A 72,089-nucleotide genomic window follows, 5' to 3' on the forward strand; every position below is an offset into this window, starting at 1 on the left:
GTTCATCCAACCACAGTCCAGCAACATCCATTTTCAAGGCAGGAGAGCCCCTCTTCCTGGTCTGCTGAGCCTGCATCCCAGCAAGCTCTGTAGTGCTTGCATCACCAGACTGTGGGGAAGCCATCAGAACATCTCCAGGGTGGCAGCCATTGGCCATGATCTTAAAGGGGGTGTGCCGAGCACAATCATGCCTTTTCAGTATGGTCTGCCCACCCTTTGCAGGGGAAAGGCATTTAAATCCCTCTAAATGCCATGTCATGCAAGCCCTTCTTCCGCTAGCGATTGCACCGCCACCCTTAAAATAAAACTGTCCCAAAATAAAACTGTCTTGTACAAACACAATTTCTTGTGGGGGGCACTATTTTTCTGTTGCTGGAAATTGGGCCTCCCCTCTCCCCTGATTCCCTGCAGCAGCAGATATGCATACAGTCAACAAAGGTTCGAACCCAGGAAATTTGAATGAGAGTAAAGTTCTGTCCCAATGGACAGCATCAGAATCTCCTTGGGGTGTGTAGAAGGCTTCCCTGGAGAGGAGGGGCCAGAGTGTGGTTTGGTCTCCCCGCTCTGCCAGGGTGAGGTATTGCAAGAGCATCCTTGGTCAGAGTGGGCCAGATACCAGATTCTTTTGCCCTCCCTCATATACATATCCCCTACTAGGAAGTCATCATGTTCCCTTCCCTTTCTTAACAGGCAACAAAAGCAAAAAAGAAAAAAGATGGACATGTTCAAATGGGCAGATGGGCTAGCAGAGGGCATGCTTTGACTGCTTCTTCACAGCAGTTGCCAAGACAGGGAGAGCTGTTGCCAGGGTACCCATCCCCCAGCTTGCTTTTATAGAGCAACCTGGCTGGGCGGCACCCACTGTCTGGCCCACATGCGTGTCTCCATAGTCTGACAATCTCATGCAAGAGTGGTCCGTGGGAAAAGAGATGTCATTGCAACTTATTAGTGATTCAGCCGAACACCCCCCAGACGGTTCTTCCCATGAGTTGTGAAGGGGTATACTCATGGCCTTACACTCTCAGGAGTGAGCGGTCCTCTCAGGATCAGCATCCATCATCATCACAAAGGAACCACTCTCTTTACTGGAGGCAATGCTGGTCCTGCTGACTGGCCCTTCTTATGTGTAAGCCTAGGGGCTGCACACGTTCCCCCAAGGGGAAAGGGCTAGCTCCCTTCTTCCCTAACATCATTGGGCCAAAACATAGAGCAGAGTCATTCAAAAATTCCTGGTTGTGGCTTCCCTTTAAATCCAGCCCCTGGTATCACTCTGGGATGTTGCCATCCCAGTGCTCTAATGAGATTGTCCTGTTTATGTTGCCACCTCGAGGGCATGTGCTTGTGAGCATATATCTTTATTGCTTCATTTTTGAAGAGCAAAGCACATAGTGCCCATCTTGCCACCCCGTCCCCTTTCTCTCCTGATTGCCAGGAGGGAGGAACAAGGGACAGAGTAGGAAGATGGCATGCCCCTGTGTGACTTTGCCATTTGATAGCTGACAAGGTAGTGTCCCTGTTGCCAGGCAACTGCTTTGTTGAATCAGAGACAGGGGGGTCAGGCCAAGTGCTCGAAGAAGTGGCCAGCGAGAAGCGATGAAGGCATGGAGCAGGTGCATTCCCAGGCAGATCTGTGCCACCGTCTCTATGATTATGGTTCCAGAAACTGCATGAAACCTCCGTTACGGTGGGCTACACCAGGCTAAGGGGAGGGCTACAATAGCAGGCTAGCTGCTTGTAAGCCACCGGGCTTGCCTGCAAGCCCAATGGTTTACATGATCGGAAAAGTCGGGCTAAGCTCTCCTAGCCCAATTTTTTCTGATCGTGAGAAAAGCCTCAGGCTCTTCTCATGATCTGTGAGAAGAGCCATGAGGGGGTTAGCGGGGAGAGCGAGCTTAGCCCGCTCTCCCCGCACATGAGCAGGGCAGCAGCCCTGGGTGGCCGGATTGGCCGCCCACACAACTGCTGGCTCCATGATGGAGCTGGCGGGGCCTGGCGGGATTGGGGGCAGCATGGCCCCCGGAAGCTTCAGCATGCCCTGAGCAAGTGCAAAGGGCATGCTGGGGAGACAGCAACACACAAGTAAAATAAACCAGGTTTAAGGGCAGGGGTACTTTAGTGGGTTACCCGTTGAAGAACCACCAGGCTCGCAGCCGATCCCAGTGGTTCACACCATGGGAGAAAATCGGGCTAGCCTCCCCATCGTGTGAATAGTCTCAGAATGTGGCTGTTTGTGTATGAGTTTGTGTTTTTCACAACTGGCTAGCCCCAATCATATGGTCAATATAGCTTTCATAGATTTCTATTTCTATTTTTTATTTTTGGCCTTTGTAAAGGAAAGGCTTGCAAACATGCAACAGAACATACAAAAACGAGACCATGAGTAGTGTATTGGGACCTGCTAGGTGCATTGTAGGATATCTGGCAGCCTGGCTTCCTCCCCGCCCCAATCACCAATCACATTGCCACCATGCCACTCATTTGGGAGCATGGACAGTGGAGTCCTGTTCAGGCCCTGATCACCTGGGAGAAGGCAGGTAGGCTCCTGCCCTCCTCCCACACTGACCTCTGTGTGTTCGTGAGAATGACCTTATTGTTTAGTAAAGGGGCAAATTCATGCTCGCGACCACAAGACCAGTTCTCCTCCCCATATTATCTATTTTGCTAATTTTGAGTCGAAATAAAACTATCCCTAGCTTCTGGAGTTTAACGGTGTTCCATTTCTTCAGTATGTATCCTGGGTTGAATTTTCAGTCAGTAATAGTAAGAATTCACCGTATGTAGCAGTTTCTGCCCAGGATTTGGGATGAGATGTGCAGAGATACTGCTGTCTGCTGCATGCTGACATACTCGCAACGAAGCCCTAATCTGCAGTTTGCTGAACAGCCTCCTGCAGCCTCCAATTACTAGTTCAGATATTTGAAATTGGATCAGGGATGGCTTTTCTGACCAGAGGAGAGGACAATTATTTATTATTATCATTATTTGACGTAGTCAGCCACAGAGTAGTCAGCTGTTTATATAAAAATTAGTCTACCATACTTGGTTTAATTATAGCTTGTGCTCAGAAAGGGGATACTGATCCACAAAATTATACTTCTGTGCTTAATTTAACTAGGTATGTGAAATGAATTGCTTTGGTGCACATACAAGGGCAGCATGAGATTCCCTTAAGAGGAGGCGGGCAGGTCCTGCCTGCCTGTCCTCCAAGCCCCCGCCAGCCCACCGCGGTGCTATTGTTACGGACAGACTTCTGTGCAAGCGGCAGTTTGTGCCGCTTGTTCCTCTAAAATGCTGCAGCGCGGCGATGGGATGCATCCTTGGCATCCCTCGTGCGGCATTGGCATGTAAATAGCATCAGCACATACATCAACGCCATTTGTGGGGCCAGCATCCTGTGGCCCTGCAAATGGCTTCAATGCATGCGCTGATGCCATTTACGTGCTGATGCTGCATGAGGGATGCCAAGGACACATCCCATCGCCATAGCGCGGCATTTTAGAAGAGCACGCAGCACAAGCTACTGCTTGCACGGAAGTCTGTCCGTAAGAATAGTGGCCCGGTGGACCGGTGGGGGCTTGGAGGATGGGCAGGTAGGACCTGCCTACCTCCTCTTAGGGAACCCGGTGCCCCGTGCCAAAATGTTTTGGTGCCCCATGCCGAAATGTTTTGGTGCCAGGGAGCTGAAGCATTTAGGTGCCTCTCCAAAGAGGCACCGGAACGCATCTGACACACCCCTAAAGTTTACTACAACAAATGTGCAAGATATCCATTCACTCAGATTTTTAAACCTTCCTTTTTTCTTCAAGAATCAAGGTAGCTTACAAGAAATAAATGTAGAGGATGTAAAAGCAGATCCCACTGAGAGATGCATCTGGTGGGGTCCTTCTGCTCTTTTGTACACTCCTGAACCTAGAAATTTGGGACATTTGGGACAAGACAGACTATCCTGTGGTTTATTTTCTTTTCCCCCCCATTTAAGCCAAATGTAGTAAAAATTAGGGTTGTGCAGTCATATTGGTCCAACAGGCATGTCAGACACGGCTGATATGCCCTCTGTTGAACATTATTGGAATATGTTTATATACAACAGCAGGGAGCCTGACAGTCAGAACCTCCAACTGAAGTCCGCACATTCATGTCTGAGCTCCACTGGAGTTCTGACATGCCTGTCAGACTCAGATTAAATGGCCAGCATGCTGTCTCTTACCTGTGCAACCTGAGAGTCACACAGCCCTCAGGAACATATTTTTAGGTCCGATAGATGGCTTCTGGGGGAAGAAGAGATCACTGAATTTCACACACACACACGTCTGGAAAGTGCCATCTGAAAATAGATCTTTGAGGGTCATGCAGCCCCCAGGAACATATTTCCAGGTGCCACAGAGAGCTTCCAGGAGAAGGGAAGGTCACTGAATTTCATACACACACACACATGTGCAGCATTAGTCTGTACCTCTATAGAAGCATTGCTGGTGCATCCTGTTTTACAGATGCTTCATTAGTCAGGATGTCAGCAGCTGAGGGCAGACATGGAATCATAGAGTTATGAGTCAGAACCAGAACAGTCCCAACAGAAGTGTATCCAGCCTCTGCTTGAAGTCCTCCAGTAAGGGAAAGCCCACCCTTTCCCCAGGTAATTGGCTCAGTTTTCATACTGCTCTTGCCACTGAGAATCTACCCTCCTGTCACTTAAGCCCATTAGATTGAGTCCTCCTGCAAGAACAGCAGAAAACAAGTCTTCATCCTCTTGTATGTGACAGCTCTGCAGGTAATTAAATTGTGCAATCATGCCTCCCGTTTCATTCATTACTCTTCTCCAAACTAACATACTTATTTCCTGCAGCCTTTCCTCATATGGCTTGCTTTCCAGACCCCCTACTACTACAACTACAACAAATGTATACTTCTTCAAATATTTATATACTGCTTTTCAACAAAGGTTTCCTATGCAGTTGACATAGAGAAATAATACATAAATCAAAATGCATCCCTCATCATCTTTGTTGCCCTCCTCTGAATCCACTCCAACTTGTCTACAGTACATCTTTCTTAAATGCAGTGCCCAGAACTGGACACAGTATCCCAGATGAGGTGTGAAGCACTATTGCTTCTCATTCTTTGGAAACTGGTTCTATTAGAGCAGCCTAAATTTGCATTATCTTTTTTTTTAATTATTGCATTATCTGCACCGCGCTGCTGACTCATGTTCAGCATGTGACTGACTGCAGTCCAAGATCATTATCACATGTGCTACTTACTACCAAGCCAGATATCCATCATTTTATAGCTATGCATTTATTTATCTTTTTCCTTAGTGCAGAACTTTGCATTTTTATCTGTTGAATTACATTTTGTTAGTTTCAACCGCCCTTTTTATGCATGCTACCAACATCATTTTGATGAATTCCTGTCTCCTGCAGCTTATCCCTCCCAGTTTCCTGTCATCCGCAAATTTGATGAAGATTGCCTCCATCCCTTCATCGAAGTCATTTGATAGCAATTCGGTGCAGTACCAGGGCCCAGGCAGATCCTGGTAGTACCCCACCCGAAACATCCCTCCATTTTAATAAGGAGCAATTGACTATTATTTTAATAAGGATTCTCTTTGAATTCTCTGTATTTATAAGAAGCCCTTTAATGAGGAGCCACCATTTTAATAAGGAGCATCTTTAAATATGATTTTCTAACCAGCTGTGAATGCAGTTGACAGTATTATCATCTAGTTTAGTGATCTTCACTATTTTTGCAGCAGGGGACTCAGCTGCCGAGAAGGCTCATTTCATGTAGTGTTGAGGAAGGGTGTAGCAGCGCTGGCCTCAGTGGTGGGAAGGAGAGAGAGACAGCATGTTAGGGGCAAGAGGAGGAGAGAAACAAGAGAGAGCAAGTGCTGTGGCTACAGCACCACTGGCAGAAAGATGGGGAAAGCATGTGGGGCAGGAGGAAGGGGAAACAAGAGAGAGAGAGAATGTACATTAGTGCAGTGGCCATGGCAATAGCAGTGGTATGAGAGAGAGAGAGAAAGCATGTGTGGGGCAGGAGGAGGAGGAGGAGGAGAGAGAGAGATTGTGTGTGTGATGGCTGAAGGGACTAGAGGTGGCAGGGGAGGGGAAAGGTAAGCCAGGGGTGCCACTGGGGTCTGTGTAGGTTGCCAGTGGCACGTGGGCAGTGCAATGAACAGTGATCTAGTCTGCATTTGACCAATTTGTTAAGCAGAACGTTATAAGGAACTTTGTTAAATGTTTTGCTGAAATCAAGATAAATTATGTCCATAGCATTCCCACAATCAACTAAGCTATTAATCAGAATTTTCAAAAAAATGAGATAACTTTATTCTGGGAGGAGTAATTTAGGGATGTGCGTGAATCAAATTTTCAGATTCAATTCAAACTTGAATTAAAATTGGCCAATTTGATTAGAATCTGAACTGACCCATTTTGGCACATTTTTTTTTTTTTTTTACTAATTAGGGCAACTGAATGGTTTTTAAAGGCTGCTAAAATGTCCTTTAACTGCTGTTGAATCAATTCAAATTGATTCAAATTCGAATCTGGCCAATATGATTTGGATTCAAATTGAATTACCCCTTTCAGGGGTGATTCAATTCAAATCTGAATAATTCAAAATGGCCAGATTCAGTTCAAATAGATTCAAATTCAAATTGATTCACACACCCCTAATTACTGACAAATCCATATGTCTTCTACAAATCACTACATTGTTACCAAGATGCTTACAGATTGACTACTACATAATCTCTTCCTGGTATCAAAGTTAGCTTGTCCAGTCATGTAGAGGATTCCTAGATCCTCTGTTTCCCCTGCTTTTAAGACAGGGACAACATTGGCCCATCTCCAGTTTTGTGGTGTGTTCCCCATTCTCTAGAATTTCATAAAGATGAGAGACATAGATTCTTAGAGTATGTCAACAAGTTATTTTAGTGTACCCTAGGATGCAATTTATCTGATCCTGAAAACCTGAATTTATTTAATACATGTTTCCTGATCAACTCCTTATCAATCTTAAACAGCAATTCCTGCAAAATAAGAATTGCGAGGTTCTACCTCCTCTTTGTCATCTGTTAATATTTCACCACTCTTACTGAGCAGCAGGAGAAATTTCTCCTTTCTCTTCTTCGTACTTGGAAGATACCATAAAAAGCCCTTTTCGTTGTTCTTAGCACCTCTCACCAGTCTCGGCTTAAACTTCCCTGACCCTGGCTGACATCCAAATGAAGCACTTGTGCAGTGAGCAAAGTTGTGCTATTGCAAAGAGATTGCAACATTGTGCTAAAAACCCAGGGATTTCCATAACAGTGCAATCATGCAATTGTGCTGTTGCCCAAAAGTTCTATTCAAAACAAATGGGAAATTGGACACTGTTGTGCAAGCCCAAGCATGCTTGCAGTATTACATCACTAGTCTGGAATGCAAGCTCCTGACTCAGCTCAAGTAGCTAGCACAACAGCATTGTGCTAGTGTGACGCCCTTCCACAAGTACTTCACTAGTGAGGAGGTCAGCTTCTGCCCATACCCCTGAAAGTCTGGGCTACCCGTCTATGTTCATCCTTTTTCTATTCTTCCATTTCTTATATGTTTTGTTTTTTCCCCTTTTTGGGTCATCATGTTTACCTTTTGAGCAGCCATATTGGTCTACTATTTTTCTTTCTCATCAGAATTGTGTGTATCTGCACGTTTGGCTTAGGAACTCTTACCCACCTTGGGATCCTTTCCCTGTTAGTTTATCTAACCACAGTGCCTCTTTTTGCTTACTAAAATCATCCACCCCCATTGAAATTCAAGGTATATGTTTGACAACATTCACCTTTAGCATTCCATAATACCCAGAACAACACCATTATAATGTTCCCATTACTTAATTGAGCAACTCTTTCCTATAGGTTAGGACCAAATCAAAGATAGCCAGTCACCTCATTCCTTTTTTAGCCTATTTGCCTTAAGGAAAATAAGCGTATGAGATCACCCAGCTTTCTGTATGTGGGGGGTGTGTCCCTATCAACTTTGCAATGCCTGGAATGATTTGAACCAAATTTGGTAAAGCTGCAGGGACACATAGGAACACCTCAATGGCATAGTTTGTTATATTATCCACTCCAATTCAAAATGGTGGATGCATGAATATTTATTTATTTATGTATTATATTAGGGATGTGCACAAATTGATTTGTTTCCATTTTTACCCAAATTGAATCAACCCCAATTTGTTTTAGTTCTGAATCTGCCCCCTCCTCATCCCAGACTCTATTTGTACCTGAATTTTCTGAATCTGAATCCAAACTGATTTGGGGCAAAAAAAAAGGGGGGTCCTGGGGCCAAAAGAGTGGGGTGGGTGGTAGTTTCCAGTGGGTGGAAGCTACCACCCAGTTTTCAAAGGAATTGGGCAAAGGGGTGATTTTGAAATGGTTTTTGAATTTTATGCATCTTTAAGCTTTTCTCCATAGGGAATAATGGGGATTTCAGCAGCCTTAGGTATAACTCCTTGGGGGTGGGGGGCACCAGCATGGCCCAGAGTGGGTTGTGGTGGGTAGTAGTGCCCAATGGGTGCAAGAAAGCTACCACCCAGATTTCAAAGAAATTGGGGAAAAGGGTGATTTTTAAAGAATTTTTGAAGTTGGCATGTTTGTCATTGAATCCACTCTCATTTCTCACCAGAGAATCTAATCTCAGAAGAACATCTCAGAAATAACAAAACCCAGTGCCCCTGGGCTTTTCGTTTTGCAGGTGGTTGGCACCCTAAGTGCACTACACCACACCCTTCTTTGGGCCACCCTGGTACCCCCCCAAGTGGAGTTATGGGGCTGTTGAAACCCCCATTATTCCCATGGGAAAAAGTTTAAACATGCACAAAATTCAGAGATTCTTTAAAAATAATCCCTTTCACCAATCTCTTTGAAATCTGCGTGCTAGCAGGCACCCATTAGGGCACTACCACCTGACCCACTCTTCTGCCCCGAAACCCCTTTTATGTTCCGAATGTGCCCCAAAGACATGCCAACTTCAAAAATTCTTTTAAAATCACCACTTTGCCCAATTCCTTTGAAATCTGGGTGGTAGCTTCCTTGCACCCATTAGGCACTATCACCCACCGCAATCTGCTTTGAGCCACCCTAGTGCACACACCCCCGGGGACTTATAACTAAGGCTGCTGAAATCCCCATTATTCCCTATGGAGAAAAGTTTAAAGATGAACCAACTTCAAAAATTCGTTAAAAATCGCACCTTTGACCAATTTATTTGAAATCTGGGTGGTAGCTTCCACTGATTGGGCACTACCACCCAACCCACTTTGGCCACAAAATTTAGGTCTGAATCTCCAAATTTTTGAGGTCTGAATCTTGGTTGATTTGTTTTGTACGTGAATCTGGGCAATTGAGGACAGGGGTGATTTGTTTTGGCTACAAATCACCCGAATCAGCCAGATTCGGGTAAAAATCATTTTGTACCTGAATTGTTTCACACATCCTTGATTTATATACCAATGCATAGTTTTTAATTAATAGTTAAAATCAAAACTATATAAATTAAACAATTAAAATTATTTAAACATTAAAAACACGAACATTAAAATCATTTAAAACCAGCATTAAAAATGTAAACCATTTGAGGCACAAGTGTGCTAACTTGTGGACCACCTAACCAATTTGGACCAAATTTGGTACAGCTGTAGGGACACATACGGACACCTCAAAGGTGTAGTTTGTGATGACGTCATCCACCCCGATTCAAGATGGTGGATGTGTGCATGTTTGAGGTGGAAGTAGGCTAGTGTTTGAACATGGTAATGACCAATTAAGTGATAATTAATTATAGTGAAAGGAAAGTAGGCTGATTAGTTCTTACTAAAACTTCTTGTCTACATTCGGAACTAGGAAGTTATTAGCAAGGCAGGTCATAAAATTTGGAGGAGATTTGATGATTAGAGTTTGCCTCCCAGTAGATATCTGGGTTGTGGCGGTCCCCCATTAGTTTGCTTCTTTGAAGCATCTCTAATTTACTTTAGGAAAATATCATCCACATCCTCTCCTTGGTATGGCTGTCTCTAGCAGTTTCCAACAACAATGTTTTTGTTTGTTTGTTTCAGCATTTATTTTTATCCAAATGCACTCCACTGGGCTATCATGTTAACTCTCTTGGATTTCTGTGCAGGTGTACACATTTTTGACATATAATACTACTCCCCCTCCATTTTTGTTACATCTATTCTTTTAGAAAATGTTAGATCCTTTACATTCTAATTCGGGAAGTCATACCATCTCTTCTCACGTATGCCTCCCAAGCTGCATTTACCCTCCTGTACTAGGAGTTCAAACAGATCTTATTTATTTCCCATACTCTTCTTCTTCTACTACTGCTGCTGCTGCTGCTGCTGCTGCTACTACTACTACTACTACGCATATTTATATACCACTTTTCAACCAGTTTTCAAAGTGGTGTACACAGAAAAACAAATATAAATAAAATAGTTTCATATCCCTAAAGGGTTCACAAACTTAAAAATAAAAACATAAGGTAGACACCAGCAACAGCCACTATTATGTTCCAGAGTTTCTGCAGCTATGTTATTGTGGGTTTATTAGGCAATCTCACAACTTCCCTTGCAGCACCCAATTCCCCAGCTTTTGTAATTACCTTTGCACACTTGTCTTCATCTCCCACAGGATTTAGTTTAAAGCTCTCTTGGACAAGTTCATCAGGCTTCTGCCAAACACAATTCAATTAAATTCACATGAATTATAACGTTTCTTCCAAGTGTCCTTAATCAAAGCTAAAAAGTCACAATAGGGAGAGTTACAATTTTTACAAATCTGCACAGTTGCAATTATTTTTACTACATTCTTCACTTACATTTCGTTCTAATAGCCTTAACATGTCCTAGAAAGAAAGACATTTTCTATTCATTGGTGCAATAACACTTACGATAAATTGATTTGTTACTATTATTAATGTTATGGGCTTCTACAGAAATGTCAGTGACGATGTTCATGTCACCTAATGGGCATTTTTATTCATTCCTCAGAGCCACCTCCTCAATAACCTCCTCATAGATCTATATTTTAAGATATCATCTTATTCATGCCTTTGGTCAGTATTTAAAATAAAGGGATAAGTCACCAGCAGGTGCAATCTGTGACAATTAATGACTGATTAAGCAATTATAATAGGTGCTAGATATTTTGCACTGTTTATGTTAATGGCACCAAGGCAGCTGCATTTATGTAAGCTACTACACAGTCGATAAAGCCACATTTAAATTATTTTATTTGCTCTCCAGCTTCCAACATACTCTGTTATTTAGAGCAATTTGTATAACAAGATTAAAAAAAAATCCATGAATTAAACCAATGGTTTTAAGCCCTAAATATAATGATTAAGTAAGCTTAAAGTAGCTGCTTTAGTCCAGGGAAAATCTTGGGTTGAATTCATGAATAGAGTTACAAACCACACACATGCATATATGCATAAAGCATGGAAATTGTACCGTATTATAGTTGCCAGGAAAACTTGCAGGCTGACCCCAGAAATGAGTTTCAGCATTAATCCCTCTTCACAGAAGAGGAGAGTTTTGTGGGCACACCAAGGGCATGTTCACGTGACTCACTGCAAATGGGTAAGAAGTCCAGGAGAGGCAATCAAAAGTTCCCATGGCACAAAATCTTGTGCTGCGACATGGAGAATCTAATACAGGTTAACCCAAAGTGCTTCTTAACTTCAGTCAAGTATAGTAATAAGTAAAATTTTAATAGTAATTTAGACATTTAATTGTTTTTTGTATTCCAGTCTGTACATATGTTATCTTTTTTGCCTCATTTTGCTGGCCAATTACTGAGATAAAGTTTTTGTTCTATTCTCAGTTTCCTATAGTGCATGCACTTCTGTACAGCATGTCATCCGAACCCACCCAAGTCTGGTTGGCCACCGGACAAACCAACTTGTCACTGAGGACTGTAACCAAGGCTGACAAAGTCCATTACTTTGTACTATATATTGTTTTTATGCTTGAGTTTTAAAATTTTTAATCAGATTTGTTTTATATTTTTAGCTTAATATTTTAATTGTGTCATTTTTACAATCTTGTTTTTAAATTCTGCTATAAACCACCTTGGGATTGTTTTAATAAAAGGCGGTATATAAATTTAACAATAAAATATAAATAAATAAATTACAATTCCCCCTCCCAGACCTCTTACCAGCTTTCAGCAGGTTTTGTGAGCCCCCACACATTATTCTCTAGCTCTAATTTAATACAAGAGCTGGAGAATAATTCCTTGCTTACTTCCCTTTGCAGTTCCTGCTCCTCCAGCCCCTGGCCATTTCCCGCTTCCCTTTCCGCAAAACTGATCCACACAGTGGGGCGGCAGCAGCTTTTCTGCCACAAGAAGGGGAAAAGAAGGCAATCCAATCTCCCTTCTCTTTCTGATGCACTGTACTACTACACCAGAGGGAGAAAGAGCCCACGAACTGCTCATGGATGTAGTTTTACCAAAATCTCCTTTCCCCAAGCTATAATTCAACACAGCCACCGGGAACTTTTCCCTCTGACATATTAAGTTTGTACACGCGAACAAATAATTGGGTGGGGCGGAAGACTGGCAGGGAGGCAGGCTCCTGAGGGATTTTGGTCTCTTTGCTTGGCCACTCGCCCAACACATGATCGGTGCCTCAGCAAGCAGGAGAGCAGGGAGCCGGAGGAGGAAATCCTCTGGCATCTGCCAATGCACCACGTCAGGAACGCAGTGCATTGAGGGATCCTCCCTCAGCCGGGCACTCTTGCTGCCCAGCTCTGTGTGTGTGTGGGCTGCCTGCAGCCCATGCACACACATGATCCCAAACCTGGGTTTAAGGGTACACTGATTTAACCCAGGTTAAAGCTTGAGGTAAATTCCCAGGCTTGGGACCGATGCAGCGCCGGGTCAGGCTCGTTCCTGGTGGTGCACACAGGCGGACAAGTTCAGGCTGGGCTGTCCAAGCCTGGATTTGGCTGCCCATGTGAATAGCCTCATTAGCTAGCATGGTGTGCTAGAGAGCGAATGGAGGAAGAAACTGGATTGCCCACCTTTCTCCCTCTAGAAGAGGGTGGGTTGCTGCTATCATGGCTGCCTGGCTGAATAGAGGTTTGTTTGTTTGTTTTTCCTGAAAGGAAAGAGGGAAGATTTGGGGTGGATTACACATGGGCTTGCAAAATAAGCCAAGCTATTTTCTGAATGTTTTGGAATACAGTTCAGTTTATTTCTGAAACAGTACAATGTGGACAGCAGAAGCATACAGTGATACAGAACCTATAATGTCTTTTTCAAGTGGCAGTGGTTTCAGACTTTCTAGTTGCATGGGACCCTATTTTTACTGACTGTTCAGGTAAGGCATCATGAAGGCATATGATGCAGCAAGCGTGTGAAAGCTATCAGGCCTGGGTCTGGTCAGTGCCTGTCTGGGAAGTGAACACTTGGTACACAGCCTTGACTTCCATGATGGAAGAAAGGATACAAATGTGTTAAATAAGTAAGCAAACCCCTGCACAGCTGACATTGCAGAGAACTGAACATATGAAGGGGGCTTATATTGAATGATATAAATAGACCATTATTTTCCACCATTTTCCCTGACTGTGCACGTCCCTAACATCTTAGACAATGGCCTTCCTCGGGCCTGCTACCTAAGTTCCTTTAAATGAAGGTGCTAGCAGAAATGTGGACTTTGTTTTTCATGTTGGGATTTCCATTCATTTTTGTAGTGACAACTTCTTTCATTTAGTTTTGATTTTTAACTCATTAGTTTTGAACACACACATACACCCCAGATTTCATCATATCCATTGGTTTTTGTTTTGCAGTGATGGAGCGTACCTTGCAGTGTGGCAGAACAATGGGCTCCCCCCCCCCCGTTTAAACTGTTTAACCAGAGTTTTGGAGCACCTCCTGGTGGCTGCCATGCATTTTCCCAGAATGCCCCAGAGTTGCCATCATTCTGGGGACAAGTTGTGACTGTCAATCATGCTGCCATGTTTTTCCCCTCCCCAAACATTTGGGTCAATATGATTAAAAAACAGTGTGGTAGCCACCTGGAGGTAGCTACCCAATGCTCCATATCAACTTTAAAATAGCAAAAAAGGAAAGGAAAGATTGCCTACAGCTCTACAGCACTACAAGATAGCCTCTCCAGCATCTACGTTACAAAAATGAGCAAAATGGTAGCCCTATTCACACATTATGTTCAACACTCATATAAGTATATCCAGGTTCAGATCTATATACAAGTACGTTATTTACATGTTGGACACAGGTACAGCAGTGTACTTCCTATCTGCGCCATGCATTTGAGGGGCCTGTATCCAGCTTCACCTTTAAAAAGAATGTAGGTACAGTCATTCACACAAATGTATGCATGGACAGATATCTGAATCCAAGTACAACATAATATCTGGATAAGGCTAATGACTGAACTGAATGGCACATATAACATTTGGTTAATTCACCCACCGGCATAGGCACGTAACGAATGAACATTTAATCAAATGGGCCCAGTTTGGTTCCGGTTATTTTTACATCAATTCCAGAATGATTGCACATGCTTAGATCCTAGGTTGTTGAAATTGGGATTATCTGCATGCCAAGTATATATATAATGCCCCACCGCCCACTGAGGTCATCTGGAGAGGTCGATCTCCATTTGTCTCCAGCTTGCCTGGTGCCACACGGGGCGGGCCTTCTCGGTTGTTCCCCTAAGATTGTGGAATGCGCTCTTTACTGAAATATGACCCTCCCCATCTCTGACAATTTTTAAAAATCATTTGAAAACCCACCTCTTCACCTAAGCTTTTTCAACTTTTTACATTGTTTAGGTTTTAATCTGTGTTTGATTTTAAATTATTTAAATTGCTTTAAGTTTTTGTGTACATTTTAAACTTGTTTTTAGGTTATTGTTAACTGCCCAGAGACAGAAGTTTAGAGTGGTGTACAAATCTGGTAAGTAAGTAAGTAAGCAAGTAAGTAAGTAAGTAAATATGGTCCTTCCCCAAATGCTGGCCAGGACCACATTGGGCCTTATCATTTCCTCAGTGACCTGAGAATAGATTTGATTGATGCTTTAATTTAATGATATTTTAATTAAAGAATATTGTTACTAGGTGGCATAAAAATTCTGAAAGAGAGATTTTATATCTGCTTCCCATGTAAACACCAAGCAATCTTGCTGGTTTAACTAAAACTTTATTCAGAAACAATCCATTTTTCTCCTTCTCCTTTCTCTCCCTTTTCTTTCTGATTCTCCCCAACCCACTCTCTCTCTCTACAGGATCCCCACTGGGACAAACGTCCAAACAACAAAACACAAAAGATAACTAGATAGAATACAAGAGACAGATAAATGTTGTCAAAACTCACTAGTCTCAGACCCCAAAATAAACTTCAGGTATTTATAGCACCTGTCTCAAATAAGAGGTGAATATTATAAGACCTTGAACAACGAATCAGCTTCAATTAAAGATCAAGTCAAGAATGTATGGCTTACACATTCAGCTGATGCTTTTCATTTATGCTCTTATACTTGCTTGGTGCTGATTGTTCTGTGCTACTCATCATCATCATCTATATATTATTACTATATTACGTGTATTATTATGTATGTAAATTTTGGTCTATGACCATAAATAAACATGATGATGATGATGATGATTCTGTCCTACTCTTGTGGTTTTAATATGCTTTATCCATTTTAAGGATTTTATTCACTGACATCCAGTCTAACATTGCATGCACTGAAAAATGTTTCACAGGCACAACACGAAAGGGGCAATTTCCCCCAATCTTCCTTTCCCTCTGCAGCCTATTATTCCTCCTAAAAATATGTCCCTGAGGGTCTCATAACCCACAGAATATGACTGATAATTTTTTTAAAACCCAAAATAAATTCTTCAAGGCTGTGTATTAAGGTCACATACGTTTATCCATGAGACAATTTTGGTGTGATGTTACAAGATAATATGAAAGATGGGTCTTTGCTTTTATAAGCAAATTTTTAAAAAATATTTAATTTTATCTTAAATCTTAAAGATTTCAAAGAGGCATCTATATTTTTGGTAATATGTACATGTAGCTACATTTAATTAACTAATTGCTTAAAAGGCAGATGTTAATTAAAATATATATAATCTGCAGATAGCCCTACTAACATCTAAATTTCTATGTGAAATCTCAGTCCTCTTTGCAACACCCATACAACTCAAATAAGAGAGACAGAAAATAATCTTGAAATACGGATTAGATGGAATAATATTGTGCTCCTTTCCACCAAGATCATCACTCAAAAGGTATAGTTCATTCTAATGATGTTCAAACTGGTTCCGAAGTTCACTATAACCACTTGAAGCCATCTAACACTGGTCAGCATTTATCCTTTGACAATTGCAAAGCAGACCAGCTTGTGCATTTTGCTGACATTTTAAGACCCAGTTACTCATTTTTAATTAAGATGTAACCTAAGCAGCTGACTTTAAATTGCTCTTCCACTGTTAAAGCCTTTGCTGCATATGACCTCTGCAGTCATGGAAACGTGGAACTTAAAGACATAGAAAAAGTTTTCAGAATGTTCTTATATCACATTTACAACTTTAAGAGCAGTTCCTGGAACCATTATTCACAATATTCATATACTGTGTGGAATAATTGAAGTTATAAATGTGACACCTTTTCCCTTTCTATAATGGTCTGATTAGTCCACTACTCAGCAAGTTATCCTACTATTGTCCATACAGCCACTTTGAACTCCTACCTCAAGCCTAAGAGAACATATTTCATATAGAATTAGAAGGTTTTACATACAGCTGTATTAAAGTCCCCATTAAAATTTCATCTAAAGCAAAATTTGAAGATAATTTTGGAAGTGAATTGAAAGCAAAACTGGAGGTATCTCCTCAGACAGAACACTGAATAATGGGCCAGTTTGGATGAATGCGGTTCTCACCCCCGCACGATTTATGCTTAAGGCAGGAACATGCCAAGAATGTACCAGCTGGGACATCATTCAAGGACATGTTGACACGTTCTCGGCACATCTTTTAATCAAGTGTGGGGATGATATATGTGCTGCAGAACCCTGATTAAACAGGGTCCAGTCTACATGCACTGCATGTAGAGGGGTGATTCAGATGATCATCCCTTACACATGAGTAAAAGGATGTGCCAAGAATACGTCGTCATGTCCTTGAGTGATGTAGGAGCAGCTGTGTTTGTGATGAGAGTGCAGTCTTATGGAATGAAAAAGGGGAGGCGGGATGATGTTCATCTGAACCGGCCCAAAATTTTGAGAAAAGGCCCACCGGTCCTTCAAAAGAAAAACATGTTGATATAAGCCCAAACTCTTTTGAATTAGAGTTTAGTCTTGTTTTTTTGTGAGACATCCAAGGTGGATGAATATGCATAGAGGGATGACCTGGGTGCATTTCATTGACTGTCTGCATAGGGTGCACCAAGGGTGTAGCCATAATTGAGTGGATAGATTCAAAGAACCCAGAGCCCCCAGCTCCTAAGGGCCCCAGCTCCAGCCCTCCCTATTTTCTTCATTATCTCCCTCACTCTGAGGGGCCACCCGGGAGAGGGGCAAACATGGGTCCCCTCTCCCCTAGCTATGCCCTGGGGTGCACACACGTACAACTATACACAAGTAGATTCCCTCTCCTGATGATTGGAAGTTGGAACCCTACTTTCCTAGGATTCTAGATTATGTGGAGAGAACCCTATATACACCATGTGTATGTTAACTGAAGGAGATTGAGATGGGGGAGATCTCTCTGTGTGAAGATTTTCTTATCCCTAGAGACCTCTTTTTCACATCCCTAGAGCCCTAATCAGATATGCAAAAGAGAGGAATGCTGTACTTGGGCAGAGTGTGCTCATAAGCTCTACTCCAGCACTGACACACTCAGAAGCCTCACTCACATGCTGAATGGTTACAGTGGGGCTATTCACACGATTGAAGAAAATTGGGCTAGCCTCCACTAGCCCGATTTTCTTCAATCGTAAGAACCAGCAGGCTTGCAGCCGTGCCCGGTGGTTCTTGAATGGCTAACCCGCTCAAGTAGCCCACCCCTTAGCCCGGGTTTGCGGAGCAAGTGCTCTGCGAACTCGGGCTATTGGATCATGAGTAGCCGCGGTGCGGTGCGGCACCATGCCTACTCATGAGGAGACCCCCGGAGGGGAGGAAAAAAGCCTGCTCCGGGCTCAGGGGGTCTTGCCAGCATGCCCTGTGCATCCCCGCTCTGCCCAGCCCCCGCCGGCTCCGTCTCGGGGCCAGCAATCGTGTGGGCAGCTGATCCAGCTGCCCAGGGCTTAGCCCACTCTCCCCGCTCACCCGGAGAAAGCGGGTCTCACGGATCATGAGACCTGGCTCAGTCTTTCTCTGCAGAGACAAATGCTGTAAGCATGAAGAGATTCTTTCTGTAATTACAAGGCTGGGAATCCCCAGCCTTTCAATCACAAAAGAATCTCTTAATGCTTTCGGCATTTGCCTCCACAAATGCTGTAAGTGGCTAACATACTGCACAGCATCCTGTGGGTGTTGTCAGCATCACAGGAATGGCTGCGTGCTCACGGAATTGCACAAGAGCAATATTGAACAAACTAGCCAACCCGCACAGAGCATCTGTGTTCTCTTTGGGGCCAGCTGTTCCTTCCTCCCTCCTGCCCCACTCTCCTTCCCCCTCCCCCCTCCTGCCCCCACACTCTTCCCCCTCTTCCCCTCCCTCCCGCCCTACTCTCTTGCCCCCTTGCCTCCCTCCCCCCTGCTCCTCTCTCCTGCCCTCCCCTCCCCCTCTCCCCCTTGCCCACTCTCTCCTGCCCTTCCCCTCTCCCCTGCCCAACTCTCTTGCCCTCCCTCACCCTGCTCCTCTCTCCTGCCCTTCCCCTCTCCCTCCTGCCCCTCTCTCTCTTGCCCTCCCTCCTGCCTTACTCTCTTGCCCTCCCCCTCCCCCCTACCCCACTCTCTCTTGCCCTCCTGCACATTCCCTTGCCCTCCCCCGCACTCTTGCCCTTCCCTCCCCCCTCTCCCCGCTCTCTCCTCTCCCTTTTACTCTCCTTACCGGGTGGTGGGCAGCTGGCCAAGAAGGGCCCCGCTGCCCCTCCTCCTCCTGGGTGGCGAACAGCAAAGTCTGACCACCTGGTTCCCTCCCACCCCAGCCTCCCATGGGCACCTGGCCTTGGCGGCCAGTCCCGCCTCCGCCTGGCTGAGAGGCGCCTCCATGGCTGGGCCCAGCACCTCCGTGGCCTGGCCCCCCACCATGGCCGAGTGCCACCTTTGCAGCCGGGCCCACCGCGCCAAGTGCCGCCTCCACAGCCTTCCGGGCCCACTGCCGCTGCTTGCCAGCCTCTGTGGCTGGCCTCTTCAGGCCGGCTGCCTCTCCCCCACCCCCACCTTCAGCCCCAGTCTCTGGGCGGGGAAGGGCCCAGGCTGCTGGGCCGAGTGCCGACCTCTGCAGCCAGGCTCACCACCTCGCCTCTGTGGCCAGGCCAGACCCGCCACCACTGTTGCCGTGGCCTGGCCCGCCGCCAGCCAATTCTCCTGGGTGTGCCAGCCAATCAGGCGCCTCTGTCACCCAGCCAAACAGGCTGGGTGCCGGGACGCACATTTGAAGGCACACCCAGGAGAAATAAATATATAGATGCTGGGGTTTCACAGTGCAGTTGTGCAATGGTAAAGCCATTATTTCCAAAGGCCATACTATTGCACAACTGCATTCATGCTATTCTAGCAGTTAGAGCATGCAGCTCCCAGAGTGCTGACAATGTCCATGGGACACTGTGCAGTATATCAGCCACCATGTGCTGAGAAGGGGTGAGACCTCTGAGTGCATCAGCACCAGGGAACACTCTCCAAGATGCTGTACTTGACTATACAGTCCCCTTTTTTGAACATCTGAAGAGGACTACAGTTCCAACCAGAATTTGTCCAGACTAATGGTGCAGTGAGAAAGTAACTTGCCTAGGGAGCAGGAGGTTGCTGGTTTGAATCCCGCTTGTATGTTTCTGAGACTATGGGAAACACCTATGTTGGGCAACACTGATATAAGAAGATGCTGAAAGGCATCATCTCACACTGCACAGGAAACGGCAATGGTAACCCCCACTGTATTCTACCAAAATAACATGGTTGCCAGAAGTCGACACCAGTTCAATGGCACGACTTTACTTTAGCATGTGTAGTGGTTTATTTTTTGCATAGAAAAATTAAGTGACATCCAAAAAGGCTCTCCACACAAGCAGTGTGGAGGGCCTGAATGGGTTTTCCAGGAAGAGCGGGCTTGACCTCCCCGCACATGAGCAGGAAGCCCTCCCTGGGCAGCCGGATCGGATAATGCTCTTGGGTGGCTGGATCATCCGCACAGATGATTACCAGCTCTGTCATGGAGCCCACTGGGGCAGCGGGGGTTGGGGGCCTCCTGACCCCTGGAAGTCCTAGAATGACCCATGCAAGTGCGCGGGGCATTCTGGGGAGCCCCCCGATGTTGGGAGGCTTTCTGTAGCCTCCCAGTTGGGGTCTACTCATGAGCCACTGTGTTGCAGAGCTGTACCGCGGCCACACACAAGCAGTTAACCTGCTTTTTTGGGTGCTCCTGTGCCCCAAACCCAGATTAAGTAGCAGGCTACCCCAGAGGGTTTGCCACTGCACTGCCACCGGGAGCTAGGCAGCTCCCAGCAGTTCTCACGAACAATGACAATTAGCTCCCTTAGCCTGGATCCCACTGCACATGAGAATAGCCTCAAAGAGTTGTTAATACTGTAACTCAAATGCCATTTCTTAGAAGGAGTTTCCCACATCCCCAACTCTGGATAGTTTGGCAGTGCATGACAGATGGGTACAGGATTATTATGGCTTTGGATGCCTAAGAAAACTGGATAGAACGCTGTAGCTAATGAGCATCAGTTCTGACAGCAGCATGCCTCTGTCTCACACGGAATTAGCTGGAGCCAGCTTTATGGTTATGATAAAAGACACACACATGAAAACAACACCACATTTTAACTTCGATGCAGGCTATTTGATAAGAGAAGTAATGTTTTAGCCAACAGATATACCTGGGATGCCCTTTAGGTCAAAGCTTAGAAAGAAAATGTTTCAAAAGCACCTATAGAGAATGATGCCGCACATCCAGGCGCATCTTGGGTGTGGTTTATTTGCTCTAGCCCAGCTTCAAATGAAGCATGAGGCATTTGGGGCTCATGGATCAGATAAGGTCCCAGGCCATCCAAATTAATTAAGCATGGCCTGAAGGCTGTTTTGCAGCCATGTGCATTCCAGGACCTTATTTGGCATTAGAGAGTCACCCCATCGCTTGCCCTAACAGTAATATAAGGTTTGAGTAGTTGGCTTTGTGGGGGGACGGGGAGAAAGTATAATACACATCTCTTGAATCATGTCCACACTACATTTGTATGTACATCAGAGGTAAACATAAGAACTAAGATGTACATCTAAGACACTTCAAGTGCGAAGAACCCAGAAACTTTGGAACAAAAGTTAAATTTCTGCTCCACTTTGAGCCGTCGAGGAGGCGGGGGGAGATTCAATGCAATGTTGCTTTTGGTTCAGGTCCGAGTTGACTCTCTGTTTTATACAGAAATATTCATATACCACTTTGAAAACATTTTTGTTGAAAGTGGTGTGTGTGTGTGTGTGTGTGTGTGTGTGAAGGTGCAATGTGATGACATGACCCTAAAGGTTAGTATCCATATTGAAATAAGTTAGCATGATTTCTAATTAGGTTTCTGTGACTTCATGTGGGTCCTCCCCAAATTCCCTTCCTCATTGCTCTTACTTTTATATGCTGGAGGTATGCTGCTGCCCTGCTCCAGCAATTTTGGCAAGAGTGCCGGCGGGGCAGGGGGTGCTCCTTAAAGGTAACCCCTCGCTGCCCAACTGGCCAAATGACAGACCTCCAAACCGGTTTGGCAGTCCGGAAAAGGACTGCTGAACTGGTTCATGCACATCCCTAGCAGATTCCTCTTCTCTCCTCATGCTGCTTGCAAGCTTTGAGAGGAGAGGCTTGCAAAGCTCACAAGGGTCAGATTGGTCCTGAAGAACTGCTCTAACTGTGGGGCAAGGGCATTTTCCCAACCAGCTGGGGCTCCAATATTTCCAGAAGGGACTGCTGTACCTTGCCCCATGAAAGGACCATGTGGTGGGGATCTGCCTCTTGTTATTCCACAGTTTAGAACATCGACTTTAAGAAAATGCTATCCTTGGGTTATAATTCAATACATGCAATAAAGAGTTAATAAAAGTAAGGTTGAAGGGTAATTGACACAAGGACACCAGAAGCATGGCAGAGATAAAATGTTCCACTCTTAACTTTGTCTAAAGTTTTCTCAAATCCAACAAGATCATTTGGAACTTGATTGATGATACTCTGCCCTGAAATGCACAAACACTGTGATTGCTCCCCATTGACTTGGTTGTGCCCAATCTACTGAAAATGGAAAGGGCAACTTTTACTGAAAAGTTTCATGTATTTAATTAAATTAAATCTAGACATGCATAGACTGTTTAAAGTTCAAAGCAGCAGGGCCAATCTGTAAACAGGAGCTATCAAAGCAGACAACGTTCAGACAATAGCAGAGACAGCAGGGGACAGCTTGTAAAGGAATATAGTAGGATGCTAAAGTATTTCTGTCATTGGTGGACTTCCTATGTCTATACAAAGATTGGTAAGCAAGCTTTTCCCCGGAATATATCTTGTGGCTGATGAACGAAGTAGGTGTTGCATAGATATGCATGTAAAAAAAACAACCCAAACTTCTGAAAGATTTCTTTGTTTCAGAAAAACTTCAAGAAGGGGAAGTGTGAAGGAATGATGTGAAGACCAGCTCTCTTCTTAGTTCTCAATTCTCCTCTCAGCTCTTCTCTCAAGGGTTCAATTTCTTTTAGAAAAGCTCGACCGGCGCTAGGGAAAGTGCCAGTGGGAATGTTTGCCAGTGGCAATGGTTGCCTCCACATGGTGCAAGGGGGGCTGTGTATTTAGCTTCAGCCAATGTTTTGCACAGGTCCAATAAACAATCAGCCAAGGGGCCACACTTACTGTAAGGCCACCATTGGCTCCTGAGCCTTACAATGAAGAACAATGACACGGGGTAAAAAGTGGTGGGAGTTGGGCAATTTGAAGCAAAGGAAAGCGTTAAGCATCCCCTTCCTCCACTGCTTCTCCATGTCACATTGTCCCCTGCTGAAGCTGTTTTATCTTGGGTGGAAAGGGGGGCACTCCAGGTTTGCTTATACCAGGCCTGCATAACATAAGGCCCGGGGGCTGTATCTGGCCCATAGGAATGTTTTTACTGGCCCCCAGATCCTACAGCTACAGAAGAGTTGGAAACTGCCTTACAGTGCCATCTATTCTGTTTACTCAGAAATATGACCCACAGTGTACCCAGTGAGCCTTCTCCCATATAAGTATGCTTAGGACTGCAGCCTGAAAGCTGCAGCAATTTAGGGAGAGTAGAGGACTTGGCATTTGTTTGGGGCCAGCATGAAAACAATGTTTTCATATGTTCTGGCCACTATCCTTGGCTAACACTGTGGGTCCCCTGATGAGGGGAGAAGATCCACAAGTAACTAATAATTGATTAACCTCAGTGTTGTAATGTACTGAAAATTGGCCTTGGCCCCTGCACACTAGGGGTGTGCAAGTCGGCTCAGTTTGAGCGGGCTCGACATCGAGCCAGTTCGGCTCAATGGGTTCAGAGTCAAACCAGACCGGCATCAGCCAATCTGAGTTTGAACTGAACTGGGCCTGGTTAAAACCGAGCTGGTTTGGAACTCTACTGGTTAAGGGGAATCTGGTGAGGATCCCGCTTTACCAGTAAAGAGGGCTGTCCTAAGAGTACAGGAGGCAGGAGGGAAATAAGTAGTTAGTTACAAGTGCCACAGCTGGCAGCTGTGGGGCGGTGGTGGATCCCCAAAAGTAGGCAGGGTTCGAGCCTTCCTCAGCCCGGTTCAGGCCTCTGTGCATGTGCGGAGGTCAATAAAATGGCCTCCACGCATGCACAGAGGCCCAAACTGGGCCACCGCCAGCCCTGCCTACTCTGAGGGAGGCTGGCAGGGGTGGGAGGAGCCGCTGCTGCCACCCACCCTCCTGGACACCACTGTAGCTGCTGCTGGCAGCACATCTAAGTACCTACTTACTTCCCCCCCACCCCCTCTACCATTAGGACAGCCCCCCAATTTCCTGGAAAAGGGTAATCCTCCCTGGATTCCTATCTATCTATCTATCTATCTATCTATCTATCTATCTATCTATCTATCTATCTATTTATTTATTTATTTATTTGACATATTTCTATACTATCCAAAACTTGTGCCTCTGGGTGATTTACCAGTAGAGCTCTGAGTAGGTCAAACTGGTTTGGTTCAAACCTGAACTGGCTCCAGTTTGACTGGGGGCAAAAGCAAATTGGGCAGACTCGGCACGAATCCCATCTGGATTTGAGCTAAGCTGGCAAAACCAGTTTTGTGCACACCCCTAACACACAACACTTCTATCTACACAAGCACATATTTACACACACTGAAATATTTACAAATATACATTATAGCAGTCTCGCTGCCCTCTCCCTGCAAGTCAACTATGTACAACAAGCAACGCAACACACATCAAAATATTTACATGTCATTTACACAGTGCCACACTGACACAAACTGCCTAGTGTCTGTCTGTGTGTGTGCCCACAGCACCCTGAGTACTGTGGTTAGGTGGAACCAGGGGCTAGTTCAGCATCAGGTTACGCCAGTGTGTGGTGGGGCGTGTATCCAATTGCCAAGTCACAGCACTAGCGAGCACACTGCGACTTGGCATGACTGAAGGAGGAAGAGGGTAGGGTAGGGATGAGCAGAAGCTGCTGCCAGACAGGTGACCAGCACCATGGGTCAACCATGGGCCAATCACATGACCAGCTCAACCTCTAGCTCATGGTAGCCCAGCAGGGGGACGTTAACCTTGAGGAAAACCAGCTGCTCAACCAAGCCAGAGTCCAGCCGGGACCAAGTGGGTGTTACCATGTTGCCAGCACGAGAAAACATCCACTTGCTCTGGACGCTGGTTGGAGGGCAGGAGAGGAGGCGCACAGCAATCACCACCATGTCCGGCAAGACTTGGCTGTGGGATGGCCAGAACTGTGTGCAGTCCATCTCTGGGCCCTCTTCCACAGGCTCCTCCAAGTACTGGGCAATGCATTGAGCAACACTGGTGAGTCTGGTAGGCCGAGCCTTCTACAAACCAGGCAAGGTGCCAAGGCACACCCACTTAAACCATTGGGCTGATTTAGTGGGAGGAACTGCCTGTTGCATTGGTACTACTTTCTGGGATGCCACGCCACTGGACTGGAAGAAAAGGTTGAAGCTGAAGAGTCGCCCACTCTGCTGCTGCTGGGTGTGGGCCGTGCACGCTTCGGGGGGCACACCATCACCACCTTCCTGGTCTCTGCCGGTCCTAGTGACCTCCTCTTCCCTAACTCTATCGACCAAGTGGCCCCTCCACTGGGGCAAGTCATTGGCACAAATGACATTGTCCTTGATGGCTGGGTCACAGAGACAAGCCAGGACATACTCCTCCCTGTCGCCCAACTCATCAATCAGCCTGACGACAACCCCAACCTATTGGGGGGAAACCTTTTTTAAAAGAAACCCTATTTAAAGAAAACCCCTTTTAAAACAAGCTTACCCATCCACTCCAGCCACAACAATACAATACAAAACAATGCAATAAAATACACAATGGGGGGGTAACTAAGTGACAACCTATTAAAAACAAGAAACAACCTGCGAAAACAAGAAACAACCTGTAAAGAAAAAAACAAAGAAAATTTACCTCCCCACACCCAAACACAAAAGGAGGCTCTATATAAGGAACACTAAAGGGGGGGAAGGGGACAACAAAAAGTAGTCACTTACCCCCTCATTGTCATGGAGATCTTCTGCCCCCACACTGGTCAGGAGAAAAAAGAAGGAATTCCAGACCAGTGGCAGGTTAGCACAACAAAGGCGGGCAGGCACAGCCGGGGGGCGGGGGAGTAGGACAGAATGAAAAGTTTTCCAGCTATTTCAGCTGCCCCAAAAAACAAATTAAAAGTAAAAACACTGAGAAAATAAATAAATAAGGCAGGTGGGGGGAAAGCCTGTGGGAGTGGGGATGGAGAAGTGGTAGAGGGGGGAGGGAAGGAACAGCGAGGACAGAGAGGTGCTAGACTCTGGAGCAAGCGGTGTGCTAAGCACAGCAAGAAAAGGATTAACAAAGAAAAGCACCTGCTCCAGAAAAAAGCAAGAGGAACCCCCCCCCCAAAAAAACCCAGAATGAAATAAAAACAACTGGCCGTGGCTGCTGAGCTGAGCAGGAGGACTCTCTCTCTCTATCTCAACTCAGAGAACAGATTTAAAAGCAGCAGCCACCAAAAGCAAAAAAAGGTGAGGGGAAGGGGGGTCTGGGTTAGGGAAATGGGCCATAGAGGAGGGGAAGGGGCAGAGAGGGGGGAAGAGGAGGGGGCCCAGAGGAGGGGGGAAGGGGCAGAGAGAGACACACACACTCACTCACTCAGGGGGGGGGAAGCAGCAGAACAAACACACAGCAGAACCAACACACACCAGGGGGGAAAAGGTTTAAAGCAGGGGAGAGAAGAGGTGGGGAGAGAGAGAAACAAGCAGAAGGGAATAGGGGATTGGGAACAAAAACGCAGCAGTCTGCCAAGCAGACTCTCACCACACCAGCAGCACCAACAACAGCAGGCCAGAAGGAAGCCAAGCAGCAACTGATTTTGCTAGGCCAGAGCCTTGGCCTCTGATTTGAAACTCGCTCCTTTGGATTTGAAACTCCCTCCTTTGGGAGCCCCCACCTTGCCCTCCCCCCTGTCCAATAGGGTGCCAGTTCTCGAGGTCTAGCACAGTGCACAGCCCACCAGAGAGCTAGACTCATCTGGTCAATCAGGGAAGCAAGAGCTCAGCCTATGAAATCAAGGAACACAAGTCACACAAAATAGAGGGCAACATCTAAAATGGCCTCTAGAACCTTTGAACAGGCTCGAACAGGCTCAAACCGAACCTGGCTCAGTCGGTTCAAACTCGGACTGGCATTGTCAGTGCAATGCCCTGTTTGATCTGAGTTCAAACCAAACCAGTTCAAATTCAAACCGGTTCGAATTTAAACTGGTTTGCACATCCCTAATGTACAGGACATGACCACAGCTCTCTGCAGGTAAGTAACTATCTTTCACATGCAGAGCAGCGAATGAAAGATGATAGCATTCCTGAAGCCTACCAGCAAAACTCCAGCAAAGATGGGATTTGAGCTCCTATGTAATATTTTCTAATCTAGGTCCACCTATAATACTCTAGCACAGTTGATGGCTAAATGACAGCCTGCAGGCTGGATCTGATGCTGTTCCTGCCTCTCTAATCAAACTTCAGAGCTCCATGCTCAGCATTTTATCTGATTTCCCCATCTGTGGGTGATTATCTCACAGCCAGGGGAGGAGCAGCAGGTATGGAGATGATAGGAAATTCTCCTGGCCAGAGATAAGCAACAACAGAAAGCATTTGCCCCTTACAGCCCAATTTGCCATATGAGAGAAGAGCTGCAGGGCAGCTCCTTCCCTGACTGTGAGTTTCAGAGTAGCTTTTGAAGGAGGGGAATGAAGGTGAGTGAAGTGCGATTACAGAAGTGTGAAGAACTGAGCAAACTGCAGGCAAGTTGGAAGATGAGGAAGTGTGCTGGTGAAGTCTTGTAGGGCTCTTAGTGGAATGTACTCATTTCACATTATACCAAGCTGAACTGGAATGCCTAGAAAGAGTTCATAAAGGACATGGCAAACAGCCTAAATCTGCATTGGGGGAGTGTCATTATTATTTTATGGCAGATTGACATATTGTAGTAATAGTTTTATTATTAGCAAATAATCTAAAGTCTAGAAATCTAATTGGATTTTTGAAAATACATTTTCAAAAAAACCTTTGACAGAAAATAAATCACATCATCATATACTCCATTAGTTAGCAAAATGTTCTTTTTTTCTTCAAGTCTGGTGTCCAGCTATAGCCCTATCTATCTATCTATCTATCTATCTATCTATCTATCTATCTATCTATCTACTGCCTGGTATATACATCTCTAGGTGGTGCACACAATCCAAATTATAATATAAAAACAAAAACAAACAATTAAAACACTTTCACAGAATAAAAACAATTAAAAACAATTCAGAGTGAAACAATTAAAATAATGCCACTGGATAAAAACAATTAAACAGTTTAAAATTTATTTTAATTAAAAGCCTGAGAAAACAGATGTGTCTTTTTAAAAGCAATCAGAGATCGAGACTGTCTTATTTTGACAGAGAGTGCATTCCAAAGCCTTGGGGCAGCCACTGAGAAGGCCCAGTCCTAAGTCACCCCTGGACGAGCCAGTAGGAACTGTAACTGAATCTCCCCAGATGATCTTAATAGGCAGCCGGGTTCCTGACAAGGAAGGCAGTCTCTTAAGTACCCTGGACATAAGCCATTCAGGGCTTTATAGGTAATGACCAGCATTTTGTATTTCACTTGGAAACATATCGGCAGCCAGTGCAATTCTTTCAGAATCGGAGTTCCATGGTCCCTTCATGTTGTCCTGGAGACCAACCTGGCTGCTGCATTCTGTACCAGTTGTAGTTTCCGAACTATGTACAAATTAACTGACAGATAAATGCAGTGCTACAGTTGTTTTGGCCCAGCCTGCTGTAGCTGAGAGGGGAATTTGGTGACAGTGACTTCAGCTATAAATAATCCCTGGAACAGATTCTGACAATTCTGGAAGCAATACAAATTCTTCGTGACCTAAAATGAGGAGAAGGATTGCTTCTACAACAATCATCTGCCTGCCTCAAACCTTCCCCTGAGCGTCTTATAGTTCATGCCATGGTGCCTTCATAATGGCTTTAATTAGCTCATTGGGGATTTGAAAAGAATAGTATATATAAAAAAGGCATGGTATATTTCCCATATTACACATTTAAACCTCATATTCACAAAGGAAGAAATGTTTATCGGGGTTGCATTCTGAAACACATGTCCACAGAACATAGGAGAAAATAGGTATAATACTCCTCTTCGATATATAATTGCTATAAAAGGGATTTTATGGATCTTTTCCTCTTCCCTCTTCCTGAGCTTGGTTTAACACAGGTCTGCACAACAACAACTGAGACACCAAGCCAAATTTAGCCCATAAATCATGTATTGTAGCTGGCTCCTCTGTTTTGAGACAGGCAACCATCTTGTTTATTATTTATTTAGTTTTCTATGTAAACTACAACTCCCATCATCCCCAGGCACACTCATTTGTGCCTGGGGATGGTGATGATGGGCATTGTTGTTCATGTGTAACTATGAACGATATGGAATAATATGGTACAGCTGCCAAGGATGGTTAATAGGCTAATCTTAAATATTAAAATAAATTAATATTAAATATAAAATTGGGTGTCCACACCCTACAAGTACAACTTACTTGTACAGCTTACTTATCCCCTAGTGGATCACATGAAAATATATTGGGTAGCAGGACTGAAGAGGACTCTCTCTGTTAATTCTTATAATTCCTGTGTTATAGGATGGTTTTCATCTTAGAAAGTTTGGAGGAAGTGAAGGAAAAGGATAATAGTGCTGGTTGGGGGTCTGGATGGAGTGGGTAGGCTTGCATATAAATATTTATTAGCTTCACTATTCAAGGTAGTCATCACTTGTTAGCTCAAACATGGAGGATGGTTTGCTTGTTATTTGAGATAGGAAGTTCACGCAGCTTGTGACAAATAATGCTGAACACTGCTCATCAGTTATATCTGGTGGCCTACAAAGAGCTTGGTAACCCCCACTGCATCCCCATTTTGTGCTTATCTGGGCCTGCAAGTTACTTGGTGCATCAAACACATGGTAAGATATAATACAAGATCAAGGAGCTTTGTCTGGATTGCTGGGTTGTACATTGCACAGACCAACACAAAGAGGCAACTTTCTTGCATCAGCTTTATCTTAATGGTATCATGTCCTTCTGGTACATATCCTGGCTGAAATCCTGGCTTCTGAATTATTGGTGCAACAGGAGAAGCACCAGTGTAGCTCTAATGCTTCTGAAGAATTCCAGACTAATATGCACCAGTGAGTGTGTGTGTCTGTGTTTCAATGACCTCCCCTTCCCCTAAAATCACGCTGTGTCACCTGAAAATATGTTTCTGAGGGCTGCACAGCCCTCAGGGATTATATTTCTGGGTGGCTCAGAATGCTTCTTGGGGAAGGGGAGGTCATAAAATTTTCCTTCACTGCTAAGCCAGCAAAAGAGCTGAGTTAGTTGAACTTTTCAGAAGCACTGATGCTTCTCCCATTACACTGCTTCAGTCGTCAGGATGTCAGTCAATGAGGCAGTTCACACGAGCAGTCCTATCCGGGCACAAGTAGCCCTACCCAGGTCAGGCTGCTTGTGGGGAGCACCAGGAACAAGCCTGATGCCAGCACTGCCCCACCCGGTAGCCTGAGGTTTTTCCCCAGACTATTACCCAAGTAGAAGCCAAAAAGAGGAAGGGGGTGATCTGGAGAGGGGAGAGTAGGAACGATCCTGCCTTCCCATGCCCACCTCAGCCCCAAAACATAGGTCATGTGAACGACCTTAATGTATTGTTCTCCTAGAAGTCTCCTGTGTGAATTCTGATGTCAAATATTCACTGAATCTCCACTGAATATTCCATTAATGGGTATAAATATTTAATATGGAAGACATTGAGCCCATTCTCACAATTGGAGAATGGGCTTGGTTGGGGTGAAAGGAGGGAGCCACAAAAAGTGTAGTACCATGTTTTGTTTTGTTTGTTTATTTATTTTTTTATTTGCATTTCTATCCTGCTCTTCCTCCAAGGAGCCCAAAGTGATGTACATAGTTATGTTTATCCTTACAACAACCCTGTGAGGTAAGTTAGGCTGAGAGATAAGTGGCTGGCCCAGAGAGTCACCCAGTGAGCTTCATGGCTGAATGGGGATTTGAACTCGGGTCTTCCCTGTCCCAGTCCACCACTCTAACCACGATGCCATGCTGGATGGCTGATTTGGCCGCCATCTTCTTCTGGTAGCAGGGAGGGAGCAGCGAGGTTGGGAGGTTGGGAGGTCCCCCGAGCTTCCATAATGCACCGCATGAATGTGCAGTGCTTATTGGGAGCCTCCTGATGCCAGTCGGGAGGCTACTTGGGTGTAGGTGCCACATGAAGCTGCATAGCACCGACACATGAGCATTTAGCTCACTTTTTGGGTGCCCTCACACCCCAAACCGAGACTAAGCATCAGGCTTCCTAAGTGGACTTGCCGCCGTGCTGCTGCTGGGAGCTGTGCCCCTCCCAGTGGTACACATCCACACGGAAAACTGGGCTGGGCTTCCTTAGCCTGGTTTTCGGTGCACGTGTGACTAGCATCCAAACTCTTATCAGTCCACTCCCAGTTATATTTTGTTCTGATCATTTACCTAAACAAAAAATAACAAGCAATTACACTTGTACCAAAGGTGATCAAATTTATTTCATTTTATCAGCTAGATATTTTGCACAATCTGATATGCCCTATTTTGAGCGGATGTTAATATAAGCACAGGGAAAAGACATGAAAAGGAATTCTGATCAAATTTTATGTCCCAGTTGGCAGAGCTAAATCATACAATCCATTTGGGCATCAAGATTACCATAAACGAATGCCTACAGTCAGAACCCCCAAATCCATATTTTAAACATTGAAGTAAATAGCCTGGTTTCTACATGTATTAAGCACATACCAGCTCCTTTTATGATGATTTACTCAGAATTCTTAATCTCATTATGAATTTAGCTTTCACTCTAAGCTCTCATTCAGGATAAATATATCTCCTCACTGACTGTATGCCTGGTTTAACGGAATGGTAAGTTGCTGAGCTTCTTCATTCTGTTTGCAGCGTTGTCAGTTTGTAACACAGTGAGGGTGATTCTCACGGCCAGCCAAAACTGGGCTAGAGGAGCCCAGCCCGGTTTTGGCGGGTCGTGTGCTGTAACGGGAGCTGTGTGGCTCCTAGCAGCAGGCTCGGTTAAATGCCATTTTTCTGATCGTGTGTCTGCTGCGGCTGCTTGCAGCCACGGCAGACACACTCTAGGAGGGGGTGCACCAGGAATGCTTGCAGCCACGGCAGACACACTCTAGGAGGGGGTGCACCGGGGGGGCAAGGTGTCCCATGGCAGTGCTTCCCGTCGCCCAATCCCTTGAGCTGCCGGGTGAAGTGCAGGCAGATGGCAGGAGAACTGCTGCTCAACTGCACCACTGATCCGCCTGTGCAGGGAACCCCCTCGGATCATCTGCAAGGAAGGTAAGGTAAACCCTCCTTCCCGACAGTTAAGCCCTCCTCACTGATTGTGAGGAGAAGAGCTTCAGTAAGTCCACTGAACACAGAGATTCCGGGGTGAAATTTGTTGTACCCATTCAGAGCACAAATGTATAGGAACCATAGGAACAGAAGAAACTGCCTTTTACCGAATCAGACTGTATGTCCATCTAGTTCAGGATTATCTACCTTGACTGGCAGCAGCTCTCCCAGCTTTCAGGCAAAAATCTTTCCTAGCCCTATCTGAGAATGCCAGGGATTGAACTCAGGACTCTCGGCATGCACAGCTGATGCTGTACCACTGAGCTACAGCCTTATTCATGTCTGGTGGATGTGGATAAACCATATGAGAAAATTCTCTGATGTTTATCCTTGGGAAGAATACTGGAATTCTTTTTGAATTGCCATTTCTTCTCGGGAGAGTAGAAATGGCAAATTTAAATTCCTCATTCAAATGTAATCCTCCTCAGATTTAAAATTCTCATTCAAGGAACTGTGGCATTCTCCTTCAGATTTCACTTTTTTTGGAAATGTTGGGCTGAAGAACAGTTTAAATCCCCAAACCATTTACAGATGTGGAGTGTGATTACCTTCCTTGAAGCCTGAGAACATAGGAAGCTGCCATATAGTGAATCAGACCATTGGTCTATCTAGCTCAGTATTGTCTTCACTGACTGGGAGCGGCTTCTCCAAGGTTGCAGGCAGGAATCTCTCTCACTCCTATCTTGGAGAAGCCAGGGAGGGAACTTGAAAACCTTCTGCTCTTCCCAAAGCGGCTCTATCCCCTGAGGGAAATACCTTACAGTGCTCACACTTCTAGTCTCCCATTCATATGCAACCAGGGTGGACCCTGCTTCTCTAAGGGGACAAGTCATGTTTGCTACCACAAGACATTGAAATGAAAATGGCTGCATATGTCCAGGACGTCATTCTGCACTTGAATGATGAAATCCAGGTTACAAAACCCATGCCCACTTTAAGGAGGGCCAGGAAAGATGTGAAACATAACACAATGTGGTATCCCTTTAGAAGAGTGCAATATAAGAATGGAAATAATTGTGCACACTCAGGACATTGTTATATGAGGAGAAAGCAAGGCTTCTCAAACAATGTAATAAATTAAAATAACGAGCATTTTCACATTGATATTTATAGCAAGCAAGCAAGCTAGGCTTCTACCTGTTTCGTGAGCTAATATAGGGTTGCATATAATGTTCTTTTATTTTGATATAAAGTTTTGATTTTGAAGCTGAAAATATGGGGGTTGGGAGGGGCTGACATATTTTTGAAAAGCCACAGAATGGTCACAATATTCATGCTTGTTCACTATGGTGCATTTCACATCCCTTCCTTTGCATTAGCCTCATATATTTTGATAGAGTATCTTCTTTACTTGGTTTTGTTTCTTACAATTAGAAACTGACTAGAAGTGGCTAAACTCCAACAGCAGCCTTTATAGTCTGATAGTCACCTTTTACCTAAATTTGTCTGAAAGGAAGAAAAATTATGTAGTGAATGTTGTGAAAGATGAAAAATTCCGGAGGAGGAGGAAGAGGAGGAGGAGGAGGAGGAAGAGGGGTAGTGCAGGCACAAATAATTGATTATTTAATACCAAGACTGACAGGTGAAAACTGGCTTATTTCCAGCCAGGAATATAGAAAAATGTCTGAAACTGAAGACACTCCTTGGACCATCATTCCCCCCCGCCCCCCATGTGGAGGAATCTGCCCTTTGCCTTCATGAAAACTGGTAACAGCATGATTCTTTTGCTCCCCTTTTATATTTTTGGAATGGATGGGCATACAGTTATGAAATCTGGAATCCATGAAGTATGAATTGGCAGGACTCTGGTCAATGCCCTGATTTTTGGTGATTTTTTAAAAAAAAAGAAATAAAAAATGGCTATAAATGGTGAAATCTGGCTTGTTTCAACCCAGAACGTTACAAAACATTCTGGATCTGAAGCCCTTCCTTGGATCATCATTTTAAAAAAAAATCAGATTCAGATTTTACTGATTTTTACCAATTTGGGTGTAATTTCAGATACAATCTGAATTTTGAAATATGAATTTAATTATTTGTGGTTCTCTGCTAATTGAAACCTGTTGTTTTTCTGATAGATCTGCTATATCAGTATAGTTATTGCCCTGTGGAGAAGAGAACCTGAATGGCAGATGAGAATATTAGGGATGTGCATGAAACTGAATTCCATGTACAGCAGGATCCTATGTGGGTTTTGTGGAAGGTTAAAATTTGTTAAAAACTGCCCGCTCACCCATTTCTTTTGTGGGTTGGGTGGTAGGTAGCACACATCATACCCTACCATACAACCCACTTTGGTGTCCCTAGGAGCACAATGAGGTGTTTCAAATTTCCTCATTCAAATTTCCTAGGAACACAATGAGATGTTTCAAATTTCCTCATTGTTCCCTATGACTGGAACAAACTGCACACAGAATTCGCACACAAGGTTGAGATTGCAAGTTGCAATGCATTTTGCAACTCTGCCTTGAAAAACACTGCAGAAGCACACAGTAAAAGGGAATCTGTCCCTCCCAACACAGAACAAATATTTCAAACACAGTTCACAAATGTCCAAAAAAGAACCACTGATCCAGAATCTACTGCCAGCCACAGTGTGTGCGTGGCAGTAACATCATTGGCACAAGTAACTCTATCACACAGAATTATGACTCTTTACTTCCTAACATTGCAACAGCTGCCACAGCAACTCCCTTAGTAGCAAGCAGCATAGCCATACACTCAACTAGAGCTACTTCAGCCACATTTTTGACTGAGTATACCTTGCAATGATTGCAGATCGCATAGGAAACCAGAACAGTGCGCGAAGCACAAGTTTGAGGCTGGGAACTTGGGATAGATTGGGAATTCTGTTGGTGTACTGTCCACTCTGCTGCCGAACTGACTCCCTGACTGAGCTGGTCGTGGAGTTGGTGTTCGAGTCTCCTAGACTTGTGGTGCTGGGAGACTTCAAGATTCACTTTGGGACTGGCTTGTCTGGTGCAGCTCAGGAGTTCATAGCGGCCATGACAACTATGGACCTATTCCAATTAGTTTCTGAACCAACTCATTTTGCCGGCCACACACTCAATTTGGTCTTTTGTTCGGATCAGGGTAGTGTTCCATGGGTGGGGGATCCGGTGGTTTCCCCATTGTCATGGATGGACCACTACCTGGTTAAGGTTGGTATCACAGCAATCCACCCCTACAGGGGTGATGGAACTATTAGGATGGTCCGTCCGAAAAGGCTGCTGGACCCAATAGGATTTCAAAAGGCCTTGGAGGATTTTGACATCGGTGTGGCTGGTGATTCTGTTGATGCCCTGGTGAGAACCTGGAACAGGGAACTCATCAGGGCAGTAGACATGATTGCTTCTAAGTGTCCCTTCTGACCTGCTGCAAAAATGGTCCCTTGGTATACTGTGGAATTGCGGGGGCTGAAGTGGTTGGGTAGGCGACTAGAGTGCAAGTGGAGGAGAACTTGGTTCGAATCTGACAGGATTCAGCATGTGACCCATTTGAGGACTTATGCGGTGGCAGTGCACACAGTGAAAAAGAGATTCTGGCCTGCGTGCATTGTGGCTGCAGGTTCACGCTCGGCGGAGCTATCCCGGGTTGTGAGTTTGGTTTCTGCTCCTTCTACTTCCAATCAGTCCCCGGAGTTGCTCTGCCGTGATGCCTTTAATGGGTTATTTGCAGATAAGATCTCCAGTATTAATCTCCTGTAATCCCTTTTGCAGTATTAGATTGGATCAGTTTCAATTTGTGACTCCTGAGGATGTTGACAAGCTGCTTGGGGCAGTGCGGCCTACCACCTGTTCTCTGGATCCTTGTCCGACTTGGCTGCTTCTATCTAGCAGGGAGATTGTTGGAGGTAGCCTAGTTAATATCATAAATGCATCACTGAGGGAGGGTAGGGTGCCTCCTTGTTTGAAGGAGGCAATGGTCAGACCACTCATAAAGAAGCCTTCCCTGGACCCCTTAGGGATGGATAATTACAGGTAAATCTCCAATCTCCCTTGGTTGGGCAAGGTGATTGAGAGGGTGGTGGCCAATCAGCTCCAGGCAGTCTTGGAGGAAACTGATTATCTAAACCCATTTCAAAGTGGCTTTAGAGCTGTCTATGGGGTTGAGACAGCCTTGGCCTGATGGATGTCCTTTACCGGGGAATCAACAGAGAGAGTGTGACTCTGCTGGTTATTCTGGATCTTTCGGCGGCGTTCAATACTATCGACCATGCTATCCTTCTGGATCGCCTGGGGGAGTTGGGGATGGGGGCACTGATTTGCAGTGGTTCCGCTCCTATCTCTCAGGTAGATTCCAGATGGTGGAGCTTGGTGACAGTTGCTCCTCAAAATGGGAGCTGTTATATGGAGTCTATCAGGGCTCCATTCTGTCACCAATGCTTTTTAATATCTACATGAAACCACTGGGTGAGGTCATCAGGAGATTTGGTGCTGGGTGTTATCATTCATTCATTCATTCATTCATTCGATTTCTATACCACCCTTCCAAAAATGGTTCAGGGTGGTTTACACAGAGAAATATAAATAAATAAGATGGATCCCTGTCCCCAAAGGGCTCACAATCTAAAAAGAAACGTAAGATAGACACCAGCAACAGTCACTGGAGGTACTGTGCTGGGGGTGGATAGGGCCAGTTACTCTCCCCCTGCTAAATAAAGAGTATCACCATGTTAAAAGGTGCCTCTTTGCCAAGTTAGTAAGGGTTTAGTAATCAAGATGGCTCCCTGTCCCCAAAGGGCTCACAATTTAAAAAGAAACACCAGCAACAGTCTCTGGAGGTACTGTGCTGGGGGTGGATAGGGCCAGTTACTCTCCCCCTGCTAAATAAAGAGTATCACCACGTTAAAAGGTGCCTCTTTGCCAAGTTAGTAGGGGTTTAGTCATCAGTATGCTGATGACATGCAAATCTACTTCTTTTCATCTTCAGGAAATGGCACTCAATGGACCGGGTCTCACAATCAGTGAGACCCGGTTTGGGACAGTGAGCGGGAAGAGTGGGCTAAGCCCGCTCTCCCCGCTCACAAGCGGGCAGGGAGCCCTGGGCAGCCGGATCAGCTGCCTACACGATGGCCGGCTCCATGATGGAGCCAGCGGGGGGTGGGGGAAGTGGGGGCCGTGCGGCCCCCGCAACCCCCAGTATGCCCTGCGCAAGTGCGCAGGGCATATTTGGGAGACCCCTGGAGCCAGGAGGTGGTTTTCACCTCCCGGCCGGGGGTATACTTCTGAGTAGGCGTGGCACAAAGGCGTGGCATGGCGCAGCTTCTCACGATCCTAAAAAGCAGGTTTGCTGGAGCGCTCGCTCAGCAAACCTGCTTTTTGGCAGGAGTTCTCGAGTGGGTTAGCCGCTCAAGAACCACCGGGCTCGGCTGTGAGCCTGGTGGTTCTTACGGTCAACAAAAATCGGGCTAGCCACTGCTAGCCCAATTTTTGTTGATCGTGAGAATTGCCCCATTCTCTAAATGCCCCTACAGGCAGTAATTGTCTGGATGAGAGATAACAAATTGAAGCGGAATGCAAGCAAGACGGAAGGAGCGGGTGCACAGCTTGGGAGTACTCCTGGACCCAAGCCTCACCCTGGTATCTCAGGTGGAAGCCATGGCCAGGAGTGCTTTCTATCAGCTTCGGCTGATTCGACAGCTGCACCCATTCCTTGAAGAGGATGACTTCAAAACCGTTGTGCATCAGCTGGTAACCTCCCAGCTTGACTATTGCAATGTGCTCTATGTGGGGTTGCCTTTTTATGTAGTCCAGAAACTTCAGTTAGTTCAGAATGCGGCAGCCAGATTTATCTCTGGGGCAACCCGGAGAGACCATATTTTGCCTATTTTGAAACAGTTACACTGGCTGCTGATTCGTTTCTGAGCATAATACAGTGGTCCCTCGACTTACGAAGTACTCGACATCCGAAGATTTCGACATACGAACGACAAAAAATACCGGAAGTCGTTGCCGGTTTAGATGCGGTTTCCTCGACCTACGAATGTTTCCGGACCTCCGTGGATGTGCTTTTCGACTTACGAAAATTCTGACCTACGAACGTGTGTTCGGAACGGATTATCTTCGTAAGTCGAGGGACCACTGTACAAAGTGCTTGTTATTACCTTTAAAGCCCTGAATGGCTTGTGTCTGAGTTATCTTAGAGAGTGCCATCTTCTACATGATCCCCACCACACGTTAAGGTCATCTGAGGAGGTCTGTCTCCAGTTACCACTGGTTCGTTTGGTGGTGACTCAGAGGCGGGCCTTCTCTGTAGCTGCTCCTGGGCTGTGGAATGCACTCCCAGGAGAAATCTGCAATCTTTGTTGACCTTCAGGAGAGCCCTTAAAACCTATCTGTTTTGCCTGGCCTTCCAGGGTTTTTAATTAGTTTTAATATTTTAACCTGGTTTTCAGGATTTTAATTGTTCTGATTGTTTAATTGTTTTTATGATGTTTTAATTAATTGATATTTATATTTATTTTTTAATTGTAAACCACCCTGAGCCATTTTGGAAAAGCGGTATAACAATCAAATACATACATACATACATACATACAAGTTAGTCTCAAGGCCAGACATGCAGCTCATCACAGCAATCACCAAGAAATATCTCACACACACACCTGCCCCTGTCTATTTCTCGCCACCACACCATCTCACAAATAAACCAACCACAACTCAAGGCTCCCATGTTCTGCCTTTGTCAGTTTGAGATCCAACAAAACCAGATAGTTATAGCAGCAATAGCACAGCATATTATTATATTCAGGATTAAGAAAAGAAAACCACAAAATAAAACCTTACTTCCTCCTCCCTTGATGTATCCTCTTCAAGACAGGCATAAGGGCTCCCTCTGCCTCGCTGTTCCTTTGAATACATTTTGTGTTTCCCACTTCCTCTGTCCCCTGTGTCAATGAGGGCACAGTTGCCCATGATAACACTTGATTTGTTTGCTAACAAGCCAACCAAGAAGCAAGGAGATTGCAAGCCAACCAGAAGTCAATGCCAGAAAATCAACCAGCAAGAGAATAAAAAATGGCATTCAAAATGTTTTAATTGAAGTGAGGTTGTTTTGTTTCAAGATTGAAGCAGGCCCTTTATTTAGAGGGTATTTTGTTTCCACTTGAAATACTCAAAATGGCCCATTTCAAGTTAAAACGTGTCAACTTTGAAACATTTTGCACATCCCTAGCGAATATACCCAGGCAGGGATCCAAGCCTAGGATTTTCATTGAGTCCAAAATGATTCACCGTGATATGAACTATGCAGATATAACCTGTGACAGTTGTCCAGAGGCGTATTTAGGGAAAATAGCGCCTAGGGCAAGCACTGAAATTGCGTCCCCTGTCCAAACATCTAACACCCATCTTTCAGATAACTTTACCATAATATCAGCTGAAAAATACAGGTCAAGCTCATTAATCTTTTAAAATTTCAAAAACTATTTAGCAGTGGACATAGCTAGACCAAAAAATTCTGGAAAACTACAAATTTCAGTATGCTGGGGCTCATGAAATACCCAAATACTATATGGAGGTGTACTTGGAAAACTTAACAGAAGTGCCTGTCTAATTCTCTACTATGCATTGTAGCATCACTATTACATACGTTTTAAAAATAAATTGAGAATTTGGCTTTTCCCAGATACTCTGAAAATAATTAAAGGATACGCAGAGTAAACTGTGTCACTACTTGGAATATATTCTAGTATTTCAGAAAGACAGTTAAAATGAGAGAAAGAGAGCAAGAAACTCCCAGTGGGCCTTAATACTAAGGATTTCACACTGATTCAAAGACAAACTCACCATTTATAGCCATATTATTAAGACATCACATTTAACTCACTTATCATAAGAAGCAAAGTAAGAGCAAATGAATACAATCCTAGCTCATAAGCTTCAGCTCAGTATTCACTAGCCCTGATTTTCTATCCATAGTGCCTAACTGAATATGTGTACAGTGACGTATTATATTAAATTATTTTTTAAAAACCTGTAGCCCCTTTGGGGGGCTTCTTATAGACTGTGGGTGGGGGGTATGCAAAGGTTACCCCTCCCCCCACTGTCCTCTAGGGCCTCGCAGAGACCATTTGAGCATGTGTAGTGGCCATTTTTAAAAATAATTGTTTTTTTTTTAAATGGCCGCTGAAAACAAAATGGCCACCACGCATGCTCAAATGGCCTCTGTGAGGCCTGGCATGGCCTAGGGCCTCACAGAGGCCCTTTGAGCATGTGCACTGGCCATTTTGTTTTTGGTGGCCATTTTTTTAAAAAAAATAATTTTAAGAAATTGCGCCCCCCTTCAAGTGGCGCCCAGGGCACATACCCTGCCTGCCGTACCCTAGATACGCCCCTGCAGTTGTCTGTTCTTATTCTCAAGAGTAAACACTCATAGATGAAAGATCTATGAACGTCTACTTGTATGTCTGCATGGAGCCTAGTATGTTTAGCCTGGAGAAGAGGGGTCTAGGGGGACATATGTTAACTATCTTCAAACATCTGAAGGGCTGTTGCATAAAAGAAAAAAGCAGATATGTGCTCTGTTGCTCCTGAGGGGATGACGAGAACCAGTGGGTTGAGATTACCATATTCAGCCTAGATATTAGGAAGAACTCCCTAACTGTAAAACAGTGGAACCATCTGCCTCATGCCATGGTAGGCTCTCCTTTGCTGAAGGGTTTCAGAGTTTGAGAAGGAGGTTGTACTAAAAGATGTCCAAAGTCCCTCCAAACTCTAAAATTCTGTGAGTATTTGCACGGACAACTGTACAGATGTACAGCCTTTTCCTTGTGACTGGAAACTTTGCTTTTCTCAATTTCCCCATCATGTGGAGATTGGATCCCCCCAGCCCTATGGATGCTTGTGAGAGTTCGCCCATAATTAAATCCCATTAATCTGCTATGCATATCCTGTATCTTTTTCCAATTTGTTTGCCCTTGGTCAACATTGATTGAAACTTAGGGATGCTTTAGACACTATGCCTGACTTGTCCCTCCCAACAAACAATTAGGGATGTTAGCATGCAGGCTTCACTGCCCTTCCTTGTTCACTGTTATACTTTTTATAATCATATGGAGTGTGGTTTGACCAAACAGTTCAAATACTGTATTGTACTGTATTGTCCTATAAGCAGCCCTTAGAAAGATTCAGAATCCATTATTTGATTGGCTGTAGAGTGAATATATAATCCCAGTAGTTCTTCATGCATTGATGAACATCTTGCCATAATAACAATTGCTTGTTTTGTTTCCATCAAAACTTGTACCATTGCTTCTTCTCTACAGAACCAGCAAAAGTCACTGCAAATTTTGCCCTCACAAAATAGGGTGCAATTTCGAGCTATACTTTTGAGGGGGATTTCAAGAACCTCTGAGATGTTTTGAGGGATTCAGTTAGTGGCTATTGTCCAGACTAACGTTCCACGTATGCGCACCACATTTTTCTGTTGTGGGAAGGGGATTTATGACCCCTTTCCCTCTGCAGTCAGTTGGGGGACCCTCAGGGACATAGTTTTGGGAGGCACAGGCTGCTGCAGAGAGAAAGAAGAATTGTGAAAAAAATGTCCCTCCTCCCTTGCAGAAAGGAAAAACCTGGCACATCCATGGATATGGGTCTCATCCCATATCTGGAATGTATGTTTGGGAATACACTTCTTATTTCTAGAAGACATTTCTTATTTCAAAGCTATGAAGCAAAGAAATTCCTTTTTAATTTTCCTCTCCTCTGAGATGGGATGACAGACCTAAGCTGATTCAGCAGAGGAGAAATAATTTTGACACTTGCAGTTACCAGATGAGTTTTAATACAGGAATACACGCTCTCAAGGGAAATTTGCAAATGCCTGCAGATTCATAAGTCAATCCATACATATTTAAGAATTTCCAAGTATTAGAGCTTCATTTGCAAAAGGAAATAAAAAATGGGGGGGGGGATAACTTTAGGGAGATTCCAATAATTTTAGAATTCAATACAATCCCTCAAGCTAGCATAAAGCTACTTCATTATGAACAAATCCAATACATAGAATTAACTTATATTGATATTATGTTAGAAAGAAAATCAGTTCAGGGTTAAAAATTGCACAAATAGATCTGTGGCAAACTACTTTGAATCAAACAATCTGGAAGGCATGCAAAACATTCTACACATAGCTAGGCTGCTTAAATCCCATTGAAGTGAATGGGCATTAAGAACTGTAGCTGTGTGAAGGATTGCAGCCTTGGTTAATATGATGGAGAAAGGAATTGGGCAGCTGTTTATATGAAAATAAAAGGGCAGGATGTCATACTAAAGACACAGAGCAAAATTAGATGAAAGAGAGCAGGGGTGTAGCAAGGTTGGAGTGGACCCAGAGACAAGATTTTAAAATCCCCCCCCCACCATCCACACACACACTGAAGCTCAGCTCATGAAGTAAAGAATGAGGCTGAATAATGGTAACAAAAAGCATAGCAAAATTATATATATATAAACCTATGTGCCACAATAGAACATCATCCTAAATTATTTGTAAAAGGGTTTGTAAATTGTGGATGATGCAAGTCATTAAATGGTACTAGAGAAAGATATGCTGTTCCGGAAGCTCCAGGTCTTAACACTCACATCAGTTTCGGATGATGAATACAACTGAAGGAAGCCCGGGCGGGTGCATGGCTGGGTGGGGTGGGTGGGTTAGTCATGTGACTTGCCTCTGCCCCCACAAGGCCCCCAGACAGCTCTCCGCTTGTCTCCCCTTGCCCTATTATAGTTATGCCCCTGAAAGAGAGTTTTGCATAACAGATTCGGATAACTGATATTTGTTTTACATACATATTATTTTGATGGCAAAAGATACTACATAATTAAGGCCCAACAGAGTTTGTGTGGATTTTCTGAGGTAAGGGATGTGCTGCAGGCTTTTTGGGTGTGTCTCCGAGGACAGCTGGTCTTGTGTTAGCAAGCATGACTTGTCCCCTTAGCTAAGCAGGGTCAGCCCTGGTTGCATATGATTGGGAGACTTGATATGTGAACACTGTCAGATATTCCCCTCAGGGGATGGAGCCGCTCTGGGAAGAGCATCAGGTTCCAAGCTCTCTCCCTGGCATCTCCAAGATAGGGCTGAGAGAGATTCCTGCCTGCAAACTTGGAGAAGCCTCAGCCTCCTCTGTTCGTACGTTCCATTATGCCTCTCTTTATCATTATTAAGAAACTCATTTGTTTAGTTATTAATTGGTTGAAAAAATTAACACTGTGTTACATTTTCTTATTTGTTTTATGTTTTAAAAAAGAAATAATAAATGAATGAAATATCTCTCTATCTCTTAGACGTATCCATCGTTAATCCCATGCGTGGCAGCTTTCATGAGAGTTCGCAAGCCACAGGAGAGGAAAGCGATGGCGGTGGGGAACATAAGGCCAAAAGAGGATGGGGAGAGAAAGTGGAGGGGGAGGGGGGGAGAGAAGGCAGTGGCGGGGGAACTAGAGGCACAGATGCTCTGCACTTAGGCCAGCTAGTGTGTGTGTGTGTGTGTGTGTGTGTGTATAGAGAGAGAGAGAGAGAGAGAGAGAGAGAGAGAGAGAGAGAACCTGTGCACATGGATTTGACCCGATCTGACTTCAACAATTTTGGATTTGGTGATGCCATAGCATTGGATATTGGATCAAATTCGGAATTGGAATCTGCATTCCAACTTAAATTCTGATCTCCCTCCATAGTGATAAATAGGGAAATCGGGGGGCGGTTTCAAAAAAATCACTGGTTGATCCTAGAGCATTGTGCCACAAATGTGAGGAAGAAGGTCAGGGCCCCCTGTAGTGAATTTGAAGATAACTGGTAAATCCCCTGATTTGTGGTAAATTTTTGTAATTTTTATTTAAAAATTGCTAGAAATTGTGAAATTCCTTTTTTCAAGCTAGAACTTTATTAAAACTACTGAAACTGAAGACCCTCCTTGGACCATCTTTCCACCCCCATGTTGAAGAATCAGGCCATTGCCTTCCTGAAAAGGGGTAACGGGAGGCCTAGGCGTGGCCCGTGAACCTGCCTCCGGGGTGGGGCGGGGCGGCTTCTTTAAGTGTAAACGGAGCCGGTGCTCCATGCTGCTCAGCAGTCCCTGCAGTGAGGAATTGCCTCCACCACTCACCTAGCTCCCATGGAGGGGAGCCCCCCGCCTGTGGCCAGGTGAGTGGCAGAGGTGGTTCCCCGCCGCGGGGGCTGCTGGGCAGCATGGAGCAGTGGCTCCATTTACACTTAAAGAAGCCACCCGCTGCCCTACCCCCTGGTGGCACGTTCACGGGCCGCTCCTGCGGATGCCACTTTTGCCCCCCTTTTATATTTCTGTAACGGATGGGCATACAGCTATGAAATCTAACACATGAATCACACAATGGCAGGACTCAGTATTAATTTCTTCCAAAGCCATGGATCCATCCCCTGATTTTTGGTGAATTTTTGAAAAATTTCTTTTAAATAGCTAAAAAGGGTGAAATCTGGCTTGTTTCAAGACAGAACTTTACAAAAGGTAATGGATCTGAAGCCGCTCCTTGGATCATCATTCTACCCCCATGTGGAGGGGAAAGTACATTCTTTTGATTTTATATTAATTTTTTTCTTCCTCATCATAAGCAGTCCTTTTAAAAGGAATAAAAATGACTTTAACAATTTTTTAAAAAAAGATTAAAATGGAAAGTGAGAAATTCTTTGCAACCACAGAAACATTCAACATATTTTCACTTTTACTGCATGCTTTTTCAATGGGGAAGAAATTTTTTTAATATAAAACCTTTTCCCTCTGCATGGGGATGAAATCATGGTCCAAGGAGGGGCTTCACATCCAGAACTCTTTGTAATGTTCTGACTTGAAATAAGGCAGATTTCACCACTTTTAAAAATCCTGTTTAAAGAGTTAACCAGGATGGCTAAGCCCTGAAGAGCTGATTATGAGCATCCAGAATTTCTGGGCAATTCTGGTTAAACTGCTGTGGTTAAACTGCATTTGACCAGGATAGATAACCTCAGTCTGATCTGCAGGGGAATGCTGGGAGTACCATTGCAAGTGTGATATTGCACTCCATGGAACCATAGAGCAGCTCCACCACCAGAAGCAGTGCTGGTGGGCTGCAGAGTGGTTTGGAAGCCATGAATGTGTCTCTCACTTGGAATCTGCTAAGTATATGGCAACCCACCATATACACTGGCGAAATGTTGGAGGGCATAGGGGAGGAAGAGGAGCTTTACAAACAAAACTCACCACTACCCTGGACGTACTTTGAGTCTAACTCTGTAAAATGGTTTAGGTGGGTGGATTAGAATCCTAGGGGGTACTGACCACCTTAGACTCTGGTGGGATGAGACTTTTGCCTCTTTCCATTTCTGTTGGTGAACCATGGATTCAGAACTGTTTGTTGTAGATCAAAGTACTAGGATGGCAGGAGTCAGGCCTGTTCACACCATCATTTAAACCTAGGTTTAAGGTGGGTTGCCAACATTAGTGTGATTGTGTGAACTCGTGCCAAGGTGGGAATCTTGGGCCATAAACCTGTTGGGATATGCAACAGCTGCAGCCTAACTTGCTGTGTAGTTTGTATGTAATTGACTGTGAAGCTAGAGAGGGCATGATAGTTTCCTCTGTGTAGGCTGGGCTAGATGGGAGTTTCTACTCTCCTTTCCTGTTCCTCTGTGTGTGAGTCAGCAAGCTATGCAATGACCTCTAAGTGTTTGTCTAACAAGTAAAGTTCTCTTAAACCTTGCACTGGTGTTTGTTCTGAAAGCCACACAGACAGCTCACATTCTGTAACAAAACCATCTTGGCATGAGTTCATACAATCACTTCAATGTTTGTAACCCACATTAAACTTAGATTCAAATGATTGTGTGAATAAGTCTATTTAGTAGGTGGCTCAGGGGTTCATGAGCATTGCAACAAGAAGAATTAGAACCACTCTCTCCACATTTTGAATTAGTAACTGGGCTAATAAGCTACGTTTCTTTAATAAACATGTGGCTGGTTCAATCCCAGCTATTGGTGTCTAACCCTTTACTTTTTGCTCCCTGCAATTTAAAATTGGAATTACTACTCAAAAAAGATGCCAGCAATGCAAATGGTGCAATTCTGGCCCTAGTGAAGCCAGTACTGAACCTCCCCTTGATGTGAATGGAGTGGGATGGGATTGCAGCCATCGTGAAATTATAGCTTCAAGATTGTGGTATATATCAGGCTTGGTGCAGCTTGCAGCTGCTCTGCAGTTTTCAAGAATGTTTCCATCTCCACTTGGCTCCACATTGGAAATCATCAGCGCATGCTGTTTTATACAGGCTAACTGGCAGTGTGGTGAGAAGTGATCCTTGAAAGAAAAGGAGAATATTAACATGAAAGGGAAGAAAACATTGAAAAAATACCCAATCATCCAGCATGCCCAAATCTATTCAATTCCCCAATTAAAATATTAACATGCTTCCTTAATTTGTTGCCATTATTCCACTGCTGCATATATGAATCAATATAACCTTTCTCTCTCTCTCTCTCTCTCTCTCTCTCACTCACACACACACACACACACACACACACACACACACACACACACCCTGCTTCTTCTTCTTCTTCTATTTTTATCCTTCTCTCATCCAGCTGGAAACGGTAGTTTTGACAGCTTGGCTTCAGTTTAGAGACTTAGCAGTGAAGACCAAATGCTGTATCTCAGCAGGATGGAATTCACTGGGATTGCCAGAGTACGGACTTAAACTGGTTGAACAGTCTTACCCCCTTTCAAGGGAACCACGGGAACAGCAGTTCTGTAACGAACAGCTGTTCTGTGGATCTCTAACTGAATCCTCAGCACCTCATCAAACTACAAATCCCAGGATTCTTTAGGAGGAGTACTAACCACTGAACTGATGCAAATTGGATATAAATAAATACCTGCTGTCAGGCCCTGCCTCCGATGCCCGGGGAATCGGAGCACTCACTGAGCTCACCCATAGGCAGGTGTCCGATGTCCCTTCCCACTGCCTTTGGTGAGTGGTGGTGGGTCCTGTTCCATGCAGTCGTATGGTGAGCTTTGGTCTCAGAAGTGGTGGGGAGGGGTTAGTATTCATGCTGGCCCTCCCGCACTTGTCAGTGGGAGAGTTCACTCCCCTGCTCCCTGGGAGGCTTTAGGGCTGGCCAGCTACTATCCCTGCTGGCTTTCTCATCCTCAGCCACCTGTTCCTTAAATAATGCCTGCTGTATCCAGGGCAATCCTGGTGCATTCCCCCTGGCCCCTCACTCTGGGCCACGCTGTCAGCCTAGCTGCTTTCTCAGCAGCTTCCTGGGCAGCTGTTACCCTAAACCTTGCCCCCACTTCAGGTACTATCCCACCATGCCAAAGCAAGGGGGTGGGGCAGCCATCCTGTTGCATCCACCATGAGCCAGCCTGACAGGTCATGCCAGCCCAGCCCAGGGCGGTCCCTTCTCCGGCCCCCTTGCTCTCCCACTGGCTGAGAGGAGGGTCTGGCTGGCTCCTACCACAATCAGGCACCCTGCAGCTCCTACCTCTGCTGCTGTATTTATGGAGGTGCTCCGAAGGGACCACAAATACATGATCTGGAAAGAAGTGTGGAAATTTGCATTGCAACACCTGGAAGACTCATATGCCTATGGGTGTATTCTCACAATCAGGCACTGCTTTGCCCCTGAAAGTTAGGAGGCAAAGGCACACATGCTCCTGCGAAAGCTGGTAACGTGATTGTGTGCCACTTCCATTATTGGCTAGGCACCGTGCCCTACTGGACATTGAACCATGATCAGTGCTCTATGATCCAATCTATGGTGACTATCATGGTTGAATGTGTGACAGGGAGTAGAGCCCAGCCAACAGTGGATCTGGCACATGATCACTTTATCAGCTTTCATGGGAGCATGCTATGGGTGTGAACAGATCTGCTCTGGGTGGTTTGGTTCAAGTTTGAGTCGATTAGAACTGTCTGGTTCTAGTGTTTTGGTTCTAGAACTGGTTTGGTTGTAGTGCTGGTGGGGTCTAGGGGAGCTGCCATTGGCCTGCTGCCACAGAGGAGCCACGCTGCTGCCACACTATACAAGATAAGCTTCCACCTATCCCCTGCCTGCCATTTTTCAACCCAGTGATTGTATAGGGGAATCACTATAACTGGTCAAACCAGCAAGCACTAGAACTGGTCAAACCAGGCCCATTTTGGCTCAAACTCGGCCTGGAACCCTTTTTTGGAGGGCTGGTCCAGTTTGAGCTCAAAGTGGTCAAACCGAGTCAGTTCAATTCAAACCCAGTTCAAGCTCCAACCAGTTCGCACACCCCGACAGCATGCATGCCTCCACAACCTGACTTTTCGTGGTATAACTAACATCACCTGATCATAAGAACAAGTCCTGTTTTCTAGCAGTTTCTGAGGCTATTCTTACAACTGCTTGAAAGCAGGCTAAGGGAGCCCAGCCCGCTTTCGAGCGGATGTGTGCAGCACTGGGAGCCATGAGGGTCCCAGCTGCTAGCCCTGCTAAATCCCCCACCCCCTGTTAAACAGGGTTAGCGGAGCTAATGCTCTGCTAACCCCATTTGATTGGTTGTGAGTCACCACGGCTCCATGCTATGGCAACTCTCAAGGAGACCCCTGACCAGGAGGCTACAGCAAGCCTCCCAGCCTCGAGGGTCTCCCCAGAATGCCCTGTGCACTTGTGTGGGGCATCCTGGGACTTCCAAGGGCCAGGGGGGCCCTGATCCCCACCACCCCTACTGGCTTCGTGATGGAGCTCATAATCATGTGGGTGGCTGATCCAGCCACCCAGGGACGGCTACCCACACATGTGCGGGGAAAGCGGATTTGACCTGCTCTCCCCATTGAACCCCACCTGGCTCTCCACGTGGCTGGTGTGGAGAGCCTCTCCATCTTGGAGACATAGGTTGTAACCAGCAGGAGGGGGTTACAAGACCCTGCCCTTCTCAAAGATATTTAAGGCCTCTTTCCTGAATTTTTAGCTTTATTTTATTTGGAAAATTCAATCTCTAGCCTTTTATTCATAAAGAAATAAGGCAAATAATATGGGTATCAGTACCCAGTTGTTCCATAAGAAATGAACTTTTTGCCATTTCCCCAGTAGTGGTGAATGAGTACAAGGCACTGAGATGACTGCCAAGTGTTTGAGCACTTGCTATTTAATTAATTTTAATGTTATTACATTCATTTAATAAAGTAAATAGCTCCCATCATATCTGATTAGTCATATTTAGTGATTTTGCAGTTTTGCATTGACTTAAAGTGGGCTTCCGGGCTTTCCTTCCTCCACTGCAAACCATTCAACCATGTCTTTCAGCATCAGGATCATCAGGATCAACTTACTAGTCCACATGATTAGAAAAGGGACATGCCAGGAGTGAGTCTCTTCCGTGGACATCTCAGTGCCCTCCCAGAATGTCACATGGGAAGGGCCTTCATTTTCATTAAACTGTTTGGAGCCCCTATAGAATATCCACTGAATGAACAGCACCCCCTACCTAATATGATAAAGGGAGGACATGCTAGGAGGGTGTCAAAACATCATGATGGCCTCCACATACATTCTCAGTACATTGCCTTTTGAAGCACATAGGGTGGTAAGGTATCTGAACTAAGGTGTCCGAACCTATGCTTTCCACCCATCTATCATAAAACACTGAATTGAAAGAGTAAAGCTTGCACTACTACCGTAGTACCAAGTTAGTGTCATGCCACACAATTGATTGCAGGCACATTTTTCTCACTTCAGAAAGTGAGCTGCTGTGTGACATATATATTCTCCAAGTCATGCCAGAGATAATGCAGCAGCTCTTTGATTATTCTGCTCCTTTCCTTGAAGTAAACTAATTTGAGACTAGAATGGTTGAGTTGAGTGGAATGGGTCTTAGAACAGATGAACACAGCTGCCAAAGAACAATGTCTCTCTTATGTAGCGAACCAAATGCAAAGGAGTACAGAGTTCTTATACCATTCATAGATGGCATGTTGACAATTCCAGTTCCTCATGCAGGAGGGAGAAAAGACAGAATCCCTCACTAACATTCTTTAGCCTATTTTACCATTATAGGTAAGGAAGACATACTCCTTTGTATCTGACACTGAGAACTAAAAATGGGGTTAGACAAATAGATGTGGAGAAAGTCCATCAGCAACTATTATCATTGTAACTAAGTGGAACCTCTGTGGCCAGAAGGCAGTGTCACTGGATACCAATTATTGCTGGAGAAACAATGGGAGTTGACTCTGGCCTCATGCCCAGCTTGCGGGCCAACTGGAAGCATCTGGCTGACCAGTGTATGAACCAGTATTTTTATTGGACTAGATGGAACTTTGATCTGAATCCCCAGACAAAAACTACCACTTGGGAACAGCTGCACATAAACTAGGAAATAAATGGAGCCTTTCCACCTCCTGCATAGCTGTTTCTTTGGATTTTCTTGGATACTTGTTACTAGGGATGTGCAGAACGTGCCGTGCTCGGAACATTCTGACTTGAAATGGGCCATTTCAAGTGTTCCGAGCTTGGACCATGAAGGGCCTGTTCTGAGCTCAAAATGGAATGGTCCATTTAGAGTCAGAACATTCCAAGCATTCCGAGTGCCATTTTGGAATCTGAAATGCATGTGCAGAGGCCAGAAGAGCTCCAGTTTGGAATCCAAAATGGTGCTTGGAAAATTCTGAGTCAGAAAGGAGTTGTTCTGTCAGAACAACTGGCTCAACCGGTTGTTCTGAAGGAATGTTCCAGGGATTTACTATTCTGTTCCAAGTTCAAAATGAAATGCTAAATCTGTTCTGTGCACATCCTAAATGTTACCACTGTTTGATCATGGTTCTCTTGTTATTCTAGAGGTCATTATCAAGGATGCAAGAGTCTGAACAAAGGAACCTTTATATGCAAACGCTGTGCTCTACCACTAAGCCGCAGACCTTTCAGGGGAACGGAAAATCCAATGGAGAAGAAGAAGAAGGAAATCCAATGGAACAGAGTTTTTAAAAAGTGGTGTGTGTGTGTGTTCTATTCCTCAGCTGCATTTTTGACTTCAAACAAATTATTATGTTACCGGACAGGAATGGTTGATCCTTTTTGGTGACTTCATTCCATATCATTTTGGGTAACATTAGAACAGGGGGAATTATGTGCTTATTACCCTTGTGAACATATCTCTTATGTAGGGCATGTGATGCATGCATGAGAAACAACCACATTGTTGCCTTTACCATTTTATCTCCCTCATTCTGATGTTATGGAATAGCATGGGATGGAGGCGCACAGCTCCTGTAACATAAGAAATGTTACATATCCAACCCATCCTGCGTAAAGTAGAGTAAAGTGTGCCATCGAGTTGGTGTTGACTCCTGGTGACCACAGAACCCCGTGGTTGGCTTTGGTAAAATACAGGAGGGTTTTACCATTGCCATCACCCACACAGTTCAGCATCTTCCTATATTGCTGCTGTTCGATATAGGTGTTTCCCATAGTCTGGGAAACATACCAGCAGGATATGTTACTGCGGGTGGGTCAATTCTTTGTTTATGGAACTGAAGGATATAAGTTCTAATGATCCAGGATTCCAAAGTCTAGCCTTATCTTTCCAGACTGCAGTAACTCTAGAAAGATTTACTTTCCCAAAGGCTTTGCAAAGTTTACAACTCCCACCAGCAACATTTTTTCCTCAGTCAGAAGTGGAGAGATGCAGGGAGGAATTTAAAAAGCCTGCTATGCATCCCAAACTTTATTCTTGGAGTGCCATGTGCCAGGGCAACTGGAGAAAAGGAAGAAGCCCCCTTCCCCACTGCCACTGGGGTAAAGGGCATGCTTGGATGGGTTGAAGGTCTGGCTGGGAGAACTGGTGGGCAGAGGGATGAACATTGGCCAGAAAATGATTTGACTTCTCGCCAGTTGTTACTGTGATGTTCTTTCCTACCTGATCAGCCTGAGCAAAATTCTAAGCACTTGATCATCATAAGGTCAGATATTCTTTGAAGTCGTTCACACAGCCTGGTGGGGTGGGGTGAGGGTGGGTTGAACTCATCACGTTGAACAAACCCAGATGATCTGCGCTGGTGCAACATAGAGCTGCAGAGGCTGGAACAACATGTCACAGCCTCTGGATATCCCACGAAGCACTGCGTGGCATGCACAATGCATTGGAGATTCCTCCAGGAGATGGGCTCTCTAGATGCCAGTCTCTGTGTCCACAAGGGCTGAACGTAGTGCCAATGAACCCTGGCTAATCACCACGTTTCAAAGTGGGGCTAGGTGGCATTGCCCTGCTGGGACTGGGCCTGATCCTGGTAGTTCTCATGTGCAGCCTAACTCAGGCTGGATTTCCTTAGCCTGGGTTAGGGTGCATGTGAGATAGCTGTCAGTTTTGGGTTGTGGGCAGTCACTGAAGAGCCAGAAGTCAGAAGCAGGAGGGCCCAGTAAAGAACCAGGAGTGAGGGAAGAAACCAGGAACTGGGGACAGGAAGCAAGCTGGAAATCAGCATCACAAAGGTTCAAAGCTAAGCAGGCAAACGAAGAACCAGATCAGGAGAAAAACCATGGGTCACTTGAAGCAGAGTGAAAGTCAAGCAGACAAACAAGAACCATGGTGGGGGGGAGTCAAGCCAGAGTCAAAATCAGCAATCAAGTTGATCAGAAAACATACCAGGACCAAGAAGATCTTGAAACCGAGGCAGAGCCATAGCCCAGACAGGAAATCTTTGGGTCCTTCCCATCCTGGAAGGATCCAATGAACAAATCTGAGGGTAGGGTCTGATTAGGGCATGAGAGAACTACATGCCTGACGTGGTTGCCACATGGGGCAGTGGTGTGCAGGTTCTCATATTCCCAGTCTTAAACACAGGAAGGCCCTGACAACAGCAGATCAGAGGAGACCTGGTGGACTATTGGTCCATCCAATGGGTCCATCCTGCCCATCTTCCTATTTCCCACTGTGTCCAGTAAGATGCTTCAGGGAATTCCAGGCAAACCACCCTCTCCCAAATATTCACATGATTATGTGCTTGTGGTTCCACATGGTAACAGAATGGCTGGTGTTTTTGTGTTCTAATGAGAAGCTGAGGAAAAGGGGGGTGGGTGGAGAATCTAAGGTAATAAAGAGCCCTTAATAGTATAGAAAGCCCAGCTTCTGCTCAGTTCAAAATTGACTAATAAATTGAATATACAATTGTAGGCAGCAGGTCTGTTAATTTCTAGAACTTGTTTAGCATGCAGTACATCTGCTAACTTGCTCATGTGCACAAAGCACACAGGGCTTTAAACACATAAAACATTATAAGTATAAAACAATATTGTTCTCATTACAGAGTGTTCCCATTCATGGAAAACAACGGCATCTTTTTAAAAATCTCACGGTACAGCCATGCAGAAGGAATTCACATTGGAAATGCTTGGAAATATTTAGTTATAGGGAAACCTATGCTCCTTCTTTTCCCAACCTTATCCTTGGATTTCATGAAGCCATGTGACTTTGAATACATGCTTCATCCAGACTAGTCTTGCACAAGTGTAAATGCTTTTGCGCTAGTGTAAGGACACTGTTCAGGGTCAATGCACGAAGAAATTCACTTCTGCCCCAGACCAATTCTTGTGATAGTGCAACTGTTTGTGCAACTTGCTGCACAGCCCCCTTACACAGGCCTGTATATGTGCAAATGGGGAGCTTCTCACACAATATGCACTCAGGTGTTTCCTTTCCTGCTAGTGGTAGTGTAACTTCATGGAGTACAACAACTGTAAAGTCTTTCTGTGAGCACCACTGTGGATAGGGAGTTAAACAAATGCTGATCTGGGCATGAGCATCTGGGCATGATCTGGGCAGTGAAGCATATTGAGCACCATTGATTCTAATGGGGAAATTCAGCACATGCTTTGGTCAATGGGACTCAAAAGTGGTTGGTGCCCTAAGTATATTGGCACTGTAATGTCCCAGAACCACAACTTCCAATATATCTGAATAAAAGGCAGAATAGGAAAAGTCACAATCAAGACAAACTGGATGAACTGGAATAGGTTCAGAGGAGGGTGAAAAAGATAGCGAGGAGACTGGAAACCAAGTCCTATGAGGAATGGGTACATTTCGCCTGGAGAAGAGAAGACAGAAGTGATGGAGGCTATTCTCACGATGGGGGGAAACTGGGCTAAAGGAACACAGCCCATTTTTCTCCCATCGTGAGAACCACCAGGCTCGTGGGTGAGCCCGGTGATACTCTAGTAACTAGTCCGCGAAAGGAGCTGTCACCTTAACCCAGGTTATTGGAGCGAACGCTCTGCTATCCCAGATTTTCTGGTCATGTGCAGTCATGGCATGGCTCCGCGCTATGGTGACACACGAGGAGACCCCTGCCAGGAGGCTGAAACAAGCCTCTCAGTCCTGGGGGGTCTCTCCAGGATGCCCTGCACACTTGTGTGGGGCATTCTGGGATTTCCGGGGGCCAGGAAATCCCCACTGCCCCAACCGACTCCGTGATGGAGCCAGTAATCATGAGGGCGGCCAATTGGCCACCCAGGGACAGCTCAGCGAGCATCTGCAGGGAGGGGTAAGTTAACCCACTCTCCCTGAAGACCCGCCGGAAGCTCTTCTCACCAACTGTGAGAAGAGCTTTATTATGTGGAAGCAAGGTTGGAGGAAAACTTTGGTAGCTTTTCCTCCTATCTTGCTATCTTCCACACAATTACTTCCACCCAGGTTTTCCTCCTACCTTGCTTCTGCACAACCAAAAACTGGGAGCACACACAGCTCCCAAACTTGGGTAGAACAGTTTCTGACAGTTTTTGATTGTGTGAATGACCTCTAAGAAGAGATATAGCCTTCTCTAGATGTTTTCAACCTGGATGGCCATTTGTCAGGGATGCAGTTTTCTACTCTGAGCTGAAGATTGGACTAGAAGACTTCCAAGATCTCGTCCAGCTCTATGATTAGTTAAGTCTTGGTAAGTTAAACAATCACATGATGATCTCTCCCTATTTGAATCTGAACTCAGTGGTGAGTAGTTGGCCTTAGGTAAACCAGTTGCTATTGTCTAAATCATCTGAAATATGAGGATACTTTTCAAGGCTTTGCAGGGTTGTTGTATCATCTAGACTTCCTTCAGGAACAGCAGAGATACATAGGGCTTGTTCTATAGTAAGCCTGGCACCTTTCAAATTAATTTAAATGTATTTTTTTCCTGTTCTCATGTACATGGAAATAAATATGGGACAAGGCCAGACAGCACATTATGATTAATGCATGTTTTGGCCCTCCATGTCTTGTTTCTTTGGTAAATCAATCATGGAGGCAGGCCAATCAGGATCAAGATCGTAGTGTGTGAGGAGGCACTTCTTGATAGGCGCCCGCCCCCCCAGCTGCTATATGGAAGTTTCACTTTGGGACAAACAGCAGCCATGAGGGGCCCATTCTGGGTTGGAAACATAATGATAAAGTGAGGTTAAAGCCCCACTTCCCTATTGTCAGGATCCATACTTAGTGGTACTTGGATCTCAATGAGGCTTCTAGGAAAGGGGCAGAGCTAACCCCTGTGGGTCTTTCATCACTATCAAAAAGCCCATGGTAACCACAGTCATTGAAGAAGAGCTGGAGCTTGTCCCTCATATAGATGTTCTTTCCAAGGAGTCTGGGCTCTCAGGTGGTCCAATTTCCCCCATCTGGATCTCTACCCAGTTCTGAACTGCTCCCTGCCCCATCATCCCATAACCACAGGAACAGCAGCAATGACTTATCAACACTGGCCTCCAAAACTGATGGCTTCCTATGGGCCTGCGCAGGAGGAGGAGGAAGATAGTTCTGATGCATGTCATGGATTGGGACCCGTTGTATTCCATCCAGTGAAGCTATTCACATGACTGCACGAAAGCAGGCTAATGCAGCCCAGCCCTCGTCTTTTTGATCGTGCGTCAGCCATGGCTGCCTGCAGCCACAGCTGACACACTTGGGGAGGAGGGAGAGGGGAGGAAAGACTTGTGCGGTATCTTCCTGGGGTCCAGCACGTGGCAGTGCTCCCAACCCCCGGAACTCCCCGATGGAGCCGCTGCTGGGCACTGGTGCACCCGACCGGAGCAGCCACTCACCTGGGCAGCCAATCCGGTTGCCCAGCAACGAGCAACTGTTCATGTGCAGGGAGAGCGGGCTAAACCTGCTCTCCCCAGCAAACCCCATCTGGTGCTTCACATGGGTTGTGTGAAGTGCCTCAGTATATTTCATGTTTTGTTGTTTAGAAGTTTTCCCCATAGGGTACCCTGTAGAGAGTGGGGTTGGGGGCGGGGTGGAGTCAGAAAGGAAAAGGAAGGAGAAAATGGAGTTGTTTTTGAATAAACTCTTAGTTTTTGAATAAACCCTAACCCACTTCATCTACCTGGGGCATAAGACACCTCCACATTCCCCAAATAGATGCAGAACCAAAGCACATTGAAAGTAACATAGAGTTTGGCCCCCAAAATGGTTTTGCTTTACCTGAATGATGGCCTATGAGAAAATATATATGCAGCCTTACCTACCAGGTGGAAAAGCCCTACATGGCTATCTCTGTGCTGTGCTCTTGGAGATAGATTAAAAATAATCTTTAATTGGCACCTGTCAAGATTTCCAAGGGAGATACAAGATTTTAAATGACATTTTGGCAGAATTGGGATCCTTGACATCATGAATCTACTGAATTTTAATCAGTTGGCTTAAAATATTTTATCATATTTGGAACTATTTCAGATATAGGGCTATTTTTTTCACACACCACAGGTGTAGAGTAAGATTTTTTAAAAATAATAATAATAATTAGCAGTTTATTGTGTTTTGTTCAGTAACATCTTATGTTCATTATTATAATAAATAATAATTATAAAAATATACTATTTATAAACAAAACACCATTTCTGGGAAACAGTACATCACCTCTATTACACTGAAAATGTCAGACAACCCCAAGTATTATGAGAGAAAAAGAAAAATACTTATAGCCAGTTGCTCAAATACTGTGCAATGCAATATGGGTAGTAGGTGTGCATGTGAAGAACAAGGTTTTTTGCCCAAATATGCATCACATTACAGCAGGGCTGCTCAACTTTGGCCCTCCTACAGATGTTAAGATTGTGCAAACCAGCTCAAATCCAAACCAGTTCAACAGCGAACCAGTTTGGTTCAGAGATTCAGGGTCAAACCAAGCCACCTCCGGTTTGCCTCAACCCTGAACCGAACATCCCCTGCCCAGTTGGCGGGGGGTGGGGGGTGGTTATGAACATTTTTTTAAAAAAAATCCTTTTGATTTCTAACTTATCCCCTACAGGGGGCTTCTCCAAGGTGGCTGGGGGGTCCGCAGAGGTTCCCCCTACCCCCACAGGCCTTCCTTCTATTAGAAATTGCATCTTTTGCCCTTTCTGGGCCTATTCCCAGGCACGGTGGTCATTTGGGAGGCCACCATGCCTGCGTAGTGGGACCCTGCATGGTCTGGGTCATGTAGGCCATGCCTGTAGGCAAAATACAAGGTGCTGGTTTTTACCTACAGTATTGTCTGGTGGAGGGCCCCACCGGCCTTACCAGATTTGAATTTCCCTCGGCAGCCAAGGCCAGAGAGAACCCAGGAGGAGTGGCGGCCAGACAAAGCAGCCCGACGAGCGGCCAGCTGAGAAGCCGGAAGACCAGGGAGCCAGGCTAGAAGGGCCAGGGGAAGGGCCAGCACAAGTGAGGGAGGAGGCAGCAGCAAACAGAGGCACAGATGAGGGGGATAAGGGTGAGAGCAATCTGATATGGCAGGGCGGATGCCCATTTAGTGGGGGCATGGGATGCATCAGTTGTCAGGAGGGATTTAAGGCAGGCTCGGCCAGTGATGGGGGCAGTTGGAGGGTGAGAGGTGGAGGCCTCCAGAGAGAGACTGCCACAGTGACCCCAAGGAACCTGGAGGAGGAGGACTCGGGCGAACCAAACCCCCTCCCCTAAAAAACTCTGAGGCCCTGCCTGGGAGAGGTGGAAGTAAAACAAGAGAACAGCCGTGGAGAGACCAGTGTCGTGACACCTATAAAGCCCTAAACAGCTTAGACCCTGGGTATTTAAGAGAACATCTTCTTTACCATGTCCCCCATCACCTGTTAAGATCATCTGGAGAGGTTCGTCTACGGTTGCCGCCAACTCATTTGGCAGCTACTTGGGGACGGGCCTTCTCCGTTGCTGCCCCTGGACTTTGGAATGCACTCCCTGTTAAAAGTTGCCCCATCTCTGGCAACTTTTAGTAAGCCACTGAAGACACATTTATTCACCCAGGCTTTTAATTAGATTCATGGTTTTACATTTTTAATGTTGGTTTTAAATGATTTTAACGTTAATGATATTAATGTTTAAATGATTTTAATTGTTAATTGATTTTAGTTGTTTTTGTTTGCTATAAACTGCCCTGAGCCATTTTTGGAAGGACAGTATATAAATCAAACAAATCAATCAATCAAACAAACAAATATCATCCAGAAACTTAACTGCTTCATGGCCCACTACTCACTCCAAGTAATATAGGAACATATGACTATGAAGCTGCCTTATACCAAGTCAGACCATTGGTCCATCAAGCTCAGTAATGTCTACACTGACTGGCAGTGGCACTCCAAGGTTTCAGGCAGGAATCTTTCCCAGCTCTACATGGAGATGCCAAGGATTGATGCCCATTTACAAACTATGACTTTTTGCAATGAAAGTAGATGCTGTACCAATGGGCTATGGCCCCATACCTGCAGCTGGAGGGGGCCATGACATGAAGGCATAATGCAGTTTTGCTATCTGGATCAATAAAATAGTGGACAGTTGTCAACTCTAGGTGCAGGGTTGAATCAACCCTTTTGTTGCCCACAGGCAAGCACGGAATATGCCACCCTTCCTCTCCGACAATGTGTGTGTGTGTCCAGCCAATCCCCAAACCCCAGCAATATAAATAACCAGACTCACACGGGTGTGTGTGTCCTCCTCTCCTTTGCCTGCCTGCTGCAGCGGAGGCTCCCTGGCAGATGGCGGTGGGTCACACCACACCCCCTTCTTTTTCTCCAGCTGTTCCACGTCAGAGATGCTAAATGCCACCACAGTCACTGCCTGCCATTCTCCTCTGATGATAAAGCCTTGACCAATGGCCATGACACTGGGGGGCCCCCATCCCAACTCCTGTCTACCCAGCTCTAGGTGGATCCAATCAGGGCTTGAGCAATGCTTGACTCGAGCTGTGGGAGGGCAGAGGCTGAGGGGCCAGTCTGAGGCAGTCCGCTCCACTCCCCACATGCCTCAGGCCCCACCACCACAGCCAGAGCTCCTCCTTGGGCTGCTTGCTTCCATTGCCAGGCTCCTCCACATGCCTCTTCATGCTGGGCAGCCTCACCCGCTTGGCTCTTCCTGTGTTGCCTGGGCTGGGAGTTGATCTCCAGACAACTCTAGGCAGCCAGCTCTCCCTCCCTCCCTCCCTCCCTCACCTGGAATCTCAAACTCTTATAGCATCCTTCCTGGAGTTGGGATTGGAATGAGATTCAGAGAGAGATCAGGACAATTTGACTGTTCAGTGGCAGCTGTTTTAGTTGCTTGGAGTTTTGTTTTATTGTAACTGATTTTGTTGATCTGATTGTTGTCTTTGATCATTTTTGGAAGCTAATTGGGACCTTTTTAGAGCCAACAGGTGGGATGCAAATTCATATATAAAGAAAGCAAATGCATTTGCATCACTCACCATTAAGTGATGGTGAAATCAAATCAACAATCTTCCTAATAGCTCCGAACTGACCACGATGACAAAAAACACTCGGCTCTCTCTCTCGTCTGCAGCCTGAAATTGACTGAGAATGTGGCGTGTGTGCTTGCACACACCAAGAAGCAGAGCCACCAGCCAGCCTGCTTAGGACTGGTTGCCGCTTCCCTCCGGCTCCACATGGCAACCAATGATGATTATTTGCTTGCAGTCCTAGGCTGGCTGCTCTGCACATTCACTGATGACATACCGAAGCTGACAGCAAGATAAGAGAGAGAGAACAGAATATAATGCCGTTGCCACTGTGCCCCCCCCCCCCGCTTCAGGCTGCTTAGTTCCTGCCAAAGCCCAACAAATTACCATGTCATGCTGCTGTCCGCCCTGCCCATGTGCATTGTTGATTGCAAATTCAATTTTTTACCCCCCAACCCCCGCCCATGAGTCACTCAAACCTCAGTCACTCAAGTCAGTGCCGAATTATTTCTTCATTTCCAAAATTTGCCGTTGAGGGAATTTTGCCACTCAACCTTTGCCTGCCTCACCTTTAATCCGCCCCTGTCTAGGTCAGGGTGGTATTTGCTAGGCCACCAAATATGCTTCTCTAAATGCTGGTCCTCATCATTTCTAGATTTCATTGTTCTGTTTTATAAGGAGGTTCAGTAATGAGAGTAAATATTTCTGTTCTTGTCTGAAAATCATTTTGATAACCCCGACTTTGAGGTTCAGCATCCCTGACTGGAGAATCCAGAGATCAGGAGGTTGCTTAAATGAAGCAAACAAAGAAAAGGGAAGATACTGCAGTGATAACTGTACAGTTGAATGCCAAAGAAATGCATGGCAACATTAAATCTTTCTAACCAGAGTATTTTCAATTAAAACTAATGGAGAGTGGAAACAGTTCCCAGGGTTTGGATGGAGTTAGCAGCTGCCCGCTTAGGGTGTAATCCTGCCATTATGCAAACAGAAATCTTGTTGCCTTACAGAGGGATGTATGCACATTAATGCAGTCTGCAAATGGTTTTGATGTTCTTAGAAGCAAATCACACCTAAATGTGATGGTGAACTATTCAAGAGCCTTACTCCTACAACTATTGTTGGTAAAAATATGTATATGCCACTTTTCAACAAAAACGTCCTTAATGTCCTTTACTTAGCAAAAGAAATGAGCAGATGGTTTCTGGTCCCAAAGAGGCTCACAATCTAAAAAGAAGCACAATGGAGACACCAGCAACAGGCTAGAGATCCCCTGCCTCCTCCACCAAGCATTTGAGGAGTTTTCCCTACCGTTACTAAACTTCCCCCTGCCAAACCTAATAACTCATACCTTCAATCCCCACAACATTTTTTCTCCTTCCCTAAATGTCTTTCCTCTCCCTCTGGGGGAAAAAAAAATTAAGTGAGGAGTTATAAGTGAGGAGTTGCTCCTCAGGCTTTCCCTCTGTTTGTGTCTCTGGCAACAACCACTGGAGAAACACTGTATTTGAGATGAATAGGGACAGTAGCTCTCCCCCCATTAAATATGAGTGCCTTCACTTTTAAAAAATGCCATTTAAATGAGCAATTTTAAACAAAGGCTCTACACACGATCCGTGTGTAGGATAAGGCTGGCAGACTTGGGCAGAGGGGATCCCAATAATACACTGCAGTGCATTATTGGAGCTCCAGTGGGGAGAGAGGGTGATACAAGCCCCAACACCCCCACCCTCAGAGCTAACAGCAGGAGCTGGTGCTTGTCTGGGCAGGTGATCTGCCCACCCAAGGAGGGATGGCTGCTCATCTTTTGGGAAGGTAAATAAAACCCTTCTTCCCCACAGACTGCTCTGGAGCTCTTCGGGTCTTCTCACCAATTGTGAGAAGAGGCTCATTGTGTGAATGACCTCATTGTGTGCTCTGCCATCACTTCCAGCATGGCTCCTGGTTAGCCAGCAACTATGCTTGTCAGAGAATCAGGGGGAAGGAGCTGCCAGGCAGCATGGAGCTTCCTCAATTCATCCCACACTTTCCCAGTTTGGGATGTCTGATGGACCCAGTTTGTTTTAAACCTCCCGATCACTGTTGGGATTGCCACCACTCTGTTTGTGTGGGTGCACAGGTGGTAGAGCCCTGATGGGCAGATGCTCATATTGGGGAAGGCAGGTAGGCTCCTGTATTCCCCTCAACCCACCCCCTTGTGGTCATGTGAATGACTTCAATATCTAAAACATAAAATAGCACCTAAAACAACAACAACAACAACAACAACAACGAGGTAAGGCAAAGCAAACACTATAACTAGTAGACAAGGAAAGAATGTAGCATATATCCTTATGTAAAGGCTTGGGGAAATAAAACTATGTTCATCTGATGCCTAAAACTTATGCCTCGGGTTGCCATCTTGCAAACAGCCCTTGATAGGATATTCCAGACTTGGGATGTCACAACTGAGAATTCTCAAACCTCAGTCACCACCTGCCTCTCTTCAGCAGGTAAGAGTACCTGAAAAGGGCCTCCTCAAGACAACCTTAAAGGTTTCTAAGGGAGCAGGCAGTTCTTGAGATGTGTTCAACCAGAAATGTTGCAAGTCTTATCAAACATCTTAGGGCATTTCTTTGGATAGTCTTTGGATGTTTTTCCTGAGTAGGAACCTCAAAATTCATCTTGAAATGTCACTTTAGGTGACATCCAGTGGTTACCCTCATCCTTGATGATGATTCTCAATCCTAATCCTTGATATTAACATTGTCCACTGCTTGAAGTTTCTTCACCATCCAGGGGCCCACTACAGAACAGGGCTATTCTCATGACCAGGAGAAATCAGGCTAAGGGAGCCTAGCCTGATTTCTCCTGGTCGTCTGCTGCCATGGGAGCCACGCTGCTCCCGGCAGCAAACCTCTGAAACTACCCCTCTCCTTAAACGAGATTAGTGGAGCAAGCGCTCCACTAACCCTGTTCAGTTGATTGTGTGCCGCCATGGCATGGCTCTGCACTGTGGCAACACATGAGGAGACCCCCACTGGGAGGCTAAAACAAGTCTCCAAGTCTTGGGGGTCTCCCCAGGATGTCCCGTGCACTCATGAGTGGCATCCTGGGACTTCTGGGGGCCAAGCGGTCCCTGATCCCCGCAGCTCCCACTGGCTCCATAGCAGAGCCGGTAGTCATGTGGGCAGCCTATCCGGCCACCCAGGGCTTGGAGGCTGCTCGTGTGTGGGGAGAGCGGGCTATGTCCGTTCTCCCTGCACAAACCCTCCTGGCGCTTCACGTGGGTCATGTGAAGCACCTCAACATCTAACAGTTGTGCAAGACAAACTACAGCATACAATACACTTTGATTTACATCCAGCATGGATGGTGGTTGTGGGTCCCAGTGCAAACCCTATCTGGGGAAATACAGGGGATATGTCTCTAAAGTTGGAATCACTGAATTCACCCTGAAATTTTACATTAGATGAATTTAGGTGAAATGTGCTGACAATAATATGCAGGAGAACCTGAAGATGAACTCTTGAGGTGTGTGAGAACAACATAGAACAACATACACTAACCTTCAAGAACAGCTGAACAATTCTGACTTTTAACTGACAAAGAGAGACCTATTAACATAACTCCCCATGCCTCTAGTGGCCACAAGAGTTTACTGCAGTGTGAAGAGCTATGCATTAGAATTCTAACTTCTAACACTTTATTTTGGGGCTAATGAGATGTGACATTAATTAATCACCTTGTCTGGCCTTCTGTGTTTGATTTTGTTCATTAACTAGCAACCACAGGGGAAGGACAATCAAGACTTGGACCACAGCAGGAAAGATGTCAGCTTTAATTCTTTCTCTCCACTGAGATACAGATCTAGAACAAGGCCTCTTGTGGCTGCTATTTACCTCAATAGGGAAGCTACTATTGGCAACTCAAGGGATTCCTAATCCAGACTGAAATTCTGGCAGAAGGAAAGGGTTCATGGTTCTGATCCTGTTCCCCACCTCCCGTAGCTGCTATTTAATAAACAAAAATGAAGCTCACAGGGTCAAACGACATTAGTAGCTTTATATCTAATTTGGCCCTTAGAGCTTGGTGATTTCCATTATGTGATTACCTCTTAGTCTGCAAGACATCTAGGAATCTCTGTATCTATTCATCTGTTGAGAAGAGATAGGAAAATAATATATAAAATTGGAATGAAAGAGATGTAAAACCCATCTACAATCTGGTCACCACCTCTGGATTTCCCCCCTCTTTCTAACCTTAGGGCACAAAGTATTAGCTAATGGATTTTAAACTAGATATGACTCAGACGGGGAGTCTTTTCAATTTCATCTGGAGCTCAGAAAAAGGCAGGGGGGATATTTTTTTATATTCCTTGTTGAATTGGAGCCTATTTGCCTTTGATCACTGTAGAAAGTCTACGCTTTCCAAAATATTTCTTTCAATTATTTACCCTTTTATAAATTACCCTAAGGCAACAAGAAGTTGGATTGGTTTCTCTCTCTCTCTCTCTCTCTCTCTCTCTCTCTCTCTCTCTCTCTCTCTCTCAGTGATTTTATAGTGTGCCTTAAAAAAAATTGTTGGGTACAATATATTCTCTGAAACCATGAAGTGGACAACATCACATCGAGTTATCTTGTTAATCTTAACTAAAATATTGTGGTTGTGGCCAAGGGATAAATCAATTTAAATAAGCCTTACAACTATAAGGTGGTAAAAAATCATCTAAGGATTTGGGACCTAATTTATCTTGTTTCAGAAGAGGTGCTCTTTTACATTTCTTTTTGAGGAGAGAGAAAAACCCAACCCAGACACTTGCCTTTCTCACTGCTGCAGAATATATATATTTCCAATAGAACTGTTTATGCATTATTAACCTATTGCTAGCCCACTTATCTTAAGACATCAGATAATAAATGATGCCTTGGGGGTCTTTTACATATCTAAATATATATTTTTAAAGTATTGACTACCTTGGAAAGATTGTCCTAAAATGACTCCATTGCACATTGCTTGCTGATTTAGAAGAGGGAATGGTTTATCATTGAGATTTTTCACACAGCTGAAAACTGTGTCCTAACTATGTTTGGGAGCTGTGTGTGCTCCCAATTTTTAGTTGTGTGGGTGCAAACAACTAGGTAGAAGGAGGGATGAGTGATTGTGTGGAAGCAAGGAAGGATGAAAAACTGGATAGCTTTCCCTCCTACCTTCCTTTCACACAGTCACTTCCCCCTCCTTCTACATAGTTGTTTGAACCCACACAACCAAAAATTGGGAGCACACACAATTTAGAGTAGGGCACCTCTACAATTTAGGGTTGGACACCCAGTTGCCCTGCTAACTAGACAAAGAGGCACCTTCTTAATGAGGTGATTCACTTTATTTAGCAGGGGGAGAGTAACTGGCCCTATCCACCCCTAGCACGGTACCTCCAGTGACTGTTGCTGGTGTCTATCTTATGTTTCTTTTAAAATCATGAGCCCTTGGGAGACAGGGATCCATCTTATTTCTTATTTTCTTTATTATTCCTCTCTGTAAGCCACTTCAGAAACTTTTGTTGTAAAGCGGTATATAAATATTTGTTGTTGTTGACTAACAGTTTTTGGTTGTGTGAATGACCACAGTGATGCATATACTGCTCGTCACACACACACACACACACACCCCCAATGGAAGAGTGGGGCATGTGCACTCATCTGTACTGCTGCAAAGCCCATCAATGCTGCTACCAAGAACGGAGAGCCTCCGTCGTGCCTAAGAATTGTGTCAGAACTGTAGCACGGTTTTTCCCATTGAAAATGACAGGGAGATCAGCTCTAGAGGTCTAATGCAATCTTTAACTTCTGGGACAAATTAAGTAATTAATTAAAGGTTCCTTTACTACTACTACTACTACTACTACTACTACTACTACTACTACTACTTTATTTATTTATTTATTTATTTATTTATGCGTTTTCTGTACTGCCCTTCCAAAAATGGCTCAGGGCAGTTTAAACAGAGAAATGACAAATAAATAAGATGGATCCCTGTCCCCAGAGGGCTCACAATCTAAAACTACTATTTATATTCCACTTTTCAACAAAATTTCTCCAAGTGGTTTACATAGAAAAATAATAAATAAATAAATAAATAAATAAATAAATAAATAAATAAATAAATACAAAAAGAAGCAAGGATTTATTTATTTTAAATATATAATTAATAAAAATAAAAGGCATTTATTTATTTGCTCAATTTTTATACCACCCTTCCAAAAAGGCTCAGTAGACACCAACAACAGCCACTGGAGGAATGCTGTGCTGGGACTGGATAGGGACAGGGCATAGCTAGGGGAGAGGGGGCCCCTGTTTGTCCCTCTCCTTGGTGCCCCCCCGGAGAGGGAGATAATGAAGAAAGCTGAGCAGCCCTACACTGACTGGTTGTGGCTTCTCTGAGGTTACAGGCAGAACTATCTCTTATGTTGCCAGTCAGCTCTGTTTCAGGGTAGCTCAGAGAGCAACCCTCTATTCAGTGCCTAAGCAGCACTGGATTATGGGCTCATGATCAGTGAACTTTTCACCCTGAGTCTAGCAGGACTCACAGCTGGTTGCTGGCATAGGTGAGAGTTAGGCAAGTGGCTGCAGGTTAGAACATGTCAGCCTCTTTCGTCTACAGAGAGGTATCATCAGGGGCCTATCTAGGGTAGGGCAGGCAGGACATGTACCCTGGGCACCACTTGAAGGGGGGTGCCATTTTTAAAAAAATAAAAATAAAAAATGGCTCCCAAAAACATAATGGCCACCACACATGCTCAAATGTCCTCTGCAAGGCCCTAGGTCATGCCAGGACTCGCAGAGGCCATTTGAGCATGCACGGTAGCAATTTTGTTTTCGGTGGCCATTTTTCAAAAAAAAGATTATTTTAAAAAATGGTCACTGTACATGCTCAAATCGTCCCTGCGAGGCCCTAGGCCTTGCCAGGCCTCACAGATGCCATTTGAGCATGCGTGGCAGCCTCCAAAATGGCCACTACACCGATCTTTGCAGGCACAAATAGGCACAAAAATCAGCCTGGGATGGGCCTGTGGGGGGAGGGGGGCCGGTGGGGGGAGGGGGGACCTTTGTAGACACACACACCCCCACAGCCTTTAGGAAGCCCTCTAAGGGGCTACAGGTTAATTTTTTTTAAAAAAAATTAATATAATATAAGTCACTGAATGAACTTGACTTGTATTTTTGAATGAACTTGACTTGTATTTTTGAGCTGATATTATGGCAAAGTTATCTGAAAGATGGGTGTCAGCTGTTTGGACAGGGGGCACAATTTCAGTGCTTGCCCTGGGCACTATTTCCCCTAGATACGCATCTGGTTATCAGCATGCACATGCAGACCCTCTTTCAAAGGTGAGTCAATCAAGTAGGAATTCCTCACCTCAGAAGATACAAGGAAAGCACTCTTCAGGAATTGCATAGATTCACATCACCTTCCAGCCCAGAATGAATTACAAATTGTTTGGCAAGGCCTCCATGGAGAAGTGGCCCATAAAATTCTATAGGCATGCAATCTTGCATCTGAGTACATCCTGGTCTTGTGCTATGCCATTTAGTCCCACTCTATTTACCACACATAGCACATCTACATAGCTTTACCCTTGCCTCTTTATTGGGCAATAGCCACTCAAAGTACTCAGTTCCATCTCGCAATTGACATCTTTGTTGTGCAAGAATTCCATACTCTAAAGAAATTGCTTGACCATTGCACATTTTGAAAAGTGTGTGTGTGTGTGTGGCCAAAAGCACATGTCCTCAAAGTCTCGCTAGTTTACACTTTCATACAAGAAAGGTGCAGGATCTAAAAAAAGGACATTGTAGAACTGGAAAAGGTGCAGAGGAGGGCAACCAAAATGATCAGGGGCCTAGAGAACCTTTCTTATGAGGCAAGACTACAACACCTGGGGCTTTTTAGTTTAGAAAAAAGACGACTGCGGGGAGACATGATAGAGGTCTATAAAATCATGCATGGCATGGAGAAAGTGGAGAGAGAGAGATTCTTTTCCCTCTCACACAACACTAGAACCAGGGGTCACTCCATGAAATTGATTGCCAGGAGGTCTAGGACCAACAAACGGAAGTACTTTTTCACACAACGCGTTATCCACTTGTGGAACTCTCTGCCACAGGATGTGGTGACAGCCAACAACCTGGATGGCTTTAAGAGGGGTTTGGATGACTTCATGGAGGAGAGGTCTATCAATGGCTACTAGTCAGAGGGCTGTGGGCCACCTCCAGCCTCAAGGGCAGGGTGCCTCTGAGTACCAGTTGCAGGGGAGTATTGGCAGGAGAGAGGGCACGCCCTCAACTCCTGTCTGTGGCTTCCCGCGGCGTCTGGTGGGCCACTGTGTGAAACAGGATGCTGGACTAGATGGGCCGTGGGCCTGATCCAGCAGGGCTGTTCTTATGTTCTTATGTTCTTAATATCCAGGGATTATGGGAGTTGTAGGCCAACATCTGCAGGAGGGCCTAAGTTGAGCAGCCCTGCTCTACAGTACCTCCAAGATAGGGCTGAGAGAGATTCCTGTCTGCAACCTGGGAGAAGCCGCTGCCAGTCTGTGAAGACAATACTGAGCTAGATAGACCAAGGGTCTGACTCAGTAAATGGCAGCTTCTTATGTTTCTTTTTAGATTGTGAGCCTTTTGGGTCCTCATTCATTCATTCATTATTTCTCTATGTAAACCACTTTGGAAACTTTTGCTGAAAAGCGCTATATAAATATTTGTTGCTCCTGTTGAGCTGGCAACCAATGTAGTTGGTACAGAATTGGTGTCATACTTGTACACTGTGGTGCTCCTACCCTTGTGGCTCTATTCTCTACCTCAACTAATTTCAAATACAACCCAATGTAGAGCACGTTACAGTAATCCACTCTGGATGTGATGAATGAACACATGATCGAGGACAGGACCAATTTCTCCAGGTAGAGTCCCGATTGCTATAACAGCCTAAGCTGGGGAAAGGCACTCCAATCCTCCTAGGCATGCAGGGATAATTCTAGGAGTAGCTCCTACTGTAAACTAAGGGAAGTACAGTACAATCCATCAAGGACAGGTTGTCAATTTCCATCCAGATTCACATGTTTCACAGTAGAAAATTTCACTCTTCCCTCTCAAACAAGGAACAACAGAGGGGTTCAAATCTGGATGAGGGGCAATAGCCACATAAAACATTTGCAAGAACCAATCAAGAGTATTGCCCAAACAGAGAATACCATATACTCACCAAGCAAAAGACTAGGTAAAATAGTCTGAATGATAGATCTATCAAATTTTTGAATTGGAAGGTTCTTCTTTTCTGAATTGGTCACATGAATGATCCCACCCAATCAGAGATAGCATTGTGAATGGGATGGTGTGAGATGCTTCAAAGTCAACCACATTAGCTATCTAAGGGCAAAAGTGGGCATTTACAGTATAAACAAACATTATTGCAGGAAGTAGTGAAATATCATTTAAAAATATTTGCAAAAAAATTGGTCAGGACTTTCAGTTCAGCCTTACTTATATGCTTTCTTGCTATAATCATAGTGTTTGTGAATTTTCCTTAAACCAGTGGTTTTCAAACTTGGCTTCCCAGATGTTGTGAGATTACAATTCCAATCATTCCCAGCCACCATGGTCATAGATAAGACTGGGGATAATATGTGTTGTAGTCCAAAACATATGGGAACCTAGTTTTGAGAAGCCCTGCCTTAAACAATAACACGTCTAATGGTGTTTGGACAGTGGATGCTCATAACTTCCATATATTCCAAAATATCAAATATGAAAAATCAAATCTAGGACAGCTTGTGGGAAGTTTGTGACAAAGTCCAGTGACCTGAGTATTTTGTGTTTAACTTCAAACTGTTTAATGTCCATTGCCTTTATTTGGCATGCATAAAGTTTACCCAATGAGTGTTAGATAGTCTTAACTTCAAGTACTGGGTAGTAAATTTCTGGATCACTTAGTCTGGTAGCTCTTCAGTACACAAAGAGTGAGCAGATGGTAAATGTGCTTCAGATGTGCTGACCACCCTTCCTGAAACACTTGGCAATGACTGGGAATTTTTATGTGGCTTTGTCATTGGCAGCAGATGCACGGTAAAGAAGAAATAGAGTTGATGGGTGGATAGAAAGACAGATGCACAGATTCTTTGCCCACTACTGTAACTCCATGCATTATTGCACACACACCCATTTTTATTTTGGAAATGAAAATTAGATTTGATTATCATTGTTGTTGAGGGGAAAGGGGGATTGAAATTCTGAGAGGCTGTTTGGTTTCAGAATGCAGCCTGTATACTTCCAACCTACATTAACCGGCAGCCATGGGTTTTCCAGTACTGTAAAGCAATGCCCACTTTTTTCAAAATGAGTCCCCTGAATGGTACCTCACTCAAAAATTAACACAACCAAGTGTAATCTATAATATAGGGCCAGTGATTTTCATTGAGCTGCTCCTTTACATAAAGACTACAGTCCGGCTCTAGTCATGGACAACAAGTTGTGTGTAACAGCTTGTCGTTCTCTGGACTGGATGAGGCTGAACACATGGTGGAGTGTGCAGGAAAGAGGAAAAACAATGGTTTAGCATGCAGTACAAGAGCAGAGGATTGACAGGCCAGGACTGTAGAGCCATGCCCAAGTTCCAGAAAAGGAATAAAAGATGCTCAGATACAAAATCTCCAGAACTATGGACAGATCAGGGAGAAGATACCCTGATCCAACAAGGATTTGATGGTAACTGAGCCACTAAGCCTCTGCACACAATCAGCCAGACTTAGGTTAGATGCAGTTAATCCAGGTTTTCATGCACATGTGAACCAAAGCAAAGCCCACAAGCCCAGGCTATCCATAACTGGATAACCCTGAAACTGTCCCTTGATCTTAACTCAGGTTAGTGTAGAGCCGGGGGCCCAGTACCTGGGATTGTTGATTGTGTGTCCACTTAACACTCTATCTACATATCCTGGCAGCTGGCTGCCATGTTTTCTAGAGAGTGCTATGGCTGGAGGGGCTGTGATCTGTGAATGTGCCACTCTGCACAACCCCTTCTTGCTTGAATTGGCTTGAATGGGGCTTGCCCCTTTCCCCTCTTGGCCAATTGGAGCATGTTTGCTGATGTCATGGGATTTCCCATGTGGGGATTGCAGAGTGGTGGTTGCAGAGCCCAACTGAGGCTCTGCTTGTTTGCATAGCATGGGAGTAAGAACTCTTCTAAACTCCAAACCACCGCCTATTGATCATGTGCAAGTGACCTCTATATACTTCCTGGGCCTGGTTATCCCTCCTAGGCTCTGTGCCCTTGCTGAGGAATGTGGAAATGCAAAAATACAGATATTTCACCAGCATCTCCATCACATCTCCATGATCTCTCACTAAGCATGCTATCTGTAGCAGTGATTGTGAGGCATTAAACAGCAAGGATCTTGATGCCTCAGTGGTTTTTAGACATGATTGATTGATTGATTAATTGATTGAATTTATATCCTGCCCAAACATACGTCTCTGGGCAGCTAACAATGTGTCCCAGCTCAGGTGTCCCAACTAGGTGTCCCAGCTCAGAGGAATCTACTTCAGGGGATGTTAGGAGGCCCTTGGATGCTCGACTCAGGTTTGGTGTCATGAACTCAATCCAGTTTCTCTATCACCTTTTTTTCTGATTCTGACCTCTATCCTGTTGAATTAGTACTGAGGTCACTGCTGGTGGTCAGGGTCATGACAGTAGCCTGTAGCACTAGCACAACACTAGTCTGGAACACAAGCTCCTGACGTAGTGGAACTAGCTAGCAGAACATCCTTGCTCTAGTGCAACATATTTGCATCATTAATCTGGATGTCAGCTTGTGTCTTCCTGCATCCTGATCAGCCGAAGGGAAAGATTCTCCGTACCTCCTTCTAATCCAAAGAGCAAGGCAAGTGGTTTTAGACAAAATCCTTATGAAGGACCAGACAATCCTGGCAGGGACAGGAATTCAGGACAGGAAACAAGCTTTTGGATAA

The 72,089-nt window shown here is 44.9% G+C and overlaps 2 long non-coding RNA genes across 2 annotated transcripts; one reads left to right on the plus strand and one right to left on the minus strand.

Moving 5' to 3' along the window:
• Positions 1 to 4,453: 4,453 nt before the first annotated feature.
• LOC128350448 (uncharacterized) lies at positions 4,454 to 13,313 on the minus strand. Its single transcript, XR_008319330.1, has 3 exons — positions 13,072 to 13,313; positions 10,647 to 10,715; positions 4,454 to 4,517 (listed from the first exon to the last, which is right to left on the minus strand). It is a non-coding gene; the product is annotated as an uncharacterized LOC128350448 (long non-coding RNA).
• A 13,060-nt stretch (positions 13,314 to 26,373) lies between these two features.
• Positions 26,374 to 51,471, plus strand: LOC128350449 (uncharacterized). The gene is made up of 2 exons (XR_008319331.1): positions 26,374 to 26,453; positions 51,254 to 51,471. It is a non-coding gene; the product is annotated as an uncharacterized LOC128350449 (long non-coding RNA).
• Positions 51,472 to 72,089: the final 20,618 nt, after the last annotated feature.

The sequence above is a fragment of the Hemicordylus capensis genome, chromosome 3 (genome assembly GCF_027244095.1).
Source record: "Hemicordylus capensis ecotype Gifberg chromosome 3, rHemCap1.1.pri, whole genome shotgun sequence".
NCBI classification, from domain to species: domain Eukaryota; kingdom Metazoa; phylum Chordata; class Lepidosauria; order Squamata; family Cordylidae; genus Hemicordylus; species Hemicordylus capensis.